Genomic DNA, 72,089 nt, shown 5'->3' on the forward strand with positions numbered 1-72,089 from the left:
ATTTTTTTAACTCTTTTAAAGTAATACACTAAACATTAATAAAATATTAGGCAAATGAAGATCCCTTTCAATTTGAATAGTTATTAACTTTGTTGTTGCAGAGTTCTGAGACTTCATTTTTGTATTTAATATTTATATCATGTCTTATAGAGTTATGGAACTTTTTAACTTTTTAATATGTACTTTTTATGTAATTCCTGCCTCTGAAATATATATTACAGGTCCTTTTCTGACTTGTCAGTTTTCTAGTTATTATGTACATATACCATGATACTTGTAGATGAATATATATTGCATATGTCATTAAGATTTGTTCATTTTGCTTTTCAAAGGAATAAGAAAACATTGCTTTTTCGGGAATAGTTTGTCTTCATTGAATCGACATGCTTCTCCCCATAAACTTTCACTGCTTTGTTAGAGAAAAAATGTGTCAAAAGAGGAAAGAAGCAATGTTTAGGGCAGCCTACTGGAAAAATTCCAGGTTACATACCCATCAATGTGTGAAGTAGTTTTATATTAATATGCCAAGACAATCTTACATCATCACAGTGCAATGCTAGCTTTGTATCAAAATATATATTTTTATATATTTCTTTTCATGAGTTTTATATGATTTTTGTGTGATAGCATATTGTGTGTGTGTGTGTGTGTGTGTGTGTGTGTATCTAGTCATATTTACCTTCAATTTGTTTAGTAATGTAGTTTATACTCATGTGTGCGGTTGTTGGACTCAACATTGTGATAGGCTTTAATAGTATGATTGCATTGTATTGGATGGTATTTGTCTTCATTTCATACATTTCTTAAATGTCTGGGACATATTTTTGAATGTAATCCTTTTTGGTATTCCTGTATTATTTTGATATTTTGATAGCAATATTTTTCACATTGTATCGTAATATTGTTCATTACATATATTTTTTCTTATATATGAATTTACATCCCAGGCAAGATGTTATGTGAAATAAAAAAATGCAATAAAAATATTAATTATTCATGCCTTTTCTTTCTAAGGCAACTAATTCATGATAACGTTTGTGAATTTTCACAGAAAGAAGCACGCTGTTTTTGGCTATATTTAGATCTAAAACTTCATAGTTATTTCGGATTTCAAACATTTCGGTTGAGCATCACTGAAGAGACATTATTTGTCGAAATGCGCATCTGGTGCATCAAAATTGGTACCGTATAAGTTTTACATTACTATATAGCTCGTATGCTTATACTTATCTAAACTTCTCCTAAAGTGAAGTTTAACTCTAGCTTATATGGAAGCTTGATAGAGATGCAGAATAATTATGCGAAACTCCAATTAAGTTTAATATGGATGCATTATACCGCAAATTTTGCGTAATTTGACGTTTAATATTGCTTACAGCTGTAAATGTGAAATTCAATGGAGGAAAATATGTGAAACTTCAAGTAAAATGAAGTTTAATATGGGTGGATTATACGCCAAACTTCGAGTATACTGACGTTTAATATTGCTTAAATGTCAAATTTAATGGAGTATAAATATGAAAATACGTGAAACGTCAAGTAAAATGAAGTTTAATATGGGTGGATTATACGCCAAACTTCGAATATACTGATGATTAATATTGCTTAAATGTCAAATTTAATGGAGTATAAATATTAATTGCTGTTATAAAATTCAGAAATTCATTTCAAAATTAAGGATTATCTCCCTCATGCATAGCTCTTATCCTTGGACGAATTTGGCTCCACTTGTTTGGCACGCTGTTTTTGGCTATATTTAGATCTAAAACTTCATAGTTATTTCGGATTTCAAACATTTCGGTTGAGCATCACTGAAGAGACATTATTTGTCGAAATGCGCATCTGGTGCATCAAAATTGGTACCGTATAAGTTTTACATTATGACCCCTGGGTCGAGGCCTCTGCTGGTGGACTGTTAGTCCCCGAGGGTCTCTACAGTCCAGTAGCTAAGTACTTCGTTACTAGCTTGAAAATACGGATGTATATTTAATTGCTGTTATAAAATTCAGAAATTCATTTCAAAATTAAGGATTATCTCCCTCATGCATAGCTCTTATCCTTGGACGAATTTGGCTCCACTTATTTGGCACACTGTTTTTGGCTATATTTAGATCTAAAACTTCATAGTTATTTCGGATTTCAAACATTTCGGTTGAGCATCACTGAAGAGACATTATTTGTCGAAATGCGCATCTGGTGCATCAAAATTGGTACCGTATAAGTTTTACAATATGAAAATACGTGAAACTTCAAGTAAAATGAAGTTTAATATGGGTGGATTATACGCCAAACTCAGAGTATATTGACGTTTAATATCGCTTATATGTGAAATTTAATGGAGTAAAATATGAAAAAACGTGAAACTCCAAGTAAAATGAAGTTTAATATGGGTGGATTATACGCCAAACTTCGAGTATATTGGCGTTTAATATTGCTTAAATGTGAAATTTAATGGAGTAAAATAAGATGATTAAATTCTCAACTAGACGTAAAATGACGTTTAATTTTATTTAAACATGGCATTTACTTGGCATATAATCGACATTAACCCTTTCTCTACCGGCACATTTTAGAGGTTTTTAAAGACTAAATGACAGTATTTTTAAATCGATTTAAATCTGCATGGATCACGATTTGGGGTAGGCATACAACATATAATTTTGTTAGGAATTGGACAGGGAACAATTTCTTATAAATGTTGTCAATGTATCCCATTACCTCAAAGAGGTCTACGGGGTCAAAGGTCATATAAGTGCACATTTTTGCAATATTTTCTCTCTGAAATAGATATATTACGACCCCTCTCACTAGATTAGAGTCAAAAATAGGAAATTCTAAATGTATTAGCTAATGTGCCTTTTTAAATACTACAAAAACAACACAATCAAACTAATCAATTTTATTGACAAACAAATAATTTTGGTTGCTAAGTAACAACACTCATAGTACAATTTTGACCATAATTTGCCTTTCTGCATCCATTCGACACAATTTAAACGTAATTACATTCCATGATGATTAGTAAATGTCACATTATTTTAAAAATATAATCTTTAAATAGATCTTAATAATTTTAAAAGGTTTTTAACAAAAAATATGATGAAGAGAATTAAGGTCAAAGGACATCAAATGGAAACTTCGTACTTTATATACTTGTCCATCATTTTCTAATAATATGACGTTTTGCCATTATGTTCCATTAAATAGAATAAGTATTGCAACATTAAAACAAAGATCTTTCAATTACTGTTAATCTAAAATAATTTATTTTTTTATTTAATTATATTTGGTTGCTCAGCAACAACACCTTATCAAATGTTATAAAAAAGTACTAACCATTTTTCTTCTCCAAGTTCAACATATACGAATGTTCAAGTACTTACTTTCAATCACTAGATTTAAATGTACTTGCATCATATTTAACAAAAATGTTCTTATATTCAACCTCTTGAAACCTATTTCTAGACATAATTCTTGATAATCAGTTGTTCCGACAGGGGCATGCGTTGACCAATATCTGTCTATCGACTGGAACTTCACAGCAGGCATATATAAGATAATGCACAAAAATCTGGAGAAAAAAAAGTAACTCAATTGGCTCTGTAAATGTTTCCGATAATCAAGGCCCTCTGAAAAGTATGCATTTAATTACTTATGAAATTTTATCAGAGGTAATTGTTGTACACATTTAATAAATGAGTTAGATTCACAGCCAGATTAATTTGGAAAAGGTAATCTTTTTACTATGCATTTTATTATTCTTTTTAAACTGGAAATCACTGCCACAATATCGGTTTTTAAAACTAGTAATACCTGTACAGTTCATCTTCAGTGAAAGGCTGCAAACTTCCTTGGGAAGTATATGGCAACCCTCCCCCCTAGATATGACCATCTCAGCATAATGGTTGGTGGCAAAACAAATGGAGAAAACCAAATCTTCTGTCAAAGACAGCTTCATAAAATCTGCAGTTCTCCGAATACCGTAATAGGGTCCCATATCTGAAAGAAAATTGCAAATAAAATCAGTATTGGCCACCATACCTTAAAACGTGTCATACCTTATAATTTTTTTGTATGTATGCGATCCCTAGTTATGCAGCAAAAACAACAACAACAAAACAGTAAAATGGTACACACATATCAGTGTACCATAATGCCATGATTCCATTTGTGAATGTATTATCTGGATTTATTTGAATGTTAACCAAATTTATACTGATTTAACCCTATATTCAAGAGTCATACCAACTGAAAGCCAGGTTGTCAACCCGAATGAAATGCCACAGTTCTTGGATCAGGTGTCCCTGTGTCCTCCACATCAGCATCCTTCCAATGCATGTCTGGATTTGCCAGTAGAATGTCGCTAGCGGATGATACCTGGGAACTTCCCACTAAATATTGGGATATCAATACCCTTTTTAAAGAAGAAAAGAAATTACAATTAAAAATTGTTGGTTTATGTTTAAAAAGCAAAATATAAGTTTCACGGTAGCATGGAACAGTTTCGCACTTAAATTTATTTACTCAAATTTATTTAAAGATAAGGTAAGGGATTGCATACATGTGTTAGAAATGAATCGAATATTTTATTATACATTGCGAGAGTAGCAGAGTGGTTAATGAAAAAAATATATGTATCATGTAGGTGTCTGTATTATGCCTAGCATATACATGAGGGCAAATACTGAAGAAATTCAGGTTAAAACCTATAGGGTCCAGCGAAAATACTGAAACTCTGAGGGAAAGTGAATGACCCCAGATATAAAAGTTGAATTGAATTCAGTTATCTGGTGGCACCCAGTTTTTTTATTGGTGGAAGAGAGAACCCAGATACCTGGGGAGAGACCACCGACCTTTCGTAAGTAAACTGGGAAAACTTTCTCACTTACCGGCGCGAACGGGATTCGAACCCGCGCCTAGAGAGGTGAGAGGCCGTGTGATTTTGAGCGCGATGCTCTAACCACTCGGCTACGGAGGAGGCCGGCAATAAGGGGACACGTACCCATTAGCTCATAGCATACAAGTACCAGCATGTATGGATCACATGTAATTTATGGTCATAAGCTACTAAGTGTATATAAAATACATGCATTTGGATAAAAGAGAAATCAATATGATTTTTCATTAGCCTGTCATAATCAGACTTTGATTGATGTTAACGCCCCCCCCCCCCCCCCCCCCATTTTGGCCCAAACACACATTTTGTTTTTATTTTTGTTACAGAATAAAGAAAATAATTCAAATTATGATAATAAATTCTATTATTACAATAATGCAAAGTGTGTTTTCCTAACAGATTGTGTTTTCTTTTCATACAAAGAATTTTTTTTTTATAAACATGGAAAAAAATTGGAAAATAGCCTTCTCACCAGCGGTCATGAATGCCCGGTCTGATTAAAACCACCCCATCCCATTATACACTAAATCCACCCCCTTCTTACACTCGCGCGTCAGGTAAGGAGATAATTCTGGGAAAGGGGGGGGGGGTAATCAAACTGATTAATGCCGGACCCGGACAGGGTGTTATTCACTTGGTTTAAATATCATAAAATATAAATATTTTCTTTCATGAAACGACAAATTATGGCATCAAATCGCGGTTAACTAATCGTGAATTTTTCATAACATGACAAAACCGCATTTTTTTTTTTTTTTAGTCGGCCTATGTGACTACATCAACTTACATGTACGTATTTATACTGAATGCATGATCGTTTGGGTCATCCTGCAACAGGAGATCCAGGGCATCTTCTTCTTCTATCAGGTCGTTTTAAAGATGTAAAATACAAGCGTTCGCTGTGACAATCACGGTGAAGCTGTGTTGTTTTCGTTGAAACGGAAACACGTGTGTTCTCCGTGCACACTTTCAGAAAACCCCGCGAGGCCCGCGATCCGGATCACGGAAAAATAAAAGTATACGGGCTATATATAGGCGAACTTCTTTTTTGTTTTCTTTCTTTGACAGAGAAAAAATTATTACTATTCCGAACAAATATAACGTTTATATCTGAATTTGAAGTACTTTATTTATCTTTTTTTAAATTCATTCTGCCGATGTAACATTCTCAATAGGTGTTTTATGAAGTTACATGTAGGTTGTGTAACTGTTTATATACCAATATTGGTTTTATGCTTTTTTAAAAAAGCAGAGATACCTGGCTGATTATTTCATACCTGTATGTATGTTGTTTTAGTGCATCAAAAGGTGCTGAATTTACTAATAGAGGACAATACAAATAGTTTTCACCACTTTATTGTGCGACGCGCGTCGATTGCTGTTAGCAACGTCGATTTGTCGCTAATTTTTAAGAAAACCGCGCAGCATGTCCCAATTTCATTTTATCGTAATATAAAAACTACCGAGAATTATAATATGAATAAGGGTCCATCAAAAAGAAGATTTCCTCTAGTGTTACAGGCTGTATTTACTTTCCCCTATTTCCATATATAAATATAGATAAAACGCCGATCTGTTTAAATATTGAGAAATAAAATCGTAAAGAAACGTACATGTGCAAAAAATTGCTATTTTCTTATAACTTTGCCAGGCATTAAAAATAATTTTTATATGTACTGAAAGCAGGGAATATATGCTTTTCAAAAATATAAAAAACATTGCATTCATAGGGAAAATAAAAAAAATCATAGCGAGGGGGGAAATGGCCTTGCGACAAAGCGTTGCGTCATATTTAGACGAAGTCATCTTTCATTTTAAATGCTTTTTTTAATTTTATGGCTTTATTTACTCAATTGATTTTTACATAGTTAAAAAATAAAGAAAATTTCCAAAAATATGATATATAAAACATATATATTACGTCCGTAGTTTCAAAGATTTATAGACACTCCTTTTGAGTAGCCCTGTTTTTACGCGCTATCGGTCATATTGACCGATACGGTAGAGAAAGGGTTAAACGTCATTAAATTTCGGCGTTTACGGAAAATTATACGCCACTGGATACGCAAAGTAAATTTGACATTTAATTTTCTATTAAATGTGCATTTTACGTTTAAATTTGACATTTAATTGGGGAATAATTGGTGTTTAATTTTATATTAAACGCAATTTTTCGTGCAGTGTGAGCATAGGCCTAAATTTTGCAGCCATTCATCAGCAACGGTGACGTCTATAGTCTATATACAATGTATAACCAACCAACCAATATTGCAAAGGATATAACTGAAATCAATACAAGTAGATTCATGTGCTAGTGATGTTATACAATGTGAGTACGGAAGGGATTTAAGAAGTTAATTCTAATGTATAAAAACTGCAGGACACGGCGAAAGAGAGACACTGTTTCAGAAAGGATAGATTTAAGAGTAATTACGACTGGCATCATTGCATTTAACGAGTTACATCAAATTACGTTTAAAGACTGGCAAGGATGTTGACAATCTCAGATTTAAAGGTAAATTATTCGTTGTGTAGTGAAAAGAAAGTCTTTTATGTATATGATACGTGGTTAAACAAAAGTTAAACAACCTACATGTAGTTTGCCAAACAGATGTTTCAATGGAGCATATCAGACTACATGAAATGAAATTCTGCCAGCTCGTTTTTGGAACTTGTGAATGCGTTCAGTATAAATTGTTCCCCAAAGAGTGTGGCAGTAATTGATACTCGACAAAATATATGCATCATAGAAATACTTTCTGGTTTTGAATGGGAAAACTTTCCTAATTTTATGCAATGTGAATAATTCATTTGCAAAATGAATGTACATGGAAATGACAATTGATCAATTGGAACATCACGCAGTTTTCAAGTTCGACATTGTGAAACATTTGTCCCGAGATCTGTGTTTTTTAGATATAATTCTTTAACGTCGATGTCCTGTGCTGTGTTCATATAAGCATGCATTATTATTATTATAGAAAACCAGTTGAATTTTCTCACACAAATGGAATTAAGTGTTGATTTAATACAATGTATATCAATGTCTTGAGTATTTGAAGTTTAATCACCAGAAAAAAATATTTATTAGACTTATCTACAGATAAAGATAAAAGAAGGTCATTCATATACAGCACAAACAGAAAGGGGGCCAATATCAATCCATTTTGTACCCATGCTGTAATAGGTATAGTTTTAATGTGCATTTTCATTTGATAATAAATAGTAGAAAAGGTATACAAAGTGTTATACAAAGTGTTATTCATATTTGTATGTTTTACATCTTAATCGATTAGTTTCAACATTCATCATCATTCATCTGTTTACCTGATCAGGATATAGGGCTCACGGCGGGTGTGACCGGTCGACAGGGGATGCTTACTCCTCCTAGGCATCTGATCCCACCTCTGTTGTGTCCAGGGGTCCGTGTTTGCCTAACTATCTATTTTTTATTGTTTATATGAGTTATGAGATTAATCACTATTCGTTGTATTCAGCTTTCATTTAATTTCAAGAGGCTATAGAGAGTTTTGGTGAAAATTATGTGGATTTATTTTTTTTCTCAGACATGGAACTTTTCTACGTTGATATGCAACATTAGTTGCTAGATAAACAATTATTCCACTACCTTTTACGGGTTTTCTGTTTCTTCCCTCAAAACATGTCTATCTACATTCAATACAAATTCATATATTTGTTCATTAAAAAGATTTACAAATTTCTAAATGTGCATAGACAGCGCTCACTCGGAAGGAAAAGCTTGGTTTCATGTAATTTTGGCAGAAAAGGACAAAGATTTACAACGAACACACCCTTTTCCACAAGTCCCACCTTAAGTCCCACTTTACGGGAAAATACGTATACGGTATAACACCTTTTTCTGAATTTCAGATTTCAGAATTTTTACACGGGGTTCGATATTCAAACTTTCAATATAGCATGAAATGTGTACAAAAGTCGTGGGATTTTATAACAGAAATTAGTGACAGGAAAAGTACATGAACAGGGAACATTACAGCATTATCTGCATACAGATTTAAAAATTTACAATTTATCCTCGTATAATTTGCCGTTATCGCCTGTTTCTCTTTTATTGCCGTTTTCCTGGTACGGACATACTTTTAATTTATTTCTAGGCTCGTTACACCGCGAACAGTCCCCTTTTTTCCAATCGGAGGTCCTCTGATGTCTCGTACACTTGACATATACCTCGGATGTAATACGATGACATTCATGAGTAAATTGTATGCATTGTTAGTTATGACGTCACATCCCTATTGTACAATGTACGTAACGTAGTGCTGTTGACTATGGCGTCATTGGGAACAATGCATCCAGTTCCATTACGTAGTGAAGTATATAATACGATGGCATCCACGAGTGAATTGCTTCACTTCTCGGTAGAGCTCAAATATCACAATACGTCATCAGAGTTAAAACTCCCTCCATTGCATTGCAACTCGGGTAGCCTCGTTCAAAGCCGATTACGAAGCCAAGTCTCCCTAGGGAATCAGAGATGGAACAATTAGGGATTTGAGTCACAGATCACGAATCATCGACCTTCTGTGAAGAGGAACATTTTGGTACAAAGAGGAATTCCACATTGCTTTTCATATTTTTTCAAGATAATCCAAAATATTGAATTTTGAAATGTCATAAAGACAAAATGGACACAAATAAAAACTGTGCTTAGTAAAATTATTAGTAATGATCAAACAGGTTTCATACCTGGAAGGTACATAGGAGAAAACAGTAGATTAATATATGATCTAATGAATCATACAGAAACAAATCATATTCCTGGAGTGCTAGTTATGATAGATTTTGAAAAAGCCTTTGATTCTGTTTCTTGGAAATTTATAAAAGATACTTTGCAATACTTTAATTTTGGACCTTATTTCTGTAGTTGGATTACAACATTTCACTATAATGCGGTTTCATGTGTGACACAAGCAGGCTTTTTATCTAATTTCTTTAAACTAGGACGTGGCTGTAGGCAAGGGGACCCACTATCACCTTACATATTCTTATTATGCGCTGAAATTTTGGCAATAAAAATTAAAAATAACAGAAATATAAAGGGAATTCTAATCAATAACACAGAATATCTAATGTGACAGTACGCAGATGACACATCCATTATCCTTGACGGATCTGAGGTTTCATTGAGAAAAAACCTTAAAAGAACTTGATGAATTTTATAAATTATCTGGTCTCAAAATAAACCGAGATAAAACTCAGATTGTATGGATAGGAAGTAAAAAATATTCAGATGAAAGAGTATGTTCTGATATGAATTTCAAATGAACAACTCGATTTAAACTACTAGCAATCCATTATGATGTGGATTTAAATAAAATTTTGAAATTGAACTATGACAAAAAACTTGTGAAAATTAAGTCAATTATTGACCAGTGGAGTAAACGAAAGTTGACTCGAATTGGGAAAATAACTCTAGTGAAATCACTCCTAATTTCACAACTAAATCATTTATTTATTGCCTTACCAAACCCAAAGAATGCTTTCATAAAAGAACTTAATACTATTTTATTTGAATTTGTCTGGAATTCAAAATCTGATAAAATTAAAAGAAAAGTTGCCACACAAAAGTATGCATATGGGGGACTAAAAATGGTTGATCTAGATTGTTATATCAAAGGACTAAAGTCGACTTGGATAAGGAGATTGGTTATGGAGGACAACTCAAAATGGAAAAGTCTCCTTAGAAATAATGTAAACTTGGACAAATTAATAAATACAGGTTCTGACTATATCTTACAGATAGTTGAAAATGTAAAAAATGACTTCTGGTAAGATGTCATGGTGGCTTTTAAGGAAATTCAAGAAAAAGTTGTCATTAAATCTTGGGAGGACTGTATGAGCCAACCTTTATGGAATAATCATAAGTTCAAGATAGAAAGTCAGTCCATCTTCTATAAAACATGGTATAAAGGAATAAAAAATGCACATGATCTACTTGACGAAAAAGGAGAAATTATAAATTTTAAAATATTTAAAGACAGATTTAACCTACAAATGAATTTTTTAACATATATAGGTATAACACAAGTAATAGCCACAGATATGAAAAAGTATAACTTTACAAATAAAGCATCTGTGCAAAAACCCCTTATTCCCTTGAATATCAAACTATTTGTTTTAACAAAGAAAGGGTCGAAACCTACATTTGTATGTATGATACTCTCAATAAATCAGATGCTATACCCACAAGAAAAAAGAAATGGAGTAGATATTTCATTACCTCTGATAACCAATGGAAGGCAATCTTTTACCTGCCATTCTTGACTACATTGGATTCCAAATTATTATGGTTTCAATACAGAGTTAACCACCTCATTTTAACTACTAATAGCTATATGTACAAATTAGATAGAGTAGATTCTAAACTCTGCACCTTTTGTGATAAGGAAGACGAAACAATTTACCATTTACTTTGGGATTATCCAAAAGTACAACAATTATTATCAGAATTTATCAGATATTGCAATTCAAAGGAGATTGAAATAGAATTTGACGTCAAAACTTTTATATTTGGTGATACAGAACAAAAACATTTCAGGTCATACAATGCATTACTTATAATAATCAAAAAATATATATATAGGAATAGATGTAAAAACAATCAGCTAACACTTAAAGCCCTTATAAATGATTGGAAACAATTGTATCAAATCAACCTGGATAGTTATAAGGAAAGAAATGAATTAGAATGAATTAGATAAATTTAAAATGGACTGGGAAAAATGGTCTCCATTAGTCAATTGACTCCTCTCTCTCTCTCTCTCTCTCTCTCTCTCTCTCTCATAAAAAGAAAATGAACATTATAATATATATATGTACGCTTAATATATTCATATTCTTTTGTATCTACTTTTGTGCAAATGTATGTCGATTGAGTGAAAGAAAAAAAAAATGGACACACATTTAGTGATATGCATTTTTCTAGAAATATGATTTATGAGTAAACTCTTAATAATGGTGGATTTTAAATGCTAGAGAAGAATTTGGTTGTTGTAACTGTATACGATTTGTTGACGATTTTGTATAGCAAATTGCATTAAATAAAAGTATTGATATTTAGCTAACATAGATAGCATACAATAAGAGCTTCTACTCAACGTAGTCTCTGGTATCATGCTCGCGGTATCGTGGGACTGCCAGGAAAGGAAACACTAATTAATATAAATATTTGATAGTAAAATGACGGTCTCGTTCCTGTCCACTTGTAAATGTATTTCAGATGTTTTATTGGAGTTCATTAACAATTCAGAGATTTTAATCCTTTACTCTATGGCTGTTAGAGTCCACGAGAAAATATTATATAACATACTAAAGATCAGAATTTGAAAAAAGCAACATTTGATAAATTTGCATTTTAAATGAGATTAATTGATTGTGTTTTGGAGCATTCAGGGTAATGAATAACAAATGATATTATATTGAAACACTTCACTCGCCCAGAAATCCCAGAAGGATTTTAAATGATCTGAATTGCGTTTTATTTCTTCATTTTAAAACTGAAAGAAAGGCTTATTTTGTCTGCATCAGAAAATATAGTGTTTATTTGTAAAACATTTAAATAACGTTACATTTAATGCATGCTATCGATACTAAACTGAGACTAAATGAATATTTAGAAGGAACAGTGAACTGTTCACCAAATTTGTAAATCAGGGTAGGGGTTTTAGTACCAGAGTGGGATTAAAATGGTCATTATGAATAGATGTGTGAAAGGTGGATACAACAAAGGTGATCAATTTCTTCTTGATAAAATATCCTTCCATTTTTTTTTTTAATTTTTTTTTTTTTTACAAATTTAGCATGAAGCTCCTTTTGGACAAGAGCTTAAACATCAATTGTAAATGTCAATACTCCTGCTTCTCCGGGACATTAGTGGTAGGACAAAACCAAATTTTTACCATTTTTCAAAAATTCTCTATAACAACATTTCGATAAGAATAACTAACTTTATGGAACTGTCTACCGTTGGATCTGCGTGTCGAAGATTCATTAGCTGTTTTCTAAGACAAACTTTAACGAATCTTTCTAAATTGGCATTCTAAGTCAAAAAAGTTGCAAATGGTAGGTGTTTATGGAATTTTTTCGGTTATAGAAATGAAACCTTATTACACATTATGAAATACATGGATTAGAAACTGTTGAAAAAAAAGAATTTAGTCTAAAGTAGCAAAATGTGCATGTATCTCTCTCTACAGAAATATCATTTTGATGATTGGAAACAAATGATGGAGGGAAATTTGATTTAAATGTACATTGCACTCCTTCATTTTGTTCTGATTTGATTTCCGAGAAGAATTTAACCTATTGTGAAGTCATTTTGATCCCAGGGGGGTACGAGCTAGGCACGTATCCACGAGGATTTGTTATGCTCGTGACACCAATATAAAGAAGGTATGAAGTTGTTATCAGTTGTGCAAATACAATTCGGCAAAAACCAAGGTTATCTATGTTGATCCATGAGGATATTAGCTTATTTATACAACCTGATGATTTTCGTTGTCGAAAGCGGCATTGACCACCCCTCCCTTTAAAGTCAACAACATTGTCCATCCGATTAGTTCCGTGCTTTTAATCGTGAAATTTAAAATCCGAACCATTTGTATGCGTATGTAATAAAGTTGTGTTGTCGTATATTTGATGGGTTGAATCAATTTGTTCAAGACCCCCCTATACATGGAAATGACTTGTTTGAAAGCGCACGTCCGTCTTATAAATCTAAAATCCGAAACCGGAATCATAATCTGGATTTTCAAAGGATTCATGGCTTTCATCGCACTTATCTAAAGTTTTCTATATGGTCAATTCCATGTAGGTAAAAAACTTTCATGAATGCATTGACTGAGTATGAATTTGAAATAACACAAACGAGAAATAGAAAATCCGTCCAAGTTCATTTAAAATGTGTTTTCAGAGAGAGAGAGAGAGAGAGAGAGAGAGAGAGAGATGTTATTAATGAGAAGTTTAAATGCTTAGTATGACCCCTTCTATAATTCGAGTTGTATTTTTGTTTTATTTAAACAGAGTTTCGATTGAAGTGAGCATTTCGCAATATCTATGGTTGTTATAACGATCTAGTTCGTCAATAGAACCTTTCATTGTGTCAAATGCTGTCTGACATGTTTCATACCGATTGTTAAGCCGTTCTTGGCACACTGATTTTGACTGCGGATAACTCCGTTTACCTGATCAGGATATAAGGCTCACGGCGGGTGTGACCGGTCAACTGGGAATGCTTACTCCTCCTAGGCACCTTATCCCACCTCTGGTGTGTCCAGGGGTCCATGTTAGTCCATCTATTTCTATTGCTTATAGGAGTGATGTTACTGTCACTGTTAGTTATCTTCACCTTGCATACATCTGCATGTATACCATCGGTTTTGAGAGAGAGAAATTAAATTTTATATCTCCCAAAGAAGTATGCAATAAGGATTTAAATACCTAAAATGGCTCGATTTTTTACTGCAGTTTCATATTTCTTTGTATCTACCACTCCTCCCTAATTACCCGGTTATATCCTCTATATACATGTATCAAAGTGGGGTGTACTCTGATAATGATTTTACTGCGTGTGGGTCCCTATACTTTTACAAGTCCTAATTTATATGGGAATGCGTGTTTTTAGTTTGTATGCGAAAAGTGAATCATTAACATGTGTTTTTGTGTTATCATTGTGAATATACTTACAGAAATCAACCAAAACATGACTTTGTTTGCTCTCATTTTACGACATTCATTAATAAACACCACTCTGATTCCACGTACAAGTACTCTGAAGTTGAAATGAAAATATGCTAGAGTTCCCCGTTGGCAATATCTTCGTGGTCTTTGGTGATCAGGTCTTCCAACAATCTGTTGGAATTCCCATGGGCACGAATTGTGCTCCTTTGTTAGCTGACCTGTTTCTATATTCATATGAAGCAGAATTCATTCAACTCAACTGTATGACAAACGGGATGATTTCAGCTTCTCCATCGTCATCTTCCCATATTTATGTAACAGTTTTCCATTATCACCTGCATATGGTGTTTACATCTCTCAACTGATTTGATAAGCAAGAGCTTGTTCTGCGTATAGTCAGTTTTTTTAAATGGAGGCAAGCTACTGACAAACAAGTGGATGATGCAGGTGTTTCAACAGTCTCGATTGAAGTCAGCATTTCGCAAATTCTATATGGTCGTTATAACGATCTAGTTCGTCAATACAACCTCGCATTGGGTCAAATGCTGTCTGACATGTTTCATACCGACTGTTAGGCTGTTCTTGGTACACTGATTTTGACTACGGATAACTCCGTTTACCTGATCAGGATATATAAGTCTCACGGCGGGTGTGACCGGTCGATAGGGGATGCTTACTCCTCCCAGGCACATGCTCCCACCTCTGGTTTGTCCAGGGGTCCGTGTTAGCCCAACTATCTATTTTGTATTACTTATAGGAGTTATGAGATTAATCACTGTTCGTTATCTTCACCTTTCATGACAACGTATCGAATTAAAAAAAAACGCGACATTTTATGATATGCACACTGCACACACGATGCCATCTAGTGTATCTAAAACAGTCCAGAATGAGACACGGGCAATTCCTATAGGTAAAAATGCAGTTGTATATCAGGCTGCATCTGATATCCTCACAAATGAATGGGAGACATTAAAATACAGAACAGTCAGCCAAACTACGCACACGATGGTACAGGACTGTGGTATCAGACAACGGGTAACAGAAATTGCTGTAAAGACCACGAAATACCACAATAAAAAGGGTATATTACCCGTCAGCCCGGTACAATGACCCCATACTCGTACCAAATGGGTGTGTAATTTTTATAATCATTATAATCATTACATTGGGAAGTGAATGGATACAGTTGCCATTATACAGCAATATCATTGGGAAATCAGACGCCATTGTTTTGGGGAGATACTATACCGTGATTGACGAACAAACAATATATTTTTAATGTTGGTAGGTTTGCAAAAATAGTTGTAATACAATACATATATAATCATATATAGTGTAACTTCTATAAACAGGTCAGCTGTCAGACAAAAACGTCGGGTTTGAGGGATAGCAGGTTCACCGAGAACTTAACATTTAGAGATCTTTCTTCTTAATTTTGATTAGCTTGATTGATTCGATATTGTTTAATGTCCCTCTTGAGAATATGTCGTTCATATGGAGACGTCACCACTGGCAGTGAAGGGCTGCAAAGATTAGGCCTATGATTGACGTTTACGACCTTTGAGCAGGGATGGATCTATATCGTGCCACATCTGCTGTGATACGGGACCTCGGTTTTTGCGGTCTTATTTGAAGAACCACCCCCATCTAATTGCCTCATACGACAAGCAAAGGGTACTGAGGACCTATTCTAACCCGGATTCCCACAGGATTAAATTTTGATCATACATTTCTTTACATACCATAAACTGTATAGTAGCGTGTTCAAGGACAATCATTTCACTCTTGGAAATTAAACAAGATAAATGACGTTTATTTCCAATTTCCACTCCAATCCGTGTGATTGCTGAAAATAATTCACAAAATAGGTACCGTACACTTCGATCTTATGATCTATAATTAATAATCGGTGGAGATCAATTAATCTGCTCGTACCTACAGGTAATTAATACAAAAAATATTCTCGATGAAATCATCTAAATAGAAAATTTGTAACATAATATGTACATATGTAACTGACATTACGTTAACCCATAAAGACTTATGTTACGTTCATCATCGCTTTTGTCTTGAATATATTTCTGAAAAATACAGTAGTAAATATAAAATTTCAATTTGAATATTTCTTAGAAAATTTCAATCTATGGAAACCAAGAAAATTAATTCAACATTTAATGATAATTTTTGACATTCACGGGTTTGTTCTTTATTCACCGCGTACGATAGTAACAACATGCCGTTTGATACAGTATTCATTCAAATAGTTCAATATCTGTTTATGTCATTTTATACAACTTTTGGAAAGGTCACTTGGACTAATCAATTGTCACTAACACCCTTGACATCATTGGTAAAGAATATAAATTATAGAGGTCATTTGTATATTTCACACTTCCTGCCGATAATTCCCCACTTGACTAGTGGGTCAGTCATTTTTCTAGTATGCATTTTCTACGTCTGTTCGATCTTTATCACCCCTCTTGCCAAAGTTATTTTTGTCTTCAAAGTCTGGACGGTATTATGAGGGAAAATAACACATGTTTGGTAACAAATATTTGATAAAAAGTGGCCGGTGCTTGGGTTTGAGGGATGCTTTGATTGTGTGAATTTCTTTGTAAGGAAATCTTACGATTTCTGTCGGGACTTTGAAAATCAGCCGATATTCAGGGAGGACCGGTTTTCTGAGGGGCCGGTTTGCTGCAATTTCACTGTATTAGATTAGCGATATAATAAATTGAATACACTCAACTAGTTTCTTAAATCTTCGGGAGTATACTGAAAATTGCTCATTTAGACATGTACACAGAAAGTGTAAAGTGATATAAAAACACTAATACATTGTTACGCTTTATTAAGGTTCATTATTGACGTCCTTGTGTCTAAAGTGGGTAAAAATACGGGAAAATTGGTAACATTACATAAATGCGGGGAGAAGTAAGTATTACTACTTTGTAAACTTAAAAAAATATATATGTAAAGTATGCTTAAGAAAGGTTCGAAATCCGTGAAATAATGTGTCAGATGGAAGTTATGGAATTCAAATGACCCTTTTGCGCTTACAATGTAGTTTTAAACACTATTCGTTTCGAGATAAATTAATAAGGATAGTGATATGACTGTACCTGTCAGTAATTTGCATACACAAGATGAAGAATTGTTCACAACAACATTTGAAGAACACGATTATTGAGAAACGTCCGATTGACATTATGAAGTGATATCATTCTCTGATATGTTAAATGAGATATGCACGTTCTTTATACGATATGTATGTCATTCCTGTACTTTCCTGAAAATGGGATTATCTCTCTATATGAATGACGATTGGAACACTTTTTCTAAGGTTCAAGGATCAAGGTGGGTGTGATTGGTCGACAGGGAATGCTTACTCCTTATAGGCACTTGACCTCACCTATGATGTGTAATCCGTGTTTGCCCTGCTTTTAAATTTGTATTGATAGGAGTTACGATATCGATCCCCGTTATAGTTACCTTTTCTCTTTCTCTTATAGAATTCTCGATTTGCGTCATTCTTTTGCATTTCTCGAGATAGTAATATATAGCATACTTCTTTGAGAAATTTTATCTGAATAACTTCTAAATATGCCAAGGAATAGAGAGTTTGAAATCGAATTAAATATGATCTCCTTCAGTGCATGGAGATAAGATATATCAACAGAAGATAGTATATTGAGAATGAAAATAGTTATCCTTTGTGCATTCAGGACAGATACTTTTAACATATTTTGATATTTTATTCGATTACAGCACACAGCTATGTGTAAGTAGTTTCTAGAGTCAATGCCATTATTCGTAATACGGTTAGTATGTATATGAAAGATGAATAAAACTGGACATAGTTGTAGCCTCATGATGTGCCGTAGACTTCTACTTCGCAAACAGAAAACCAATCGGTTTGCCCATCTTTTGACGAAATCTGTATCTTGATGCTGTTACCAACTGAACCATTCCTGCACAGAAAAACTATGTGGTGTCCGGTGATAGCCGGTCCAGGGTAAAAACCACACGGATAATTCGTCCCATTATCAATGATGTTTACATGCACATCATGCAATTGGTGACCTGCAAAGTGAGGAATGCAAGAATGTATCAAAAATATATAAAAGGAAAAACAGTTTTGCATTTTATCATTAATTCTGCATAAAACGGTACAGTATCACAGTTTTATGCTACAATGAAATTGGAATTTGTGATGTTTGACTTTCTACTAGTCGATCCCCACTTCCAAATATTGCTTTGCATTGAACAAATCGCCAAAACCTTGAAGTATACTTAACTGAGAAATAAAGATCTCTATCGCCTTGGCTTTCATATTTTAAAAAAACGTTTCTCGAGGTTATTCCACGAAAAGAATAATTTTTTTCAATTCTAATACGGGCAGAAAATATACAGTCGATCGTTGACCTATAGACAATTACGAATTAGGTCACCATGACGTCATGACAGTTTCTCAAACGGAATATTGACTTACATATTCACATATTTTAGTTGAGGAAAAAGCTTAGATGATAAGATGTACTGCATTTAGATCTATTTTGAAAAAAAAATATTATGAATATGTAGTTTAATACTGATGGGTTATATCAAATAGTATTAATACACAGTCCAGAAAAACTACACATACAGAGTGCATTGTCATGTTTGTTTACATTCCGAACTCGGAAAGCAGACGATTGATTCATATTGGATAAAAATATTCTTCTGTCATTACAGATTTGTATGACAGCATATTAATATATTGATTGGGGTGTTACATGTATGATTATGAAATTGAATTAGCAGTTATCGATTTTGTTGTTGTATCGACAAAGAAAGAAAGGTGAAGATAACGAACAGTGATCAATCTCCTACAAGAAATACAAAACAGATAACACTGACTGTAACAATTGACTGGTCAAATCTGCCGTGAGCCCTTTATCTTGATCAGGTAAACAGAGTTATCCGTAGTCAAAATCTGTGTGCCAAGAACGGCATAACAATCGGTATGAAACACCCCAGACAGCATTTGACTCATTGATAGGTGTATTAGCAAACTAGACCATAGAATTTGTGACTTTAAACGAACGTGTCGATACCCCTTTACCATGAGCTTGTTTGTCAGTAGTATTTGAAATATATCTATATCTTACCACAACAATTTTGTCTGTTGTACAGTACTACTCTCTTCACATTGCTGTCTTTTCTTTTCAGAACAATTGATAACAATGGGTTTCTTTCTTTGGCACTATGCGCTAGTTTGAGGTTTCCTGGACACAGCACGAATCCATCTACCGCATGGGCTGCTACAAGTTGTTGTTGTCCATGATGCAGATACACCGTGCTTAGATTAGCGGTAGATGCAACTATTGAAAACACAAAACATGTTGAAATGAACAGGGAAACTTAATAAACTGTGACCGATCTCACAGATTATTTGTATGTAAAACTTATACGGTACCAATATTGATGCACCAGATGCGCATTTCGACAAATAATGTCTCTTCAGTGATGCTCAACCGAAATGTTTGAAATCGGAAATAACAATGAAGTTTAGAGGTATTATATAGCCAAAAACAGTGTGCTAAAAACGTGGAGTCAAATTTGTCTAAAGATAAGAGCTATGCGTGAAGAATATAGAATTAAGTGAAGTAACACACGGATCCCTGGGCATATCAGAGGTTGATTTGGGTGCCTGGGGAATAAGTATTCCCTGTTGACCGATCGCATTCGTAAATATAAATGTAAATGTGTTTTCACGGAAATGGTGTACTTTCTAAGAGGAAATTCAGTGCAATACATTGAATGTTTTTGCATCCATGAGTGAACAGATAAAACACAAGTAAGGTGCAGTGACATGAAAAAGAAGTTAAAGGGGAAAAGCTTTATCCTAATTTAATAGCTGTAATTAACCTAAAGCAGATGAAATGGACAGGGGAAAATTGCGGTCAACAAAGAACCCAGCTTTATGGCAACCGGAATCATTTTAGCTTCTCTATCGTCAACATTCGATGTGATCCAGTGGGAACCTGGGTTAGAATAAGTCCTCAACACCCCTTGCTTATCGTAAAAAGGACTGAAAGGAGCGGTCCTTGGTATGAGTTCGCAAAAACCGAGTCCCGTGTCGCAGCAGATTTGGCACGATATAGATTCATCCCTGCTCAAAGGCCGTTAGCACCGAAAATAGGACTAAATCTACACCTCTTCGCCAGCAATAGTGACGTCTCTATATGAATGAAAAATTCTCGAGCTGAACGTCAACCGTACACAACTTACTTACATTTATGTAGTGAAATTCCATTATCACCTGAATATGGTGTTTATTTTTTTAACTGATTCGATATGCAAAAGGTTGTTCTGCGTATGGTCAGTTTTTAAATCGAGGCAAGGTACTGACAAACAAGTTGATGACACAAGGATTTCGACAGTCGCAAATGTCATTAAAGCGATTTTTAGTTTATTCATATTTCATGCCAATACAATGTTGAAGACATTCGGGCGCATATCTTGATAACAAGAAAACATTGATATATATATATATATATATATATATATATATATATAAAGCACTAAATAATCACAACTAGGTACTGAAAATTTTCGCCCCAGCCCGGGGTCGAACCAACGACGTACGGCACCCACCGCCTAGCAAGATTGTCAAACCAGTGCGTAAGTCCACTCGGCCACAACGACTTCCCTAAAAAAGGAAGCTTTGTTAAGCTCCTAAAGCGCTACTTATACACACTGATGCAATCCCACACAGTCGCTGTGTCATTCAGTGTTTAAGATATTTTATAAGGAGAGTGGGTCTCTCGATGCAATTGTATAGAATATTTAATATAAAGCACAAACAAACAATTATAACACCCAACCTTACGTTTACCCCTAGGATCTAAACAATACATGTGAAAATCAATTAATTAATATATATAGCACTAAATAATCACAACTAGGTACTGAAAATTTTCGCCCCAGCCCGGGGTCGAACCAGCGACGTAAATCTATATGTAGCCTTTTGTATACATGAGAGTACATCTTTAAAGAAGTTTTGGCACAGGGAATTCAACATGCTTCATTGAAATCAACATTTCGCAAGTTCAATGGTTGTTATAACGATCTAGTTTGTCAATACAACCTATCGTTGGGTCAAATGCTGTCCGACGTGTTTATTGCCGATTGGAAGGAATGTTTTAATTTTATTTTTGATCACAACATTGACATTTTCTGAGGTTCTTGAAGTTTGAATTGGGAGTTTTGTTTTGTATTTTAGTAAATTTGTGAATTAAGTCATATCAGTTTATACTTATTGATTTAATAACCCCACCTCTGGTGTGTCTAGGGATCCGTGTTTGCCAAACTCTATATTTTGTATTCCTTATAGGAGTTAAGAGATTGATTATTGTTCGTTATCGTCACCTTTCGTAGTGATATCAACATTTCTAATATTGCAAAACTATATGTTAATAAAAAAGAATCCTGAGATTTATTTTTGTTATTTTTTATGTTCAAACACCTTCACATGATACCAAATACATCGATTGGTGTTTTTCAGATGGGATAGTTTTTCTTAAGTTTATACATCCTGGAAAGATAAGAAAGTAAATGTTTATACTGTATCCCCAAACTATCTTTAAAGGAAACTTTAAGAGATTGGTAGACATGCAAGGTGAAGATAACGAACAGTGATCAATCTCATAACTCCTACAAGCAATACAAAATAGATAGTTGGGCAAACACGGACCCCTGGACACACCAGAGGTGGGATCAGGTGCCAAGGAGGAGTAAGCATCCCCTGTTGACCGGTCACATCCAACGTGAGACCTATAACAGGTAAACGGAGTTATCCGCAGTCAAAATCAGTGTGCCAAGAACGGCTTAACAATCGGCAAGAAACACGTCAGTCAGCATTTGACCCAATGCGAGGTTGTATTGACGAACTAAATCGTGATAACGACCATAGAATTTGCGAAATACTGACTTCAGTCGAGACTGTTGAAACCCCTGTACCATCAACTTGTTTGTCAGTAGCTTACCTCGATTTAGAAACTGACTATACGCAGAACAAGCTCTTGCATATCGAATCAGTTGAGATATATAAACACAATATGGAATATTGCTACATAAATATGGGAAGTTGACGATGGAGAAACTGAAATCATCCCGTTTGTCATACAGATGAGTTGTCAGTTTGCCATTAATGTCTACTTTCAATAAAATATCTAAGTATGAAGCAGAAGTGGACGACTCTGTGGTGTACTTTATTTCGAGCTCGCAGGGATATATCAAATCGACATATGAATGAAAGCTATTATTGTTAATAGACAAAACGTCATCGATATATCTAAATGTGGAATTGAAGGCAACAGCGAGATATTTTTTCTTCTCGCGTAGAAGTTTTTGAATAAATTCTGCTTCATATGAATATAGAAACAGGCCAGCTAACAAAGGAGCACAATTCGTGCCCATGGGAATTCCGATATTGTCAATGAGGAACTCTAGCATATTTTTTATTTCAACTTCAGAGTACTTGTGCAAGGAATCAGAGTGGTGTTTAACAAAGTAAGTTTTTGAATGACTGATCACTTGATGCAAGGTGAAGATAACGAACAGTGATCAATCTCATAACTCCTACAAGCAATACAAAATAGATAGTTGGGCACACACGGATCCCTGGACACACCAGAGGTGGGATCAGGTGCCTAGGAGGAGTAAGCATGAATATTTTCGTTTTCCGTTTTTGTTGAAGAAGTAACTGTCTATGATGTCAAAAACTCTAGTCTTTAATTTATCGTGAGGAATGGTCGTGTATAGCGTTGAAAAGTAATAGATTTTAATGTTATTGATTTGGGAAAAATTCTGTGATTTCAAGTATAGTAAAAGTTCTTTAGAATTTTTTAGAATCCACATTTGATTAACACCACTTCTGGCATATGTAGTCGCACAGTAAGTTTGAAGTTTCTCCTTCACAGCTGTTAATATTTTCGTGAGGAGCAAAGATAGGGGCTTGGTAGAGCACTTACTGGATCCAGCAATGTATCTTTGTTTGTAAGTTTTTTTTTATGTAGCTTAGGAATCCAGTTTAGGCACGGTAACCAAAAGTGGAATTAATGTCAAGTAGACATGAATTATTTCTTTTGATGAATTATAAATACATGTATATGTAAAACTTATACGGTACCAATTTTGATGCACCAGATGCGTATTTCGACAAATTATGTCTCTTCAGTGCTGCTCAACCGAAATGTTTGAAATCCGAAATAACAATGAAGTTTTAGAGCTATTATAGGCATAAACAGTGTGCCAAAAAATTGGAGTGAAATTCGTTGAAGGATATGAGCTATGTGTAACTAAATCTAGATTGATGTCCATCAATAGCGTGTCTACCCCCATTTACTCATTCACCTGTTTTACTCTATGGTAGTATATGCTTTGCATGATCAGCAAAATATGCAATTGTATTAATTTTCATGTATAATTTATCAACATGAAAGATGAAGATACCGAGCAGTGATCAATCTCATAACCACTAGAAGCAATACAAAATATAGATTTTGGCAAACACGGAGCCCTGGATATAGTCGATTGCATTATCCTATATTTGTGTAATTGCTGTGTTTTGCAGCCTTTTCAGCCGTATCATCTTGCTATCATACAGTTCTTTGTAGATTGGTAATGTATCTTGCCTATCTGTTCTTGATAGAAGGGTAACGTTTGGTAAGTTAAGCACATAGGACCAATTAGTGACTGCACGGTTGGGATTAAGTGTTGATTTCAAAATTCAGAGCATCGTGATTAACTGTTAAATTAGTAATCACATGCTATCTAATCAAATGGGGATTATGTAAAACCTACATGTACATGTATAATGTACCAATTTTGATGCACCAGATGCGCATTTCGACGAATACTGTCTCTTAAGTGATGCTCAATCCGAAATTTTGGAAATTCAAAATAATAATTAACTTGTAAGAGCTGAAAGGAAAACAAGCGTGCCAAACAAAAACAAAACAACAACAACAAACGAACCAGGAGCCAAATTCGTCCAATGATTAAAGTTATGCATGAGGGAGATAATCCTTAATTTTGAAAAGAATTTCTAAATTTTATCCCAGCAGTTAAATATACATCCCTATACATGTACCTGTGAATCGATTCGATACGCAAGAGCTTGTTCTGCACGTGGTCAGATTTTAAAGCAGTGCAAGCTTCTGACAAACAAGTTGATGGTGCAGGGGTTTCAACAGTCTCGTATAATGACATCACTTCGCGAATTATATGGTCGTTTTAACAATACAACTTATCATTGAGTCAGATGCTGTCTGACGTGTTTCATACCGATGGTTAGGGTATTCCTGACACACTGATTTTGCGTAGAGATAACTCCGTTTACCTTATCAAAATATATAGGCTCACGGTGGGTGTGACCGGTCGATAGGGGATGCTTACTCCTCCTAGGCACCTGATCCCACCTCTGGCATATCCAAAGGTCCGTGTTTGCCCAACTCTCAATTTTGTATTGCTTATGGGAGTTATGAGATTGACCGCTGTTCGTTATCTTCACCTTTCATGTTTCGATCATATTCTGTATTACTCTAAATTCGTGAAGAAAAGTGATAGTTAAAATATTTTGTTTTAACCGTTTAGAGGTTAAGGTGTCAGCGTTAGAAAAAAGACCATAAAATAGTGTTTGAATGCTGTTGTGTAGAGTTCTGGGAAAACATAACGAAATGTCATGTGATGTAAAGCGCATCTGATAACATAATTGCAGAAGCTCTAACTTAGAACTTCCATATTATGCTTTAATTATTGTTCTTTATCATTGATAATACAATACTGTATCCTCTAAGTATATTAACATGAATAAGATATATTGATAAGCAGTCAACTATCAGTCTAGTCTACGTTCATCAGTGAAGAAAAGAAATTTATGGTATAATTACATGTAGTCCAATATTAGGGATATTTACATGCAAGCTCGTGTCACTTGCATAGCATTATACCGTAACAAAATTAAAAACAATTGTACAATTAACTTCATACTTCGTTCATATCCAAATTTTATCATCACATCTATAACAACCTTTTAAATGGATAGCTAATTTTTGAATTCATTATCAATTGTTTTAAAGACCCAGTTCGCATGTTTCAAGGATACTAAAACATTGTTGATTGTAATTTGAAGAAGTATGTTTCATCTTATCCAGGGATGTATGCTAATGAAAAGAACACGACGTTAAGCAGAAATTATCATAACTTTGGGGAAGAGAAAATCTCGCAGATCATTGGAATTGTGTGAAATGAAATTTAAGACCATCTAATTTTATAAAGAAGTCTCAATCAATTTAAGAGTCATATCAAACTAATTTGTTCCCAATCTTAACTTGAAAGAGGAAACGATATAAACTTAAATATTAAAATTAGTTTTACATTTTAGAATATCATATATAATTCTTTACGTCTTACGTTTTAAAAGATAAATTAGAAAAGTAACCTTAATATACATGGAAGGTACCTTTTATAAACCTGAAACTATCAATTAACGAAATTTTCAAGGTATTTAAGGAAAGAATTTAGACGAAAGTAAAGATGTTGATTTATAACAAGTGCACAGTATGATGAAATTCAAACACGCTCAGCAAATTCATTCAGGATTTGATTTTTATGTGTAAGCAAGGTGAAGATAACGAACAGTGATCAATCTCATACCTCCTATAAGCAATACAAAATAGATAGTTTGGCAAACTCGGACCCCTGGACACACCAGAGGTGGGATCAGGTGCCTAGGAGGAGAAAGCATCCCATGTCGACCGGTCACTATTTCACTGTATTTAAAACCAAATATATCTGAATATTTTGTAAACCAAACTAATTATGATTTGGGACGACCCGATATATTACTACAATTACGTCAAAAATATTTATCCGAATACATATTGCTTATTATCAACAAAAATACAAAAGCTATGTTAAGTGATCTGTCGAGCTGATGATTCATTTCTCAATCAATTGTCTGGACGATTCTGGGTGACTTGGTACATTATATTATTCATTTCAAAATTAAGGTCTATCTCCCTCATGCATAGCTCTTATCCTTGGACGAATTTGGCTCCACTTTTTTGGCACGCTGTTTTTGGCTATATTTAGCTCTAAAACTTCATAGTTATTTCGGATTTCAAACATTTCGGTTGAGCATCACTGAAGAGACATTATTTGTCGAAATGAGCATCTGGTGCATCAAAATTGGTACCGTATAAGTTTTACATTATAATAATACACGACATGTCTTTTCAACGTAGCTATCTCAACTATTCGGGCTTGTGATTAAATTCAAAGTTATCATCAAAATATTTCTTTTCAATCAATTTTGAAACCATGAATGGTGAATGATACACCGTAAACAAGTGGTATCTGTATAAACTCTATATGATTTAGAAACATATGCAATTCGGATATTGTCTTAACATATATATAAAGTCAAGCTCCTTCACAATCCGTTGCTAAGAGGTTAGTAAGGAATTGCTCTTTGCCAAGTAGAAATTGTAAGGATATTGATTTAGGTAGCATTTAGTTAATTCCCTGAGTGAACAATATACCTTTTACGAATCATTAGCTGACAAATTTATAAGATTTAGATTATGCAAAGCTATGATTTGTAAATGTTTCCGAAACAATTAGTTGCTATGGTACCCATATCAAAATGTTCTTTAACATTTTTGTGATTATCTTAACAAGCAGTTGTTGAGGTGGTGATTAAAATACACGTAAAGATCTCATATTTTCTAAAGTCATTCCTAGAATTTGTAATCTTAAAGTTTTCTTAACAACTAATTGGTAAGGCAATGGATATCATGATTTAGAAATACATTCTTAGAGTTTGTAATTCTGTAATTATCTAAAAAGTGAATCCAGATTGTAAGATTTTCTTAACAAACATTTGTTAAGACAGTGAATGCATTAATTCACAAAGACATTGTTTGGATTTGTAACCCTACGATTTTTTAAACAAACATTTGTCAAGATAATAAATGCAGTAAATTACAAAGACATTGTTAGGGTTTGTAAGTCTAAGATTTTTTTAAACAAACAATTGTTAAGGCGGTGAATAAGAGAGTCCTACAAGACTTTATTAGAGTTTGTAATTTGTAGGTTTTTTAACAAGTAATGGTTAAGGCAGCGAAAAAAAATTCAACTCCGTTTACTTGATTAGGATATAGGGCTCACGGCGGGTGTGACCGGTCGACAGGGGGTACTTACTCGTCCTAGGCTCCTAATCCCAACTCTGGTGTGTCCAGGGGTCCGTGTTTGCCCTGAACTATCTATTTTGTATTGCTTATAGGAGTTATGAGATTGATCACTGTTTGTTATCTTCACCTTGCATCTAAATATTCCCATTTTACAAAGTCGTTATTGTAGTGTGTCATTATGTAATTTACTTCACAAACAGTTGTTAAGGCAGTGAGGTGCCATGAATTAGAAACATACATGTATTGTTAAAGGTTTTCTTAACAAAGAGTTGTTAAGACAGTGAGGCGCCATGGATTACATAGACATTGTTAAAGTTCATAATACTGGGATGCATTGGGATGCAGTTTTCACAAAGATAATGTTAGAGTTCAAAATGATTTTGAGATGTTCTTAAAAAACAGCTGTTAAGCATTAGAATATAAAAACTGATTATATATTTAGTACTTTCTTATCAACAAGACATGGTTTTAATCAAATGGAATTGATTAAATTAAAGTGAAACATTTGTTGAGGTAAAAGGCAAAGTACGTTCATCAAGATTTGACTTACTGAAGAAATTGTCATGTAACCATGGAGTATTCATATCAAGTCAATGCATGAATAAATGGATAACGATGTTCATGTTGATGAAAAGAAAAAGTTAGTGCAATGGGAAGCCTTTTTATTTCTATTTTTGTCGATACTGAATTTCGAAACAAAAGAAATGTCAAATTACAAGGTCTACTTTACCTACGCATAACATCGTAGACTAATATGAATTGAACATGTTTCAAAATGGCTTAAAAGTTTGAAAATCAAAATTAATTACTTGTTAGAATTTCAACTAATGTGGTGTCATCTTCAAACGAAGATATTGAATGATAAAGACACTAAGGGTTGCTAGAGTGTACATGAACTATTCTACATGAGAGTGGACACCGAGTACACACTATAGGTCTCCGTCTCGTTTGACATTGACTTCCTTGATATCCCTTTTTATATCATGGCAGATATCTTCAAAGCTTTTTGAATGTAAGTGTATCGAACGGGTATCTTTACCTATACCACCAATCAACATAATAAGTCATCGTGGTATTGAAACAATGCTGGTACCCCATATCGGGTTTTAACGCAAAACAAATAATGTTTAAAATTGAAAATAATATCATCAATTGATCTCTACATTTTTGGATTCATTTCTTCTGAATATACATATGGTAAAAAAATCAAACGGTTTAACGTGTTATAATAAATGTACATTGTAGGATATACAACCTTGATTAAAGATTACAAAATATACATATGGTACAAACTGAATTTTTCTTTAAAAATCCCTGTGCAATGACAATATTACATTGAATGGGTCAAATGCTGTCTGACGTGTTTCATACCGATTGTTAAGCCGTTCTTGGCACACTGATTTGACTGCGGATAACTCCGTTTACCTGTTATAGGTTTCACGTTGGATGTGACCGGTCAACAGGGGATGCTTACTCCTCCTAGGCACCTGATCCCACCTCTGGTGTGTCCGGGGGTCCGTGTTTGCCCAACTATCTATTTTGTATTGCTTGTAGGAGTTATGAGATTGATCACTGTTCGTTATCTTCACCTTGCATAGAAATCGGACCTACCTTGAAATGACACAATTCGATTTTTTTATAGTATGAGATTGCAACTATCCCCGAGTGGAATTTAAGGGACTGATTATTGTATGCATTGATTTACTTACACCTCCCTTCGTTCCAATTCTAGAAATATTCATAAGGAAAGGTGAAGATAACGAACATTGAAAATTGAGCGATTTCATAACCACAAAAAAGAATACAAAAGAACGAGTGGGCAAATACGAACCCCTAGATATACTGGAGGTAAGATCGGGTGCCCAGGGGAGTAAGCATCCCCTGTCGACCAACCATGAACCCTATCTCTTGATCAGGTAAACGGAGTAATCATTGTGACTAATAACCTAACAATCGGCATGAAACAAGTCAGACAGCATTTGATCCAATGATAAGTTTCTTTGAAAAGTTAAACATTATAACGACTATAAAGTTTCGAAATGTTTAATTTGAACAAAATTATCTTTGTTATCTTCACCTTTTATATCGCAGAATTAAGTAGATATATTAAAAAGTAAAATATCTCTGTCTCTCTCTCTCTCTCTATCGTGGAAGTATACATGCAACCACATGCCATTATACATGTAAGATCCACGCCCGTGCTTTTTGTTGTACGATTTAACATCAAAATTGGAAACGAACTGGTGGATCTTGTTCTTTCTTTGTGACGTTTACTTACCAGACTGAGAAACACATTTTATTTACATTAGCCATTGTTTTCTCAATCATCAACATTTATTGTTTCGTTGTATCATCGTTCTAGGTAGGACGTACTGTTAGATAGGTGATTTTTTAACTAGACACAAGCATACATGTATGTTCATAGAAAGGTGATGATAAGGAAATTGCTCAATCTCATAACTCCTATAAGCAATACAAAATAGAGAGTTGGACAAACACGGACCCCTGGAGATAGCAGAGGTGGGCTCAGGTGCCTTTGAAACATAAGCAAGCCCTGCCAACCGGACACAACCACCGTGTATCCTATATCTTGATCCGATAAACGGAGTTATCCGTACTCAAAGTGTGGCAAGAACAGCCTAACATTCAATATTAAACACACCGGACACTATTTGACCCAATGACAGGTTGTATTAGCATGCTAGATCGTTATAACGACCATAGAATTCGAGAAACGTTTTGTCACTAATAAAAATGTAACGAATATGATATTCGATGACTGTCTTATTTGTTTAAGATATTCGGATGTATAGACAATGATAGTGTGAGGTAGTTATTCATCTTCTGCACATACTCACCTTTCAAATGGAGACAGGTTACAGGAGGTTCATCACCTTTTAAAGTCAGTATTCGTAAATTCTATAGTCGTTATAAGGTTTGAAATTAGAAATACCGACTGTTCCGTACAAATTTTGACTGATATGTGATAAAAATATGTGGGACTGGTCGAGAGGTAATAGTCACTCCTCATAAGCACCCGATATCGCCTCTGATGTGTCCAAGGTTTGAAATCTGTCCCTGAAACGCCCCATTCTTAAATTTGTATTCTCTTTACCATTTATGAAATTGACAAATGTTCATTATCTTTTTCATTATACAAGCTGGGACAGTTTCTCAATACTTGCATATGTTCCATTATTAAAAAATTCGAAATATATTCTTCAAAAAGAGATGTGAACTTATAAAATGCCTTAACACAGAGGTAAAGGTAATAGTGATACGTCAGGCACATCTTATTCTCTATATCTATATTTGCTACAAGCAGTTTTCAAAAATAACGAAAGTTAGTTCATTTTTATCAGTACATCACAAAAGATTTTAGCGTCCTTATAGCATTTCACAGTTGAGAAAAGTGAAAAAGATCAATTCAATTTATATGCAATTTTACTTAATTTTATTGACATTTTTCGTTCAATATAAGATTCAAATGTTTCAATATCAATGAAATATCCAGAATAAATATGTCCTAAAAGTACTACTTACGATTTTCTCCACTTTCATTACCCTAATCATAAATGAAAAATAAGACTATATTAGCAATATCTTACTATGGAAACGATTTTCTAAATAAGTATAGAAATACGCTTTTAATGACAACATTCAAGAAGGAAATTGTAGTGTGTGTAGCAATATTTTGGTCGTTTAGATATTTGCTCTTCAGCTCTAACGACGGAGAAAAAATTATATTGATGATCCAAGAAATTTTTTATAAATCAGAATATTTTCAAAGTTAGATTCAGCTTCATAACACCTACTTTTGTTCTTTTATCTCTTTTTCCATCTAAATATTTTGAATCGACAGTATTTCATCAAACAATTTTCTTGTGGAGTTTTAAACTTATATAAGTGAAGACAAAAAGCAGAAATAATTACCATTTCTAGATATTTACAACCAGGCTGTTTATCTACATTATTCCCCATTTTCTTCCATTCACAGCAGACGCGACACTGGAACAAATCTTCCCTGATTTGACACGTCTCTATTCCAATACAACGCTGATCTTCACTACAAAACTTTGAACACGAGTTAATACTTTCTGCAAACGTTGCACCAACTGCAGAAAAAATGGTTCGGTAATTGTTGTTAGAAAGCTTTCCAAAAGCCTTCAAGCGAAATTCAGCGTGATAATACACCTGTTGACACCCAACTATCAGAAAAGCAAAAAGACCACCGAATATGTTTAAAATTCTGATTAACGGTGCCATTATTTGTGCTATGATCGATTCCAAATGAAAGCAAATTATGTGAAAGTATTGCTAATACCTTTCAAAGTAGTGCAGATGAGTATATTTAACTATTGGCTGGATTTAGATCAATAGGAATGAAAAGGAAAAAAAACACCTCCATTGCAATTTTTACGCATTTCTGATTAGATATACGAGATCAACCAAATCAATCGAATTACAAACAACTGTATCTTAAAATAACATCACGATCGGGGCTATATTGTCTTAGTTCTCTAAAAATATTAGAATAACGGATAGAAGAAACAGGTTTCACCGCTTAATTTTAATAAAAGATACATTTTTTAACTTTAACAATACATTCCAATCACTCTAATTGGTTATTACTTTAGTAGATTAGAAACTTGACAAATCTGAAAACAAAAAGAAAATCATCTCAGATTTTCAATCAGCTGGTGGACTGTTAGTCTCCGAGGGTCTCTACAGCTCAGTAGCTAAGTACTTCATTACTAGCTTGAAAATACAGATGTATGTTTAATTGCTGGGATAAAATTTAGAAATTCATTTCAAAATTAAGGATTATATCCCTCACGCATAGCTCTGATCTGTGAACAAATTTGGCTTCAGTTTTTTTGGCACTCTGGTTTTCTCTTTAGCTCTTACAAGTTTATAGTCATTTCGGATTTCCAAAATTTTGTCTTCAGCATCACTGAAGAGACATTATTTGTCGAAATACGCATCTGGTGCAGTAAAATTGGTACCGTATAAGTTTTACACTTCGACCTCAGGGTCGAGGCCTTTGCTGGTGAACTGTTAGTGTCCGAGATTCTCTACAGCCCAGTAGCTAAGTAATTCGTTGCTAGCTTGAACATAGGGATGTATATTTAATTGCTGGGCTAATATTTAGAAATTAATCTCAAAATTAAGGATTATCTCCCTCATGAATGGCGAAGATACCGAACTTTCATAACTCCTTATACGCAATACAAAATACATTGTTGGGCAAACGTGACCCCCTGGACACACTAGGGATGGGATTTGGTGCCAATGAGGAGTATGCATCCCCTATCGACCGGTTACACCCGCCGTGAGTCCTATATCCTGATCAGGTAAACGGAGTTATCAGTAGTCAAAATCAGTGCCCAGAACACGCCTAACAATTGATATGAAACACGTCAGACAGCATTCGACCCAGTGATAGGTTGTATGCTATGCTAAATTTGATATCTGCTACGTTGAATAATTGCTAGAGATGTTCATATATAAGAGGCAACTATTTACAGAGCGCACCTTATTAAGACCTTGTACCTAAACTCATAATGCATTGGCGATATTCCTCAAATTATGATAGCTTTTCCCTGACTTTGTTTAACAACACACTTAAAAAAATAGGTAAACTAGTGTTGATTTAAAATCAACTGACTGAATCCCAGTTCCATTCTCCGTGTAGCTCGAGACAACACAGTTAGAATTTCCTCTTTGCTGAAAGTAAGTTTTATATCTTTCTTGGATGGCTTAGAGGCCTAGCTCAATGGTTCTATGATGCTATGAAATTAAGTTGCGAGGACCAGAAGTTCATTCCCGGGTAAAGGCGGAATATGTACATGTATCCATATTTAATTAATTGTCCCTTGCTTTGCATTCAATATGTCTTATGACCGACCGACCGACTACTGACTGACCGACCGACCAACCTATCTGGAGCAGTTACGTTTAATGTTTAATTAATAATGTTTGGCAATCTCTGTGTTTTATATATATATATATATATATATATATATATATATATATATATGTATATATATACATATATATATTCATATCAAATTTCTCTCCATTTTTCATATATGGTTTGCATGAAGGTGATTTTCATATTATATTGTATAAACCTTGAGATCGCCCTTATATATTCTCCTGATCCCGATTATCACTGCGTTTAATTTACCTAATTATTGCGACCAGCTGCTGTAAATGTAAATGTCCAACGATATACAGTATATGGTGTTGTTTGAAGTTTATATATTTATATTCGTATTGCATTGATATATCAGAAAAGTGTTGGGAAAAACTTCTGACACAAAAAGAAACCCCTTTCCGCATCTGATAGTATCTTGCGTATTCTAGAAAATCAAAATGTATGCTGCATTAGATGAAATATTAAGATAACGAACAGTGATCAGTCTCATAACTCCTACAAGCAATACAAAATCAATAGTTGGGCAAATACGGACCCCTGGACACACCAGAGGTGAGATAAGGTGCCTAGGAGGAGTAAAGATCCCCTGTCGATGCATTTTAAACTACCTTCCCTATATCATATACTTAGAGGTGTATCAGCCCTGATACACCTACATGTATCTTGGCTAGGGTGAGACAGCTGTAAGGAGGTAGGGCTGTCTCACCCTAAGGTCCGAGATATATCTGTATCTGCCCGTTGTCAATGGGCCGTCTCGCCCTAAAATTTCAAATGGCCATTTCTTCTTTAATTTTTTTTTAAATCTATCAAAAGTACATGAAAAAAAATTATGTTACACACACTTTATTTTCAAATATAATACTTTATTCCACGACAAAACTTAATTTAAGCAGAAAAATCAAATAGAAACGTTTTCAAAAACAGCGCTAAATTGTAGCGAGTCATCTAAGTAAAGGGGGTAACTCAAGTAACAATTGTTTAATTAACTTCAAAAATATCTAAAAAAAAAAAAAAAAAAAAAAAAAAAAAAAAAAAAAAAAAAATCAACGATCTTGGCGATAGAAAACAATAGGAAAATCATGGAGGGTGATACTGAAGCATTTTCAGAACTTACCGGTCCTAATAGAGATCAAAATGTGAATTACGACAATAATTATATAAAACGATTTTTGAAATCTAAAATCCCGAGGACTTGGCAATTCACTTGGCAAGAAGAAGAGAAAAGTAGAACCAATGTTTTCCGACGTGTTTCAACGACTTATAGATGCTAAACAGAAGGGAAACGGCAAAAAACTTACTTCAGAATAAGGTAACATTCCCAAAGCAAAAAAAAAAAAAAAAAAAAAAAAAAAAGAAGAAGAAAAAAAAAGCAGCATCAGATCTGTAAATATTCCAGTTCACACGATGACGTCACGTAAAGAAAGTTCCACAACTCTTACAAATTATATGAAATAAAGAAAGCGGGCGAGTTTGGTAAATCCGAAAAATAATAAATAAAAATAACGCACTTATTTCCAATTTTAATATTATTTAACAAACCCCCAGGAGCTGCTTAATAGTATATACCTGTACATGAACAACACAATGATAGATGTGACGAGTTTCTCAGCCAAGCAGTTCAGTTAATTGAAACGTCCACGGATTCTGGACCACGGGAGATCATGTTCATAATTAATCATCTAATTACCGTGACCAGCAATGGAATAAAGCTACAAAACTCAGACTTTAGCATGTTTCACAATGCGAACAGTGCTTGAAACATAACCATTAATGTAAATCCACTGAAGGAATGAAATACAGCGACCCCCGCTATATTACCCCCCGTTATAATGCCACCCCCACATATCGCCAAAAAAGTTCAAGTCCCGTTTTATTCGCTATGTAAAAGCCCGTTATAACGCCATCCCCCGCATACCGCCATCTGCCAACCTATTTACAGGTACAATTTGGTCAATTTCCGTTATAATCACCCCCGCTAATTATCGCTAATCAACGGCAGGAAAATTTCAGTGAGCAGGCTTACGCAATTATCCTCCAGGAGTCCTCAAGGTATCAAAGTTTGGAGCAGATAATTAGTTAAGAAAATTATAATCAACTGAGTTCAAATATGCAGTATTGTTTTTGAAATCTGAGTATGGCGGACACACCGAAGTCTAAGCGTGTTGGACATAAAACAAAAACTGGAAATCATTAAATCCCTACCATTTCGAGTCATTTACGACCACTGGACGCCGGGATTATCCAGGCATTCAAAGCATGATGTAGTAGATAAAATTTGTTTGATTTTTTATGACAGCTGTACACACACACCCTCCCCCGATATAATGCCACCCCCGTTATAACGCCAAAATTGCCGAGTTACAAATGTTGGTGTTATAAAGGGGGATCGCTGTAGTCAAATATCGTTGCCATTTGTAAAGTATACAGTAATGTTTGGGTCACCCCCACTTATTTTCCAAATGTTTGTCAACTTGTGTTTTTTTTGGTATATGATATAAACAATATCACACTCTAATGTTGATCTCGGACCTGGGATTGCCCCTCCAGTGATCTCAGCCCAAGCTCTTAGGGCGAGGGTCTAGATCAACTCTCGGGGTCAATCCCAGGTCTGAGATCAATATTTTATTGTGATATTCTATATTTATCGGAGAACTTTTCCCCAAAAATTTTCAGTTAATGTAACGTAAGTTTTGTTTTTCAATTTAAAAAGGGACAGCATGCAAATAGCCTATATCGTTAGACTTTTGCTATTTTTATGATCAGTGTTTTTGGTTCTAAATTTATAAAATCACGTGATAGTCTCATGATAATAAAAAGCTGCCTCGATAAAAATGTATCGAACCCTACTGGGGATTCGTTCTTGAAAATTTTTCATTGAATATTATACACTTTTATGTATGTATTTTACTTTATTTCTGTATGGGACGCCTTCATTCCATTGAGCAGGGGATGATTACTCTTCCTTGACACCCGACCCCATCTTTGGTATATCTTGGTATCCGTATATGCCGTGAATCATATATATATATATATATATATATATATATATATATATATATATATAAAGCAGTAAATAATCACAACTAGGTACTGAAAATTTTCGCCCCAGCGAAACTTTTCGCTCCTAAAGCGCTACTTATACACACTGATGCAATCTCACACAGTCGCTGTGTCATTCAGTGTTTAAGATGTTTTATAAGGAGAGTGGATCTCTCGATGCAATTGTATAGGATATCTTAAACACTGAATGACACAGCGACTGTGTGAGATTGCATCAATGTGTATAAGTAGTGCTTTAGGAGCATAACAAAACTTCCCTTTTAGGGAAGTCGTTGTGGCCGAGTGGACTTACGCACTGGTTTGACAATCTTGCTAGGCGGTGGGTGCCGTACGTCGCTGGTTCGACCCCGGACTGGGGCGAAAATTTTCAGTACCTAGTTGTGATTATTTAGTGCTTTATATATTAATTAATTGATTATCCCGTGTATCGTTTAGATACTAGGGGTAAACGTAAGGTTGTGTGTTATAATTGTTTGTTTGTGCTTTATATTAAATATTCTATACAATTGCATCGAGAGATCCACTCTCCTTATAAAATATCTTAAACACTGAATGACACAGCGACTGTGTGAGATTGCATCAGTGTGTATAAGTAGCGCTTCTCCATCGTCAACTTCCTATATTTATGTAGTAATATTCCATTATCACCCATATAATGTTCATATCTCACAACCGCTTTTATACGGAAGAGTTTCCTCTGCCTATGATCAGTTTTTAAATCGAGGTAGGATACTGACACACAAGTTGATGGTGAACGTATTTCAACAGTCTCGTTTAAGTCAGCAGTTTTTAAATTCCATGGTCGTTATAACAATCTAGTTTGCCAATACAAGCTATCATTGTGTCAAATGCTATCTGACTTGTTCCATAGCGATTGTTAGGCCGTTCTTGGGACACTGATTTTGACTACGGATAACTCCTTTTACCTGATTAAGATATAGGGTTAATGGCGGAGGTGATCGGTAGACAGGGGGTGCGTAGTTTTTCCTGGCACCAAATTTTACTTCTGCTATATCCAGGAGTTCGTGTTTGCCCAACTCTATTTTGTATTGTTTTAGGAGTTATGAGATTGATCACTGTTTGTTACCTTCACCTTTCCTATTACAGCAACAAACTTTGATCTGCACTATACCATATAGTCTTAAAATGTTCAAGTATCATAGTAATTCGAGGAAGTTTGTTTTTAGCCTTTCATGACCTTTTACGAGTTGGGGAAATTGCGGTAAAAGCAACAAAGGTGACATCCGCTATCTCACAACGTTAATATATCTCTTTTGAATATGACAATTCGTAAGGTTTCGCAATACAAATAGTAATGAGGCATTTCAAGAACAGCAAATATCACGAGCCTCTAATAATTGCATTGCAGCAAGTAAAACTAAGGATTTTTGTGGAGTCTGGGCAATGTGGGGATGCTTAGAAGTTTTTGAAATGCACATGCAGTCCTCTTTTCCAGCTTTGGGATAGTTCACATGTTCCTTTATTCAAAACTAGCACTTGATTTGATATAAACATTTTAGCTCAATAGATTAAATCTTAACAACTTTAAGGGATATTGTTTTAGCTGCAACAAATGCTGCTTCCTTGCAGTACTCAGAGAGCCTAATAAACGACAATCACAAGTATTCAGAATTCTTCCCAACAACGTTTGAAGATGATTGAGAAATGTGAGATTGTCATATTCTTTAATGACGCGATAGCATTCTTAAGTCATGTTTAAGCACAATATGCACCCCTTATCACAATAATGTTTTGTATATGTAATTTTTCTTGCAACTTTAAATGTATCTCAATCCAGGATTTTCTTGAAAACGCAAATGTCTTTTTATACGAATGACGATCGGAACATAACCTCTAAAGCTGAAGATGGATGATTACTCTACACCATCTCTGATCTGTCCAGGGTTCATGTTTGCCTGACTGTTAACTTGTATTATTCATGGGAGTAACGATATTCATCAATGTTAGTTATTTGCACCTTTTCTATTATCCTAATGTTCGATTTGCTTCATTCTTTTACATTTTATTCAAATCGTAATACCTTAAGTGCATAGGATGATTCCTCAAGAAATATTATCGGAATAAATTCTAGATTGGCGAGGAATAGAAAGCTGGAAGTGATTAAAGACGATTTCCATCAGTGTATGGAAATACGAGCTGTCAACAGAGCGAACGAATTCCCAAGAGTAAAGAGTATTCAAATGGAAAATAGTTATTTTTTATTGATTCAGGAAGGACACTTTTATCAGTATTTGATTACAACACACACAAGTGTAAAAAGAGTTTCAATAATCAATGCAATTAAACATAGTATGGTTTAGTGTGTATCTGAGGTCGGAGAAACTTCACATCGTGACAAGTTCATGGTCTGCTGTACACCTCTACTTCGCATAGAGAGAGGACATCACTTTCTCCATTATTTGATGAAATTTGTATCGTGATACTGCTACCAAATGCGCCGTTCCTACATAGAACCACTATGCGGTCTCCGGTGATAGCTGGTCCAGGATAAAAACCGCACGAATAATTCTTTCCATTACCAATAATGTTTACATGTACATCATGCAAACGATTTCCTGTGAAGACAAAAGATGCATAAATGTATCAATGCGGCAAATCTATAAAAGGAAAAACATTTTAGTATTTTATCTTTATTTTTGCATAAATAATGTACAGGACCACAGTGTCATGATCATAGTAAAATTACAATGCGTGACATTTGGCTTTCTACTTTTCGATTCTCACACCCAAATGCTCTTATGAATTGAACAGGGCGTCAACACCTTCAAGTTTGAGTACGCATTAATTGATAAATAATTAATTATGTGGGGTGTTTTATGTAGAGACTAGGCGTATGCGTTTTCTTTCGTTTAGTTCGTTTACTGTTGTGGTGTATTAAACACATTTGCAATTAAACAACTCAATTCTATGAAGCCCGCACTACATCATTCTCAGGTGTACATATATTTACAAACAGAACACCTATTTCACAACATGGTGTAAGGAGCAGTGTGTATAGTTTTCAATTTCTTGGACGCAGTTCTTCGAGAGCTGGCTAAATTAATACAGTGGTTATGTTTAATGCAGTAGTAACTCCTAACCAAGTGATCAGCTAACGTAATGGTTAAATTATGTTTTTCAAAAGCAATTTAATACAGTAGTAAGTTAACATAATGATTACCGAATTAACCGTTTGCTAATCATTTCATAACCCATAATGCACATGTACTTCCTATGTAAACAATAAGAATTCAGGGGTAAATAAGCCTTGTTTGTAGGAGATAGCTGTTGAAATGTTCATGTATTGGTCAATTTCGTAATAAATGACAGTGACCGTGGGTCATCCACTTGTGCTCGTGTAAATGCATTCAATAGTCTATTCAATTTCAATAATCATAGAGATATAAGAGCATTATTTAAAGATATAGTACGTCTAAGTCTAGTTGGGAAAACGGTGCTAATGTTGTAGAAAGCTGGTTCATTATATATTTTTTCAAAGTAGTGGAGCATATGGGGAGTCGGTCAACAAGTTCTATTCACAATTGTCTGAAAATACTTGGAAAACCAAACCAAAATAATATTTTAGCACACATCACTAAAATAAATTGTTTCAACTTTTTTTTTACTTAGAATGCCAATTTAGAAAGATTCGTTAAAGTTTGTTTTAGAAAACAGCTAATGAATCTTCGACACGCAGATCCAACGGTAGACAGTTCCATAAAGTTAGTTACTCTTATCGAAATGTTGTTATAGAGAAAGTTTTGAAAAATGGTAAAAATTTGGTTTTGTCCTACCACTAATGTCCCGGAGAAGCAGGAGTATTGACATTTACAATTTATGCTTAATCTCTTGTCCAAAAGGAGCTTCATACTAAATTTGTAAAAAAAAAATGGAAAGATCTTTTATCAAAATTTTTATCTTTTATCTTTTCCTCAAAAGAATTAAAATATTCATGAAGAAAATGATAAATTAATTTCTGATAGTCTGTTCACATACACATCTATAACATTTTATATCTACAATTTTTATGTATTCTATTATTATTTTTAGATAAAAGCATAATGACGGATCTACCACTCCATTTTTTGTAAGGGAGATCAATCTGGAATACTTCTTCCTATGTTTGTGTTAATAACTATTCTATGGTAGCCTGAACTGAATACTATTTATATTAGATAACCTTTACAAAAGTTGTACGTTTCATGCATACAAATCTTCATTTGAATCAGTTTTAAATGATACAAGGTTTTTTTTTAAAAGCCAAGGCCAGTGCTAATGATACTGTTTTTAAAGTTGTTGTTTAGATATGGAAATTTTCATCAAATGACCTAGGGGCCTGTATGCACTTTGACATTTGGAAGCCAAAACATTAGGTAAAATTACACGGTCTTGTTACAGGATTACTTATAAGTGAATACAATACATATTTTATTGACCCCCCCCCCTCATTGAAAGTATATGCCGAAAGTGTCTATAGCTATTATTACAGTCCCTGAAACGTTCTTCTTTCCCACTTGAACGGTGAGCGAACGGTGAACGCACAGTGAGCGAACGGTGAGCGAACGTAGAGCGAACGGTGAACAAACGCAGAGCGAACGGTGAACGCAATTTGGTGAACGGTGAGCGAACGCAGAGCGCAAAGTGAACGGTGAACGGACGCCGAGGGAACGCTGAACGCAAAATGATCTATTTACTCGGAATGTTTCGGATTTTCCCCTGGGAATTTACTTATTTCATAATCAAGTAATAAAATACATGTACATGGATATTGCATCAATTAATAAAAAAATAAATAAACCGGAATTGTGATACAGCATATTTCACAGTTCTGGATATATTCAATGTAATATGTTTTTGTACAAGTACCGAGTATACATGTATATATTTCATGAAATTATCGCAAATTGTACATTAATACACGCAACAGTCATGCACAAACAAAAGCAAATTTCGTATGTACATTGTGTATACCATTACATGTACATATACAGATACATTTAATGCATGTTTATAATATATAAACAATACATGTGAAAAGGAAAATACTAGAGTCTACATGTGTAGTGACATCCAGAATTTACAGGTGTTCATGTATAGCTTCAAACTTTACGAGCTCGATCGTTTGGAATACCTGTAATTAACGAACACCCCAGAAAGGAGTCAAGATAGATGCAGTAAACAAACAATACGGACGATATACCCCGTGTCAACACCTCAACACTCTTAACAGTATTAAATATTCTTACATTTTGTGTCATTCATTTGTCGCAGCTACATCGACCCGAGGAAATAATCAGTACAAAACTTTCTATTTTTATCATTGATGTGACCATAGACTTCAGTTAGATCGTGCAATATTTGTATATATTTGATGTAGATAAAACTGTTTATTGTACTGAACCACCCGTATAGAATGTTTAAAGGCTAATGCAGAAACGTACCAGATAAACAATTACATCTTTGCATTAGGGACAAATTTGACAAGAGTAGTAAATATCGGCTTATTGACAATGTCTTTCATAAATATAGGCGTAAAAATAGCTATATCAGTTTGACATTCTGACACGTACATACGGTACAATGTACATTATGTAGCATCGTTTGTTTGTTTTTATTGTTCAAAGTAGGGGGGGGGTGACTTGTTTAAAAGTCTTGTCAAGCAATGCAAAATGATTATAATAATTTGTGCCCGAAGTTGTAAATGCTAAATCGTGAACACAGGGAAAGACGTTTTCATTACCCGAAACTGCCTTATTTTTTGTACTTGGGTTAAAATCATAACGACAAGCTTTTATATTCGTCTCTCATTTAGAATTGTTTTTAACAAAAGCTCAAATGAACCTTTCGGCATTCACAGTGGATAATCCTGACATTTTGTATTTCAAAATTAAATTTCTGATATAGTAAGAAAGTATCCTTCCACTCTTACGCCCACGTTCAATTTTCATTTTCGCCTTGCTATCGAGATTGGTCCTTTCACTTTGGTGTTCCGAATGACAAAGATAAGACTGAATTGTGAACGAACGGTGAGGGAACGCTGAACGCAAAACTGTGAACGGAGAGCGCATGGTGAACGTACGCTGAACGAACGGTGAACGCACAGTGAGCGAACAGTTAACGAACGGTGAGCGAACGGAAAAATGGTAAAGTAGATCGTTTCAGGGACTGTACCCCTGACAGAAAAGTGTAACACTGTCATCCAACTGTCTTAGTTTTTCAATTAGCTATTCACCTAAGATAAATATCATGATATTTGACGAATATCTATCAATTCATGACAACATAAATAAGACACCGTCATAGGAAAACATCAGTACATGCCTCAAAATGTCTGAGGCATTGAAATGTTCATGAGTTCTGGTCTGAGGCGGACAGAAAATGAAGTCAGTGGCCATTTTTAACCACTGTGTTGAAAACTTCACACGGGTACTAGAGGTGGATTAAAGTTAAAGTAGAGAATGCCCCTCCATATGTACATATATTTAGTTCAGTTCAGAAATAAATTCCTTAAATAATAGAAATACATGCTGTTTGTTTATCAAGCAGTTTTATATGCATACGTTCATTCTTTACAACTACAATACGTATATAAGGAATTGTCTATCATTACAATTTGTAAAGATAATATGTATAAATGGCTCGACCATTGGACCGAGCGAAGCATGAAGTTGTCATTGGCGTGTCGTAAGTGATATTCCGTAAACACTTGTACGGAAATTATAAATTCATTTAAAAGAACATATATTATTTATGAAATTTTCCTTATGCTAAACGCCCAGTAGCATCTTAATATTAAAGGGGGATATATGAAGACAACAGTTGTACAGGATCGGTTTATTCATTTAACTCGGGAAATATAACGCCGGCCAACGTAAATCGTGCAATGTCACGTCACATTTAGCCTCGACTTTTTTCTCTTTCGAATCAAAACAATTATAAACAACAACAATACATCCGGTTTGCAATTTAAAAGACAGTTAAAAGTAAACAAAATTAACCAATAAATTCAAAGTGTAATATAGTAAGCTTAGATATATTTAATTAAAGAAACTTATGAACTCGTTCATCTATTTAGTCGTATTACTGTTTTTCTACATGATTATTGGCTAAAAATTGTAACAATAATAATCATACCATTCATTTTTAACAAAATGGATGTTTGAATGACAAATTGCACACCAGTCTTGTATTTTTTGGTATTAAAAATTGAAACACGAGTAACTGTAGAAGCAACTAATGAACAAAACAAAATGGCGGCGCCCATATGGATCACAAAATTTTCAGTGAACGTATGTAGATATTATCTCTATTCCTTTGCTGATTTTCCCATTTTTCTTTTACATACATGTTACCTTTAGAAACCGGCTTCGCTCGGTATTACATGCAAAAACATCGAAAATGCAAATGTAGCAATTTGAAATTTTTATTTCGGTAAAGGAAAATGGATGACGTGATCAAATTTATTGAAAACTCACACGAGTGCATTTTCAATTGTTCCTTGCGGAACCGGTTTAGAATAGGTCCTTGGTACCCCTTGTTTGGCGTAAGAGACGACTAAATGGGGTGCTCCTTCGGATAAGACCACGAAATCAGAGGCCTCGTGTCACAGCAGTTTTGGCCCAATAAAGATTCCTCCCTGTTCAAAGACCGTAAGCGGCGAGCGAGTATAGGCCTATATTGTGCAGTCCTTCATCGGTAATGCTGACGTATCCATCCAAGTGCAAAATTCTTGAAAAGGACGTTACACTGATTGCAGTGATTGAAATACAGTTAACCGAAATGTGTTTTGAGGGATACATCTGAGGCTGCACCAAGTAAAGTTCCGGCAACTTGTTTTTGTAACTTGTAAATGCATTCAATATAACTCGTAGATGCATTCCCCCAAACACTATAACATGAACGGATAATTGTTAAAACTTTCTGGTTTTCAATCTGATAATTTTCGCCAGTTTACGTATGATGAATAATACATAGGTTCTGAGATTTACACGCTAAATCAACATGAAAAACAATATTGAAGTGATTGATTAACTTGAACATCACACAATTTTTCATCTCAAGCCGTTGTCCGAAGATCTGTGTTTTAACGACAGAATTATTTAACTCTGACGTCCTTTGTTGCTTTAAAGTTTAGAAAGAGTGGACTTGTCTGTACCCTGACTGTGATTTGATCATGATATCAAAGCTTGAGATGAACAAACGTATTCGGTCAAGTTCGTGTTTTTCAAAATTTTAGAAATCGTTGGTGGCATAATAATAGTCTATTATTGCCAAACTCTGTTTTGTCTCCATTTTATTTATGTAGTAATATTCCATTATCACTTGCATATGGTGTTTATACCTCTCAACTTATTCGATACGCAAGGGCTTGTTCTGTGTATGTTCATTTTTCAAATCAAGGTAGGCTACTGACAAACAAGTTGATGGTGGAGGGGTTTCAACAGTCTCGTTTAAAGTCAACAGTTCTTAAATTCTATGGTCATTATGACGATCTACATGAAATGTGATTTCTTTCCTTTGAGGAACGAATTAGACAGAAATCAATTTCTACTTAGTAATAATAATAAATGGATTATTCCGGAATTTGAAAGTTTTCATTTCGAATACCTTTTTAGGTATGTTCAGTCATGCGGTTCAATAGAACCGGTTTCAATAGAGTACGTGGTTAAATCAGTTTAGGACGACACGTACAGCTGGTAGCACGCCTAAATTGTTGGAAATTTTATCATTTTTTATGCATGGTATGATACTACATGTATAATAAAGCTGCTATATGTTGTTGCTAGTCCAATCTATGTGTTGTGTTGATTTATTACTGATCTTGTATCAGGAATGAATGGATTTCAAAGTAGAAAGGTGAAGATAACGAACAGTGATCAATCGCATAACTCCTACAAGCAATACAAAATAGATAGTTGGGCAAACACGGACCCCTGGGCACTGGGATCAGGTGCCTAGGAAGAATAAGCATCCCCTGTCGACCGGCCACACCCGCCGTGAGCCCTATATCCTGTTCAGGTAAACGGAGTTATCCGCAGTCAAAAGCAGTGTGCCAAGAACGGCTTAACAATCAGTATGAAACACGTCTGACAGCATTTGACTCAATGATATGTTGCATTGACGAACTTAATAGTTTTAACGACCATAGAATTTGCGAAATGCTGACTTCAATCGAGACTATTGAAATCCCTATACCATCAACTTGTTTGTCAGTAGCTTACCTCGATTTAAAAACTTACTATACGCAGAAGAAGCTCTTGCATATTGAATCAGTTGAGATATATAAACACCATATACAGGTGATAATGGAATATTGCTAATTAAATATGGGGAGTTGACGATGGAGAAGCGGAAATCATCCCGTTTGGCATACAGTTGAGCTGTCAGTTTGCCATTAATGTTTACTTTCAATAAAATATCTAAGTATGAAGCAGAAGTGGACGAATCTGTGGTGTCCTTTATTTCGAGCTCACGGGGATATACCAAATCGACATATGAATGGACAGTGTAATTGTTAATAGACAAAACGTCATCGATATATCGAAATGTCGAACTGAAGGTCACAGCAAGAGATATTTTCTTCTCACGTAGAAGTTTTTGAATAAATTCTACTTCATATGAATATAGAGACAGGTGAGCTAACAATGGAGAACAATTCGTGCCCATGGGAATTTCAACAGACTGTTAGAAGACCTGATCACCAAAAATCACGAAGATATTGTCAATGAAGAACTCTAGCATATTTTTTATTTGAACTTCAGAGTACTTGTGTGTGAAATCAGAGTGGTGTTTAACAAAGTAAGTTCTTGAATGACTGATCATTAGTTATGAATATTTCCGTTGTCCACTTTTGTTGAAGAAGCAACTGTCTATGATATCAAAAAGTCTAGTTTTTAATTTATCGTGAGAAATGGTCGTGTATAGTGTTGAAAAGTCATACGTTTTAATGTTATTGATTTGGGAAAAAATCTGCAATGTCAAGTTTACTAAAAGTTCTTTAGAATCCACATTTGATTAACACCACTTCTGGCATATTTTGTCGCACAGTAAGTTTGAAGTTTCTCCTTCAGAGCTGTTAATATTTTTGTGAGGAGCAAAGATAGGGGTTTGGTAGAGCACTTACTGGATCGAGCAATATATCTTTGTTTGTAAGGGTTTTTATGTAGTTGAGGAATCCGGTATAGGTACGGTAACTCATTTATACATATGGTTTTGCAATACAACCTACCATTGGGTCAAATGCTGTCTAACGTCTTTCATACCGATTGTTAGGTCGTGGTTGGCACACAGATTCTGACTACGGATAACTCCGTTTACATTATCAAGATATAGGGCTCATGGCGGATGTGACAGGTCAACAGGGGATGTTTACTCCGTTTAGACACCTGTTCCCACCTCTGGTATATCCAGGGGTCCGCTTTTGCCTCAATCTCTATTTTGCATTGCTTAGAGAGTTAAGATATGAATTCAAATTTGCAAAACGATAACATTGGTACAGTGAGTTATTGCTTGCATAATTACAAATCTTTTCTACGTTTAAATGCAGCACTGTTTATTAGATAAACAACAATTCCACCACATTTCCCCGCAATTTCTGTCCCATTTCTCAAAACATATAAACTGCTACGTATATGGAAATCACCAAATTCTTATTAGAAGTGGTTTCTTGTTTGACTATTCTTGTGTTGAGCTTTTCGAGATGAAACATTTCAAAGTCTTATAAGATATTTACATGTAATTCAATTCTGTTGAAACCAGAGACAGCCATATAGATTCTCAGCGTCTCGCTTGCTGTACAGTAGCAATAATGTGAAATATATTTATATCTTACCACAACAGTTCTGCCTGTTGTACAATACTACGCTCTTCACATTGCTGTCTTTTTTTTTAGATCAATGGCCAACCATGGGTTTCTTTCATAAATAGTATGTGCCATCTGGCTGGTGTTTGGACACAGCACCAATCCATCTACTGCATGGGATGCTGCAAGTGGTTTTCCATGATGTACATGTACCGTGCTTAGGTTAGCGGTAGATGCAACTGTTGAAAACAGAAAACATCATGCACCAATGAATAAATGAAGATAACGAACTGTGACCAATCTCATAAATTCTATGAAGAATACAAAACATCCCAGTGGTTCAATTGGGTGCCTAGAGGGAATACACATCCCCTGTTGTCCATTCACACCGGTAAATATTCATGTTTTTCCATGGAGATGTTATTCTTTTGTAGGAGGCAGTCAGTGAAATATATTGAATAAACTATGTTGTTTTTGAGTGAACTATTAAATCAAAAGTAATGTGCAGTGACCTGAAAAATGACAAGGTAAAGGTAAATATTCACAGAGGATAGTTGGATAGTTGTATTTAATTTAAAGCTAATGGGATGGAAAGGAAGAAAAATATGTTCTATACTTCTTATGTCATTTGTATGACCGGAGCAAGTGAATTACCGAGATTATCTTCTATAAATACATACTCAATTGAATTAAGGCGTCCCATACCAAAAATGTAAAAAAGATCTATAAAATGGCCTTTAGATTTTTATATGGAGAATATTTAATGGAAAATATCCGAGAACAAAACGACGTTTAAACCGATATCCAGTAGGCTTCCATATATTTTCACCGAGGCATGTGTTTAACATCATGAGACTATCACGTGACATTATATATTTAGAACCAACAAAAATTATTGTGATAATTGTGAAAGTGCAATGATATCGGTTACATGCAGGCCGACCCTTTTAATATTGAAAAACAGAGCCTACCTTACATTAACTGAAAAGTTTTGGGAACACGTTCTTCGATAAAAGGAAGAAAATTTAAAATGCATCTAATGCAGCATGTTTCCTAATTTTCGAGAGCATGCAAGATATTATCAGATGCGGAAAGCGGTTTCTGTTTGTGTCAGAAGTTGCTCTCAACACTTTTCTGATATATCAAGGTAATAGAAATATAAATATATAAACATCAAGTACAACCATATGCTGTAGATCGTTGCACTTTTACATTTACTGCAGATGATCGCAATACGTATCTAAATTAAACGCAGTGCTAATCGGCATCAGGAGAATATATAGGGGAGATTTCAAGGTGACAATATAAAATGAACATCATCTTCGCGCAAACTAGACATGATAAAGGAAGAGTGAATTGGTATGAACAAATAATATATGATTATATGATAAGCATTTGACAATAAAATTTTCGTCTATACTGCTTATCATTAGATCACGGTAGTAAATAACGACATAATATCATTACACTTTGCCCGCGATACAGCTGTGAGAACTTGTACGTCGTGACATCGTTTTTATTGTGACGTCATATGGTGCAAAGTGCAGTGAGACACATTTATATACAGCACTGTAATTGTTCTTGTGAAGCTTTAACTGAACTGAATATCTATTTTTGCTTTTTGAGAACAACATTATTCATCAACACACAATCAATCTGCTCCATTTTCTAATTGTACAGAGAGGGCAATTTACAAACACACGCACGAACGCACACATACACACACACGAACCCATGCGCGCACACGCACACAGCTACATCCAAACACCCACCCACCCATCATCGCCCGCCCCCGAACACACGCACGTACGCACGCACACACGCACACACACAGCTTCAAGCAATTGGAAAATATTTCGGAGAATTTTCATCAATACTCATACAACGAATGAAAATAGCTCTTTGGTATCCTATCGACTATAAAAGTCTTACTTAACATTTGTTCAAAAGATGTTGTATGCAACCAATTCAAAAAGTTTACTTAATTAAACTACATGTAGCAGTAAGCGTTTCTTCCATTATGCAAACGCTTTGCTACATATAATAAAAGATGAGGGAAAGTGTTCACTAAGTGTTCACTATTGTGCATAAAAGTATAAAATATGAACATTTTACAAATTCTATAATCTTTATATTAATCTAGTTAGCCAATACAACCTATATTTGGGTCAAATACTGTCTGTGTTTAATACCGATTGTTAGTCCATTCTTGGCACACTGAGATTAACTACGGATTGGACCATTTACCTGAGCATCACATAAGGCTCACATCAGGTGTGATCGGTCAACAGGGGATGTTTCACTTCCTAGGTACCTTGCCCCGCCTCTGGTATATCCAGGGACCTTACTCTATTTTATATTCATTAAATAAGTCATAAGGTTGATACCTCTCTGTTTTCTTCACCTTTCATACATGAAATGTCCAACGTCAAACAAAATATTCTAACAACAGTTCGTGAAATTGAAATTGGGCATCCATCTTTTGTTCTTTTAAATTCTTTCTAAATCCTACATAGGTTACACGGGTTTTTAGCCGCCGTACATTAATCAACGATTTGACACTTTCTATACCCATCATAGAAAAACGAATTTCGTTAGCTACACCCCTTTCAGTTTGAAGTTCTCCTCCTCCATCTACTGTAGACGTACTTTTTTCCGCGTGGTATTAATTTACGCTATGAACGCGGTAACAAATTTTCCGAGGAAATTTGTCACAGCGTACTTTGTAATCATACAAAGCGTAATTTGTAATCATACAAAGAATCCGCGTAATTTTTTACCCGCGGATTAAACTGATATTGTGATTACGCGTAATTATGAACCCGTAAAAACGTACGTTTACAGTAATTTACCTCCATTGTATGCAGGTTGCAATTAATGCAGAAAAAATTAGACAAATGTGGACAAATTAGCGGATGAGGAACTATGACGCCATTCTTTTGTTTTGAGAGAGATATTTTATAAAGATGGATTCGATATGCAACAACACGTTCTGCGTACAATGATACAGGATACAAATAAGTTGGTGTTACATGGGGCTTCATCAGTATCTCTTAAAGTCAGTATTCGCAAATCTAACGATTTAATTTACAAATACCGTGTGTCACGAAGTCTAATGCTGTACCCCGTGTTTCATACCGTTTGTTGGGTCATTCGTCACATACTAATGTTTACTACGGATTACTCCGCTTATCTAACCAAAGCATAGCACTCACGGTGTCTGGGGCCGATCAAATCAGGATATGCACTCCTTACAAGTACCTGATCTCGCCTCTTATGTGTCCAGGAGTCCGTTTTTACCCTAGTCCTAAATTTGTATTCTATATAGGATTTATGAGATTGATTATCTTCATTATCTTCACTTTTTCATTATACAAGCTGGGAAAGTTTCCCAATACTTGCATATGTTCCATCATTCACAGATTAAACATCTTTTGTTGAAAAAGAAGAGTGAACTAATACTGCTTTTTTAATAGTGATAAAGTTTATAGCGATACGTCAGGCACAGCTTATTCTTTATATCAACACTTGCTATAAACAATATTCTTTAGAAATGACGGAATGAAAAACTAAATTGTTATCTCTATAAATAAAATGAATACAGTTTAGTATCCTTAATCAATTAAAGAGTTACGAAAAGTGAAACTTTTTCATTTAATCTACATCTTTATATAATGATTTTGAGATGATATTCGTTAAATGTAAGATCAAAATGCTTCAATATAAATGGAATTAGTAGAATGAATACGTCCTGAAAGCGCTACTTACGATTTTCTCCATTTCCATTGTTCTGGTCACCATTGAAAAAGAAGAAATGTAGATAAACAATATATCACTATTGATTGGTTGATGGTTTCCGCTACACTCAACAATTTTTCAGTTACAAATGTATCTGGTGGCGCCCAGATTTTATTGGTAGATGAGAGAACCCAGATGTACCTGGGAAGAGACTATCGACCTTCCGAAAGTAACCTGGTAACTTTCTTACTTACCTGCGCGAGCGGGACACGAACCCGTATCATTATTGAAACGATTTTCAGAATAAGTGTAAAAATATACTTTAATGACGACATTCATTGAAGAGGTTTAGTTTGTACAGTAATATTTGGGTTGTTAAGAGATTTGCTCTTCAGTTCTAATGACAAAGATGAAGAAAAAACGATATTGTTAATCGAAGAAAATTCTCGTAAATTAAATTAAATTAGATTTAAGCCTTCCTAAGTTAGATCCAGCTTCATAATAATGTAAAACTTATACGGAACCAATTTTGATGCACCAGATGCGCATTTCGACAATTAATGTCTCTTCAGTGATGCTCAACCAAAATGTTTGAAATCCGAAATAACAATGAAGTTTTAGAGCTAAATATAGCCAAAAACAGCGTGCCAAAAAGAAGGGAGCCAAATTCGTCCAAGGATACGAGCTATACATGAAGGAGATAATCCTTAATTTTGAAATGACTTTCTAAATTTTATAACAGCAATTAAATATACATCCGTATTTTCAAGCTAGTAACGAAGTACTTAGCTACTGGGCTGTAGAGACCCTCGGGGACTAACAGTCCACCAGCAGAGGCCTCGACCCAGGGGTCATAATGTAAAACTTATACGGTACCAATTTTGATGCACCAGATGCACATTTCGACAATTAATGTCTCTTCAGTGATGCTCAACCGAAATAACTATGAAGTTTTAGAGCTAATAATAATAATTTTCCATCTAATGATATTGAATTGCCAGTATTGCTGCAAAAAATGTTCTTGTAGAGTGTTGAAATTATCTAAGTGAAAACGGAAAGCAGAAATGATTACCATTTCTAGGTATTTACAACCAGGTTGTTCATCCACATTATTTCCCATTTTCTTCCATTCACAGCAAACGCGGCACTGGAACAAATCGGACCTGATTTGACAAGTCTCTATTCCAACACAGCGCTGATCTTTGCTACAAAACTTTGAACACGAGTTCATACTTTCTCCGAAAGTTGCACCAACTGCCGAGAAAATGGTTTGGTAATTGTTGTTAGAAAGCTTTCCAAAAAACCTCAAGCGAAATTCAGCATGATAATATGCCTGTTGACACCCAGCTATCGGAATCGCAAAAAGATTACAGGCAAGTTTTAAAAGTCTGATTATTGATTTCATTATTTGTGCTCTGAACGATTACAGTTGAAATCAAATTATGTGAAAGTATTGATGATGCTGTTTAAATAGTACGGACGAGCAGTGGCAACTATTGGTTAGATTTCGACAAATTGGTATTAAAAGAAAGGATAACCTCCTCTGCAATTTTTACGGAACTCTGAATAAATGTGAGCTAAAGCGAAAACAATCGAATGCATAATTCAAAACAGCATCATTGACGGAGAGGTATTGCCTAAAAATGAAGTATCAAGTTTCACCGCTTAATGTGGATAATAGAAAATTTTAACCTAAATAATACACCCAATATCAGTATTTGGTTTTTACTCTAGCACAATAGTAGCTTTATATTTTTGAAAACAGCAGCATGAATCACTTCATTTTTTACAACGGTAACAAGGAGTTCATATGTATAGGTTCAACATACGGTGACCAAATTAAGTTCAAATTATGACATATCCTACCATTGTATAATATGCTAGTTTTGATATTTGTTATGGTCAAAAATTGATACAAATGTTCATAGATCAGATAAAACTTTCCAGAGCGGATCTTATTTCACATAAAGAAATAGGTACAGTTTCTACAGTGACCTGACCAGTGAATAGTTAATTTCAGTATGACTCCCCAAATCTGCCATTCAAAGAAGCAGTATATATATAAGCACATCCAAAAAACGTTTAATTTGACCCAAAATTGATTTGTGTTGTATGACAGGAGCGTGAAGTTGGCATAGAATTTCAAAATTGGCAAAATCAATGCAAAATTTCATAAAATCAGGGGGTTTCCCTTCCAGAAAACATACAGCCCATGCGTCGAGCAAATTCACTTTTCATCTTCTCTTTAATTATACACAATATATATTAATTTCATTTTGCCCGACGGATGTGCACGCCTCTTCCTCAGGAATAATGTGGATGAGATTTAACAATTATCAAGCTCTGTTTGAAAAAAGGCGAGAAAACCTCTTATTCATCACGTAATATTTCTATAAAACAAGAAATAAATTTGATTGAAGTTAAGGTAGTATACTTCACATGTATCTAACTCATTCGTGTACAATAGTAGACTGTATACAGTTCACCCACATACATTTATTCTCTTTTTATAAAGCTGACTATGGCATCACATTATCTTTTACAGCTGTACCACAGAAATGTTAAACAAAGGTAAATGACCACAGAGTAGGGGAAACGCCTGCCATTAATGAATGTTACGGTTTTACTCTTAACAAATATTTCAAATAGCTATAACATACATTTAAGTCCGTTTACATGTACACACGTATAAGTTCGTGTACATCTCCAAGAATATATCGCTCAATACTACTCGGAGATACAGATAAACGAATGTATTCCAAACTCTGCTTACTTGATCAAGATATAGGGCTCATGACGGGTGTGATCTGACCGGTCAACAGGTGATGCTTGCTCCTCCGAGGCACCAGACCCTATCCCGGGTGTGTACAGGGGTCCGTGTCCGCCCAGTGCATTATTTTGTATTATTTATAGGAGTTATGAGATTGAAAGAGTTATGAAAAAATAATCATTTGACAATCATATTCAATGATAGTAGAAATATCATGACATTTTCGCCGCGATGCGAAATTAGACCTGGACGTTTTGACATGGTTGTTCATCGTGACGTCAAATAGTGTGCGCTGAAGTTCATTTTCGTGAATTTGTAATTGTGTTGCGCAGTTGTGTTAAGTAGGGCTATAGAAATATATCAGGAAAAAGGCATTAATAAACAGATCAATTTCTGACAAATTCTGTAAACACAACCCTTTTATACAAAAACAATATGTATATATCATTAAGTGCATATTGACCTCTTATACATTTTTCACCAGACCGACAGTCTCAACATCAACTCTCTATCACGTGATCAAATATCAAGATAAAAACGCATCGTGTATGTATAAATCGTAGAATTGGCACGATATCCAGATACCAATGCAAGTTGAAGTTAATATAACTTCAAAGCATATTAATTTCTTAATTTGAAAAGTGCTGAGAGCAAGTTTATTGTGACTTGTAACATGTCTAATTTTTGCATTGAATATGCAAGATACAGCGAGTTTTGCACCTACGAAGTTGAATCTAGCCTGAAAAACATATTTTCTGTTGAAGCCAGAACTTGCTCCCCTAACTTTCCTTTGGCACTGAAGTTCACATGTCACATAAATAAAACATCTTTCACGTAAAAACCTCGGGGTATCGTGCCAATGATGAATTTTTTATGTACGGAAACCCTGTTTATGAAAATGAGTCCATTGTGAAAGTAGCTATACGTGTAGATTAGGGGCGATATCAATATCACAATATAATATGGATATTACTTTAGCATATATGCTATATAAAGAAGAAATTTAAACTTTTTCAATATCAAAGAGAATTAATATAACCCATTTGACAGAAACTTTTCCGCGATTGCAGTTTACCGTTTGACAGCGGTGGTAAATAACGAAACAATATTTTGACATTTCCAACCACGAAAGGACTGTAGATATGTACGTCATGACCTTCGTCATGACGTAATTTTCATTGTGACGTCGTGTAATGTGCCAGTACGGTAAAGTATATTATGTACAGCACTGGTATTAAAAATTTTATGGGGAAAGCCTTAACTCAACCGCGTGAGAAGCTACGAAAAAACTAAACCTCAAATACATATAACCCTTAATCGTTGACGTTTGTTTGCATTATTTGTTTAGCTTGAGCAGAAACAAATATATCTTTGTAGTGTCGTCTCTGAATCAAGTACCAAATAAATCATTGGAATTGATTTTGATTTACATGTATAGCATCAACCATCAAAAAGTGTTTGTAGTCATTATTTAATCATTTTCTAAAAGATGTTTAAAGAAATGAAAACCATGTAACGCCATACAATGCCCTCATCATGTCTTGACGTATCGAGTGTATTAAATCAATTGGCGAAACACAATTAGCTTAATGTCTAGGATGAGGAAATGTCGGATTACTCATTGGACATATGAACTTGTAAGCTCACAATGAGAGAGTATCCGAATATCATATCAATATTCTTCCTCAACAGCGGCAACAATAAATGAAGCAATACCAAGTTTAATAATCACCCATGTTTAATTCCAATGCAAAGGGGTATTGTCCCATTTTGTTTTTAGAACTTGCGAAATAGTGACTACAATAACAGAAACAACACGAAGTATTATCATTATGAATATTTAATTCCTAAACAATGAGAGGGTATCCGAATACCATAGTGATATTCTTCCTCAACAGCGGCAACAATAAATGAAGCAATACCAAGTATAATTATCATTCATGTTTAATTCCTAAATAAAGCCTTTTCATGCAAATATATCTGGAAAATCCTGCTCAACGGGTTCTAATGTAAAGTAGTATTGTCCCATTTTATTTTCAGAACTTTCGAAATAGTGTATTCTTTGTTATTTTACATGGCACTATTTCTGTGAGATATGACTCAATAAAAATGGAGAAAACACCGAGTCATCATATACATTTGTTTACTTTTCTTTAATAATACGATCATTTGGAAGTCATGCACCTTTTACCATGCCATTAATCCATAAACATGCAAATGTAGCTAAATGTATATCCATATGGTTACCAATAAATTCAAAATTCTTTACAAATGAAGCCAATACCATACAGATTCAATATGCTACATACATATCTGCAATTTAAACAATATTTATTTACCAAATACTCAGAATGCAAATGAAAATAGGAAGTAGAAACACCCTATTTTAGCTCTATCCCAGGATTGTATATTAAATGATGAACAATTGAAGTCCTCTATGATATACCGTCGCAAAACACTGGTTATTTCTTCATTCAATTCCACAAACCACAGGTTGTTGCTTCACTCCATTTGTGGAATGAAATGAAACAATAACCTATGATTTGCGACGATATGTAAATGTATGATATTCGTGCTATATTTAGATCACTCTGACATACCAAGCATGCATATTGACATATAATTACAAATATGTATACATATATGTGGTTGAAGAATTTGTATACTATATTTATTATATTTCTGCTACCTTCACTATTACTTGTTTAAAGTTTGACGACTTGTTCTGATCTGTATGCTGTCGACTGCCTCTATTGTCCTTATTTCTACTCTCAATCTTTCCAAGTCACTAATTGTGTGATGATAATACCCAAGTCCTGTCTGAAGCCTTTCAAGTTTGTAAAACTGTGGGAACAACACTGGCTGTGGGCATAAAACTTATTTCAATTTAATGATAATTCTTAAAATAATAAATCAATAAATTCAATACTATTGAACGTGCATGTGCAAATCCAGAATTCCTTCCGTTTTACCACCCCACCCCTTAAGAGCAAATACATGTATCTAGTCATTAAAAAAATAAAATTCCTACAAAAAACCCCTTGTAGCAGTAGCATGTTTCAGAAGATTGATTGATTGATGTTTTCCGCCACACTCAACAATTTTTGAGTTATCTAGTCAGTTTTTATTGGTGGAAGAGAGAACCCAGATACAATGTACCTGGAAAGAGACTACCGACCTTCCGAAAGTAAACTGGGAAACTTTCTAGCTTTCCGGCGCGAGCGGGATTCGAACCCGCACCGACAGAGGTGAAAGGCCGTGTGATTTTGAGCGCAATGCTCTAACCACTCGGCCACGGAGGTCCCCTGTTTCAGAAGAAGAAATTAGAACTGTATTTCTGATCTTGTACAGAATCCTAGTTTTAACACAATGATGAAATAATTCAACATTCGCATATAGATAATGAATAAATTACAACATATTTGAAGCATATACCATATCCCTTTGTTAGTGTAAGGATACATTGAGATTTATTCACAAGTCAATAATTAATTAATTTTTTGTCGTGAATATAGTAAGCGGTTTGAGTGATTATCGTGGAGGACATCGTGGTTTGTGACGGGACGTACCAAAGATTTGATTCTTTGAAATAGATATGAGCAGTATTTTTTGACGATTTTAATTTTTGTTGTGTCAAACGAACTCCTATTTTAAATTCACCATCGTCACAGTCGTATTAAGACGTACGTCAAAGCATAGACATGACGTCACACATCGTCGTACCCTGCCTTTCATAAACACTACACTTAGTTAAACATTAGGCCTAATATTGCACTGTATTATGTGGCTAGGAGACCGCAGGATTGGGATGATAATCGACGTAAGTTCACAATTTTAGTCCAATGTGTAAATTTGTGCGATTTCCGCCATTTTGATGACGGACTTCTGGGATTGGTGACCAAAATATCTTCTCAAATGTTCAGATTTAGACTCGCTTCCCTCGCTATTACATTATATCACATACATTTTTTAAGAAGAGAAAGCACACTTAGAAATTTCCATATACATTCCCTGAAACGTTCGTCTTTCCCACTTGAACGGCGAGCGAACGGTGAACGCACGGTGAGCGAACGGTGAACGCACAGTGAGCGAATGGTGAACGAACGCAGAGCGAACGGTGAACAAACGCAGAGCGAACGGTGAACGCAATTTGGTGAATGGTGAGCGAACACAGAGCGCAAAGTGAACGATGAACGAACGCTGAGCGCACGCTGAACGCAAAATAATCTATCTATTCGGAATGTTTCGGATTTTTCCCTGGGGTTTTACTTATTTCATAATCAAGTAATACAATACATGTACATGGAAATTGCATCAATTAATAAACAAAGAATAAACCGGAATTGTGATACAGCATATTTCACAGTGCTGGATATATTCAATGTAATATATTTTTGTACAAGTACCGAGTATACATGTATATATTTCATGAAATTATCGCAAATTCTACATTAATACACGCAACAGTCATACACAAACAAAAGTAAATTTCGTATGTACATTGTGTATACCATTACATGTACAGATGCATTTAATACATGGGTATAATATATAAACAATGCATGTGAAAATGAAAACACTACAGTCTACATGTGTAGTGACATCCAGAATTAACAGGTGTTCATGTATGGCTTCAGCTCGATCGTTTGGGATACCTGTAATAAACAAACACCCCCGAAAGGAGTAAAGATATATACATGATCAGGATATGGGGCTCACGGCGGGTGTGACCGGTCAACGGGGGATGCTTGCTACTCCTGGGCACCTGGTCCCACCTCTGGTGTGTCCACGGATCCGTGTTTGCCCAACTATCTATTTTGTATTGCTTATAGGAGTTATGAGATTGATCACTGTTCGTTATCTTGCATGAAGTAAACAAACAATACGGACGGTATACCCCGTGTCAACACCTCAACGCTCATAACAGTATTAAATATTCTTACTTACCTTTCGTGTCATTCATTTGTCGCAGCTACATCGACCCGAGGAAATAATCAGTACAAAACTTTCTATTTTTATTATTGATGTGACCATAGATTGCAGTTAGATCGTGCAATATTTGTATATATTTGATGTAGATAAAACTGTGTATTATACCGAACCACCCGTAGAATGTTTAAAGGCTGATGCAGAAACGTACCAGATAAACAATTACATCTTTGCATTAGGGACAAATGTTACAAAAGTTTCAAATTTGACAAGAGTAGTAAATATCAGTTTATTGACGTCTTCATAAATACAGGTGTAAAAATAAGTATATCACTTTGACATTCTGACACGTACATACGGTACAATGTACATTATGTAGCATCGTTTCTTTCTTTTTATTTTTCAAAGTAGGCGGGGGGGGGGGGTGTGACTTAAAACTCTTTAAAACTCTTGTCAAGCAATGCAAAATGATTGTAATAATTTGTGCCCGAAGTTGTAAATGCTAAATCGTGAACACAGGAGAAGAGGTTTTCATTACCTGAAACATCGCTTACACAACCAAAGTGCTGTCATACTCTCATACATATGAATTGAATGTCGCACAGATACATGTATCATTGATATGTATTTTGTATTTCATCATATTTCCAGTTCATGGTAAAACCTTGTATTTCCTACAAATATACATCTACTATTATATCCAAACTTTTTTTTTTAATCATAAACAGCGCTTATATATAGATTGTTTGAAAACGACGCTTGGAGCACCACTAAACGAAAAAAAAATTAGTACTGAAAGTATCATGTGTTTTGCTGATAAATGCTGATAATTACTGATACTGTGCTGTTCCATACTTTTAAGATTACCGATACATTCAAATAATGTCCATACTTTTACTGTTGGTACGGATACTTTCTGTTGATACTGAGAAATGCTGGTTTTTGCTGTCGTTGAAGTTTCGATATTTAATGCGAAATACTGTCGGTACTGAAAAGTGCTTTTGAATAATGGGATTTCCTTCCAAGAGGTGTGAAAATTAGTCTGGAGCAAAAATGAAAGGGCAGAGGTAGTGTTTAAAGAAAACAAAGAAGAAAAAAATAATATCCGTAGTTATAGAAACATACCGATTGTTAAGCCGTTCTTTGCACACTGATTTTGACTGCGGATAACTCCATTTACCTGATCAGGATATGGGGCTCACGGCGGGTGTGACCGGTCATTAGGGAATGCTTACTCCTCCTAGTCACCTGATCCCACCTCTGGTGTGTCCAGGGGTCCGTGTTTGCCCAACTATCTATTTTGTATTGCTTGTAGGAGTTTGATCACTGTTCGTTATCTTCGCCTTGCATCAATACCAACAATACATTGCAGTAATTATCAGCATCTTCGTCAATCTTGACTCTATCGGGACTTATTCCTCCAGCAGCGGAGGCCATTCATTTTAATAGGTCTGGAAATCAGAGAACAACATTCCTTTAACTGCAAGTATGAAGATGCCTGCAACTCGACATTTAGATACATCGTCAACGTTTCATCTATTAATAATATTTACTTTCATGACAACTAAACTCGGTATATTCCAGTGAACTCGAACTGAAAGACACCACATAGGATCTATAACTGCACAATAGCTGAATATTTTGGAGAACAAATAACATTTTCTCCATTGATCACTTCCTATATTTATGCAGCTATATTCCGCTGATATTATTTCTCAACCTAGGTAGCCTATTGGCAAATAAGTTGATATTACGGAAATTTCCTTTCTAAAGACGATAATATAAACTCATGTTTCAGTTTTAAACGCATTTACTATCAAATTGAATGGGGTGACTGAATTTGAGTTACAATACCTTAGCTGGATTCCGAATCTTGAGAAAATCCCCTACGAAAACAAGCAATTCAGTACCCAATAAATGTTCTAAGACATTCCGGTCTTTACTTACTTAACACGTAGTTCTCACAACGCTCGATGGAACATTAGGTTTCTGCACCCTCTCTCTATGTCACTCTGTCTCTTATTTCCATCTTGACCTTGTTCCATCCTCTCCAACTTGTACTTCTTTATCTGATTACGCTGTCTTTCTACAGGTTGTTATCGGTCTTCGTGATCTTTTCCCTTCTAGCCTATCTTTGTTCACTTCTTCATATACTGCAACTACGCAAGGTACTCAAGTACGCGGTTACATAAAATCCGCATAATGCCATACCAGTGGACTCAAAGCTATTCTTAGATAAGGCAATAAATACGTGGACCAATAAACGCAATGGATGCTTATGAAAAGGTGAAGGTGACGAGCAGTGATCGATCTTAGAAATATCATAAGGAATACACGAGAGAGAGTTGAGCAAACATGGATCTCTGGATATCTCAGAGAAGGGGTCGGTTGCGTAGGAGGAGTAAACATATACTGTCTACCGGTCGCACCCACCATCATCCCTATATCTTGATCAGGTAAACGGAGTTATCCGTGGTCAGAATCAGTGTGCCAAGAACGGCCTAACACTTCGTATGAAACTCGTCAAATAGCATATGACCAAATACCATTTTGCATTATCAAACTAAAGCGCTATAACGACAATTTAAATGCAAGGTGATGATAACGAACAGTGACCAATCTCATAACTCCTACAAGCAAAACAAAATAGATAGTTGGGCAAACACGGACCCCTGGACACACCAGAGGTGGGATCAGGTGCCTAGGAGTAGTAAGCATCCCCTGTTGACCGGTCACACCCGCCGTGAGCCCCATATCCTGATCAGGTAAACGGAGTTATCCGCAGTCAAATCCGTGTGCCAAGAACGGCTTAACAATCGGTATGAAACACGTCAGACAGCATTTGACCCAATGCGAGGTTGTATTGACGAACTAGATCGTTATAACGACCATAGAATTTGCGAAATGCTGACTTCAATCGAGACTGTTGAAATCCCTGTACCATCAACTTGTTTGTCAGTAGCTTACCTCGATTTAAAAACTGACTATACCCAGAACAAGCTCTTGCATATCGAATCAGTTGAGATATATAAACACCATATGCAGGTGATAATGGAATATTGCTACATAAATGTGGGAAGTTGACGATGGAGAAGCTGAAATCATCCCGTTTGTCATACAGTTGAGTTGTCAGTTTGCCGTTAATGTCAACTTTCAATAAAATATCTAAGTATGAAGCAGAAGTGGACGACTATCTAAAATAGAGTAGAGACCTACAAATCATTTCACTTTTATCTGCAAAATATCAGATCTTATTCTTCAGCAGTTCTAATTTTAAGTATGTTTTAACTTCGAAAAGGCTTATCGCAATGTCGGAAGTCAGGTCTTGACACAAATGTAGTAGTAACATATACGTTTAAGTATTCATTTTTTGGTTTGTAAAATCTTGAGACATCGAGGTAAAACTTATGCAACTTTAAGATGAATAAAAAATATATAGGAAATCTATAATTTGAGAAGATAAAGTATCAGCAGGAAACTAATATGTGCAACATTTTTGTGTGAAACATAGCCCCATAGTTTCTAATGAGTACTCGTTTTCATATATACTTTTATTAGTAGCCTAGTAGTTAGGTGAGCCGAGATGCTTGAGTTAGAATATCGACTCCCGTGCCACGTTAAACTTCAAGTGTTTAACATATAAGTGTCCGTTCCCCCAACAATCACCATACATTAAAAGTAACAGTTACAGTTCTTTCGGATATGACTTTAAAAACAAAGTTCACAGGTCACGGTATACTTTGGAACGATTAAAAGGTCCTCCCTGCTGCCGCTGTCAATGTTGTAAGGACGGGAACTTCTCTAGATAAGGATGTATTCTAGGGTGTGACGTAGACCAGCCTGCACCATCTTTTTATTTAGAATATGCAATGCTATTTTATTTATATGACGCATAATTCGATTCGATGCTATTCTATTTTTTTTCTCTGCAGGGATCTATCATGATTCAATAATAGTGACATGTTTTGTAATAACATATCAAAAGAACTTATAAAACATGATGACATATCCAGACCTTAATCTAATAGCTGTGTAAAAGGGCACCTACAGTGCTTTTTAAAAGTATTCTTAGAATTGAAATTTAGAATCCAATCCCGACTTTGAATGATTTGTTTGATAGAACAATCGGGAACGCTTACTCCTCCTAGATACTTGATCCCACCCCTGGTGTATCCAGGGGTCCGTGTTTGCCCAAACATATTGCCTATAGGAGTTATGAGATTGATCACTGTTCGTTATCTTCGCATTTCATAGTTTTAGTAATCGTGTAAGCTACAATAGTTACAGAAGATCTTTAAACGCAGAATTCTAAAATGTGAAGGTATAAAATAGAGGTGCTGATTAAAATGTCCATGCATAATATGAAATACATTGCATCAGGAAATCAGGCTCTAATGCCATAAACGTAGACCAGCTTATTTAGTCTAAGACACACAGTGAATAAAATGAGACTAATGGGTAATTTGTCTAAATTTTACGGTTCTGGTACCAGCTATACTATCCAAATTGTGGTTTTCCATGAATGTATGGGGAAGATTATTTTAACAATATTATCAATAATACAATACACTTGAATCACCTGATCATGTTTGAGCAAACTAAATACACAATATTGCTAACTAATCTGTATCAATTACATGCAACGCAATCTAACCAACACAATAGGCTGCATTATATTACAATTTGTTATGCATTGTCGATATAGCAATATCAATAGATCCCTTGTTTCTAAAAGTTCATAATCACATTATTTATTTTCATATCTACTCGATTTAAACACCATGTATTCAATGAATAATATTTTCTCGTCCAAACATTGGTTGTTTTCAAGGCAATGTTTTCAATATGAATTGAATGGAAATTCTCATGGGATCCAAAACATTGATGCACGAGTCCTCAGAAATTACTAAACCAGACATATTGTCAACATGTCAATCTAACTCGTGAAATGTATCCACTTTACCCCAGCATCTGCCGATCTTTAACTACAATGAAACCTATACGGATACAACAAAGTTTGTATTCGAGTATTCGTTTTCTTTATTCGCCAATAACAGACCTGTAATACTACACTAAACATAAAGGTTCGACAAATGGGTCGGCAATCACTCTCATAGTAAACAGGAGACATGGATATTCTTTTTTCAATTTTTGTTATTTACGAAATTTTCCCTTCACACAAATTTTTACTTCACACATATATCACTGTTGTATACATATGAAAATGGGTTACATGGATATTTGCACGCTACATATTCATTTTGAAATACGAACTCAATAACATCAGAAAGCGTCTTTCTTCTCATCATGGTTAAAAAAACATCCTTCACACTCTATTTAAGTTACTATTGACGACAATGGCTATTCTCGTTTTTGGATATAACCCCGATATGGTGGGAATGTTATAAAACATCATCACGTTTTGTTTAATTGCAAAATTGCACTGACAAATAGGAGTCAAAGTGATATGATTTTGTATTATTTCAGAAAAGTTTTAACGTCATATTTATTTGTTTTATCTTAAAGAGGCTATTCTTCAACATCTAAACCTATAGGTAAAATCCCGAGGAATTATCAGGTTTGCAGTTATCACACTTCTTTAATACACACGTGCATCTGATTTCTAAACAGAAATAATTTTCACTCTAGATATAAAACACATATGTGAATATTGCGCAACATTATACATGTACAACTAGATCCGCGGTGTGATAAATGAACAACATTATACATGTACAACTAGATCCGTGATGTGATAAATGAACAACATTATATATGTACAACTAGATCCATGGTGTGATAAATGAACAACATTATACATGTACAACTAGATCCGTGGTGTGATAAATGAACAACATTATATATGTACAACTAGATCCGTGGTGTGATAAATGAACAACATTATATATGTACAACTAGATCCGCGGTGTGATAAATGAACAACATTATATATGTACAACTAGATCCGCGGTGTGATAAATGAACAACATTATATATGTACAACTACATCCGCGGTGTGATAAATGAACAACATTATATATGTACAACTAGATCCGCGGTGTGATAAATGAACAACATTATATATGTACAACTAGATCCGCGGTGTGATAAATGAACAACATTATATATGTACAACTAGATCCGCAGTGTGATAAATGAACAACATTATATATGTACAACTAGATCCGCGGTGTGATAAATGAACAACATTATACATGTACAACTAGAACCGGGGTGTGATAAATGAACAACATTATATATGTACAACTAGATCCGCGGTGTGATAAATGAACAACATTATACATGTACAACTAGATCCGCGGTGTGATAAATGAACAACATTATACATGTACAACTAGATCCGCGGTGTGATAAATGAACAACATTATATATGTACAACTAGATCCGCGGTGTGATAAATGAACAATATTATATATGTACAACTAGATCCGCGGTGTGATAAATGAACAACATTATATATGTACAACTTGATCCGCGGTGTGATAAATGAACAACATTATACATGTACAACTAGATCCGCGGTGTGATAAATGAACACTATAATTCCAAAATATAGCATGATTCAGGAATACACAGTAAATACCTCAGGTTATCATTACCCTGGTAGACTTAAACAAATTAGTTTGTTAGGCAAAGCCAAGAGACACATACATATCGATACGGGATGCACAAACAAACTGGTTGAGAACGAACATATTAAAACCTTTGGATAAATTAAAGACACTAATATGTAAAAGATATAAACCAAAAACTGTTCATTCTGTGAGAGAAAGAACTGATCGAGGCCCGTAAAATTGATACCAAATTTATGAGACAGATATGCGAGAATGCAGTTGTATAAGGACTCAACCGTGCACATTCTTACCTGCGCCGTAGAGCGAAGACTTTTATAGGGGTGGATCTGTAGCTCTCTGATCTGTCCCAATATTTTTTCAGAGAGCTACGGTTAAGTAGCTAAGGATACTGATGACATATTTTAACCCGGGTGCCTGTCAGTATAGAATTATCAATCTCGTCATCGTATCCCCGAGGAGAGAATGTCAATCGGCAGAGACGCAAGATCGATGGTAAATGATAAAGTTACGATAAGAATAGTGATCAATCTCTTATTCCTAAACATATCAAAAGTAGAGTATCACAAACACAGATCCCACAGATTAAACACAGGTCCCTGAAAATGTCAGAGGTAGGATCAGCAGAGCAAAAAGAGTAAGCATTTTCTGTCTACTGGTCACATCCGCCGTATGCCCCCTAACTTGATCAGATAAATGGAATAATCGGTAATCAAAATCAATATTAAAGTAATGACCCATATGAAAGGTGAAGATAACGAACAATGATCAATGATCAATCTCATAACTCCCATAAGCAATACAAAATAGATAGTTGGGCAAACACGGACCCCTGGACACATCAGAGGTGGGATCAGGTGCTCAGGAGGAGCAAGTATGTCCTTTCGACGAGTCACAACCGCCTTGAGTCCTACATCTCGACCATGCAAACGGAGTCATCCGTAGTCAAAATTATTGTGCCAAGAACGGTACTAACAATCGGTATGAAACAAGCCAGACAGACCCAATAATAGGTTGTATTGGCAAACTAGATCGCTATATAACGACCATCTAATTTGCAAAATGAGGATTTTAATCGAGACTGTGGAAACCTCTGTACCATCAACCTCTCTGTCAGTAGCTTACCTCGATTTGAAAATTGACAATACGCAGAACAAGTTATTGCATATCGAATCCGTGGAGATAAATAAATGTATATACCGTAAGTCTTAAACCTTATACATGAAAGGTGAACATAAGGAACGGTGATCTTATATTATAACTCCTATGGAAGGTGAATATAACGAACAGTGATCAATCTCATAACTCCTATACACCGGGGCAATGCAAAATAGAGATTTGGGCATACACGGACCCCTGGATTGATTGATTGATTGATGTTATCCGCCACATTCAACAATTTCTCAGTTATCTGGTGGCTCCCAGTTTTATTGGTGGAGAGAGAACTCTGATACAATGTACCTGGGAAGAGACCACCGACCTTCCGAAAGTAAACTGGAAAACTTTCTCACTTATCGACGCGAGCGGGATTTGAACCCGCGCCGACCAGAGGTGGGATACCGTGTGATTTTGAGCGCGATGTTCTAACCTCTCGGTTCCGGAGTATACCAGCGGTGGAATCAGTTGTCTAGGAGGAGGTAACATCCTCTGCCGACCAGTTCCACCCGCCATCAGCCCGATAAGATGCATCTAAGTCGTACGTTGAATCAAATTTACCATTGAATTAGAATTGAATGAACCACTGATTAAGAATACAAAAATCAGGAACAATATAATAGTGATGAAAGGTGAAGATAACGAACAGTGATCAATCTCATAACTCCTAAAATACAAAATAGAGAGTTGGGCAAACACGGAACCCTGGACACACCAGAGGTGGGATCAGGTGCCCAGGAGAAGTAAACATCCCCTGTCACACCCGCCGTTAGCCCTATATCCTGACCAGGTAAGCAGAGTTATCCGTAGTCAAAATCAGTGTGCCAAGAACGGCCTAACACTGGGTATGAAACACGTCAGACAGCATTTGACCCAATGAGAGGTTGTATTGACGAACTAGATTGATATAACGACCATAGAATTCGCAAAATACTGACTTCAATCAAAACTTTTGAAACCAATGTACATGTACCATTAACTTGTTCGTCAGTAGTTTGCGTCGATTTAAAAACTAAACATATGCAGAACAGCTCTTATTTATCGAATCAGTTGAGAGAAACGAACACCATATGCAGGTGATACTGCAATATTGCTAAATCAATACAGGAAATCGACGATGGAGAAGCTAAAATCCTCCCGTTTTTCATTTCATGTACGCTTTCTATCCAAAACTTAAGCTCAGATACAGTTCTGAATTCCAACTCTAGCGTGACTGAATGCAAAAATACGGATATCTTGTTCTCAATCTCACAGTTTTCCGAAACGCAATGTTTGCTGAAATTATCTGTCCTACAACGGATGCCACACTTCTAACATCAAATAGCGGGGCCTCCGTGGCCGAGTGGTTAGAGCTTCGAGCTCAAAATCACACGGTCGCTCACCTCTGGTCTGCGCGGGTTCAAATCCCGCTCGCGCCGGTAAGTGAGAAAGTTTCACAGTTTACTTTCGGAAGTTCGGTGATCTCTTTCCAAATACATTGTATCTGCGTTCTCTTTTCCACCAATAAAAACTGGGCGCTACCAGATAGCTGAAAAATTGTTGAGTGTGGCGGAAATCATTAAAGCAATCAATCAATCAAACAATCTCGCATCAAATGATAAATAACCCAATCCGTAACCTTTCAGAATATACTTGATAGTGTCTTTCGACTTTTGAATTCTACCTTTTGACATAGTGATAGCATTATCCTTTGTGTCCCAAATCAACCCTAAACAAAGTAAGGTTTTCACTGGCTCCCACGGACAGTTTTCCTTTGCTACTAGGAAGCCTAACATATTTAAATCTTCAAGCACTAACCGTCTTTGCATCTGTGAAACTTGAGGAACCCCCTATTCCGTCATCTAAATACATAACAATTTTTGTAACCTTGTAATCCCTTATTCTTTACTACTTCCACCATGACTTTGGAAAATATTGGATAACTGTTTTTAACGGCAATCTATTTTTGGCATTATTAGCTGTGGTTCTGAAAACGCTAAAAATAATTCACGCTAATAAAACATTTACGATGAGCAAAAAGTATTGCTTAAAAAGCATATAGAATTATCCTTCTTTACACGCTCTTGGGAAATTTCTTGGAACTAAATAGAGTTATTCCTCTTGACCTACTCGTAACATATAAGTTTTTTCAGAGACGATTCGGTGAACTGTTCTCATATTAATTGCCAGGAAAAATCATTTTCACTGCACATTTTTGTTTAGTTTTCCACAATGTCAATAATAACTATCCTCCTGGACAATGGCCAGGAAAGGGGCCAAGCGTGTTGAGATAAAAGACGCCGACGACAAACGCCAAATTACAGGTAATTTAATTAATCTAATACATAAATATATTGTTACCTTATCAAAATAACTCGCGCTACAATACGAGAATAATCACAGGGATTACGCAAGTGTTGATGTTTAATCAATGTAAAATCAGATTATAGATACATAAATGTATTAGCATTTGATTACAATATTAGCCACCTTTGCGTGATCCCTCTCCGGTGACTTTTTACCACTTCAGTTGATATACGGCGGGAAGACTACCCACTGTGACCATGAATTTGCATTTCCAGCCGCATTCTACATCATCCACTTCTGAGAACCACTGGGCCAGTGAATCAACGACGAATGCTTACATCAATTCGACTTTTAGATATATCGATGACGTTTTGTCTATTAACAATGATAGCTTTCATTCATATGTCGATTTGATATATCCCTGTGAGCTCGAAATAAAGGACACCACAGAGTCGTCACTTCTGCTTCATACTTAGAAATTTTATTGAAAGTAGACATTAACGGCAAACTAACAACTCAACTGTATGACAAACGGGATAAATTTCAGCTTCTCCATCGTCAACTTCCCACATTTATGTAGCAATATTCCATTATCACCTGCATATGGTGTTTATATATCTCAACTGATTCGATATGCAAGAGCTTGTTCTGGGTATAGTCAGTTTTTAAATCGAGGTAAGCTACTGACAAACAAGTTGATGGTACAGGGATTTCAACAGTCTCGATTGAAGTCAGCATTTTGCAAATTCTATGGTCGTTATAACGATCTAGTTCGTCAATACAACTTCGCATTGGGTCAAATGCTGTCTGACGTGTTTCATACCGATTGTTAAGCCGTTCTTGGCACACTGATTTTGACTGCGGATAACTCCGTTTACCTGATCAGGATATGGGGCTCACGGCGGGTGTGACCGGTCAACAGGGGATGCCTACTCCTCCTAGGCACCTGATCCCACCTCTGGTGTGTCCAGGGGCCGTGTTTGCCCAACTATCTATTTTGTATTGCCTGTAGGAGTTATGAGATTGATCAATATTCGTTATCTTCACCTTGCATCAAGAAAATCATTGTCCCTTATGTAAACAACGTGCATGATGAGGGGACTTTCGAATAACCCAATAAACTTTGATTATATTGACTGTTATCGTGGTCAAAAGACTGAAAATTGTTTGATCTTTTGATAAAATATCGACCTCAGTATGTGACCGTTCCACCTAACTGTACCGATAAACTGTAGTCTATGGGTCTTATAGAAAGTGGCATTTCTGATGCATGCAATCAATGGGTGACAGTGAAGATTGCTATGCAATCCGAGTTCGGAAAATTGAAATTACATTTTACATGCAATCTTGAATAAATTTCCGTTTTGCTTTTCTACATTTACATGTAGTTTATTGATTTATGTTTTTTTTTATCAACACATGGAAGTGTTAAAAAGTACCACGCAAATATTACAGAACCAGATTTCGAAGAAAAAAAAAATCGCTTATTTCGAAGGTCGCAAAAACCCCCCAGTTATACGGTTTTTAACAAGCAGTACCGAGTCCAAATGGAAGCACCTGAAAAGCATAATACTTGTCACGCCATATAAAACCTAACTACACTTTGTCTAATTCATGAAAGGTGAAGATAACGAACAGTGATCAATCTCATAACTCCTACAAGCAATACGAAATAGATAGTTGGGCAAACACGGACCCCTGGACATACCAGAGGTGGGATCAGGTGCCTAGGAGGAGTAAGCATCCCCTGTCGACGGGTCACACCCGCCGTGAACCATATATCCTGTACAGGTAAACGTAGTTATCCGCAGTCAAAATCAGTGTAGGACTACAAAATCATGTAGGACTATGTTATTATAAGCACGTTTCAGGTCAAATGTAAGAATGTAATAACCCGATTCAAATAAATATCTAGACTTACTAGCATCCTCTTGTGCTTGAATTTGAACTAATGTGGGTTGACATGCCTGTTAAGTCTAAAATGTTTGAATTTTATCTGCAACTATGAACGTTTGTTTTTACTTACTTTCAGAATACAGCCTTTCTCTACTAACTTTCGGTTTCTTTGGGCACAAACCACTCATTGTTAACTGCAGGTTTGTTGTTCTTTAATTCAATAGTTTTCGGTGTAGGAAACAAATGCATCTTATAACCAAGTTCTAATACGTCTATAACAAAGCTATTTGATCCATTTGACCTACATATTTCACAGTCGCCCTACAGGTAAACTGAAATCATCGCCTGACTGATTTACAATACTACTACAAGACTTGCCCTTAATAGCTTGTTCAATTAAATGATTACTATTTTCAAACAGTTCACGTATCTCATTCTCTTTCATTTTTTTCTGTGCTGTCTTTCCTCCAGTGTCTTGTTACAGCGATAGCAGTGCCCCGATCTCCATATCCCCGTAGCTGTAGAGGTTGACTGTAAATCAGAATTCGATTATTCACATGTTGTTAAGTTTGGTTGTTTTGTCATCGAACAGACTCGGCGTCCATTGCGTTTAAGCCGTGTAGAACGGCTGCTAGAAGTGAATACTTTAAGAACACCAGCTCATAAAACCCCTTACTAAGGATTTCTGTTGGGGAAATCTGAATACCATTCATCGATCATGCCATAATAGAGACTATACCAATTTAAATACATCTAGTGAATACAACATTTCCGTCTATATTATCGAAACGCAAGGAAACATGATTATCCGTAGTCAACATCAGTGTGCCAATAACAGCCTCCCAATATTGATCAGCTAAACATAGTAAAACGTAGTCAAACCAGTCTGTGAAGAACGGCCCAACAGCTGGTACAACACACATCAGACGGACCCAACAGCTGGTACGACACACGTCAGAAGGGCCAAGAACTGGTACGATACACGTCAGAACGGCCCGAGAACTAGTACGACATACTTCAGACCGGTCCGAGAACTGGTATGACACATGTCAGAACGGC

The 72,089-nt window shown here is 35.2% G+C and overlaps 2 protein-coding genes and 1 long non-coding RNA gene across 3 annotated transcripts; all 3 read right to left on the reverse strand.

Moving 5' to 3' along the window:
- Positions 1-2,884: 2,884 nt before the first annotated feature.
- On the reverse strand, positions 2,885-6,914 carry LOC130048526 (uncharacterized). Its single transcript, XR_008797315.1, has 4 exons — positions 5,685-6,914; positions 4,246-4,414; positions 3,814-3,999; positions 2,885-3,571 (listed from the first exon to the last, which is right to left on the reverse strand). It is a non-coding gene; the product is annotated as an uncharacterized LOC130048526 (long non-coding RNA).
- Positions 6,915-18,363: 11,449 nt separating this feature from the next.
- LOC125655639 (uncharacterized) lies at positions 18,364-32,143 on the reverse strand. The gene is made up of 4 exons (XM_048886007.2): positions 31,795-32,143; positions 31,405-31,426; positions 19,771-19,983; positions 18,364-18,703 (listed from the first exon to the last, which is right to left on the reverse strand). The coding sequence occupies exons 1-4, from the start codon at positions 32,125-32,127 to the stop codon at positions 18,489-18,491; spliced, it is 783 nt and encodes a 260-aa protein (XP_048741964.2). The 5' UTR covers positions 32,128-32,143; the 3' UTR covers positions 18,364-18,488.
- A 6,922-nt stretch (positions 32,144-39,065) lies between these two features.
- On the reverse strand, positions 39,066-52,846 carry LOC125655640 (uncharacterized). The gene is made up of 4 exons (XM_048886008.2): positions 52,474-52,846; positions 51,432-51,453; positions 47,694-47,902; positions 39,066-39,438 (listed from the first exon to the last, which is right to left on the reverse strand). The coding sequence occupies exons 1-3, from the start codon at positions 52,804-52,806 to the stop codon at positions 47,730-47,732; spliced, it is 528 nt and encodes a 175-aa protein (XP_048741965.2). The 5' UTR covers positions 52,807-52,846; the 3' UTR covers positions 39,066-39,438; positions 47,694-47,729.
- Positions 52,847-72,089: the final 19,243 nt, after the last annotated feature.

This window comes from Ostrea edulis, chromosome 7 (genome assembly GCF_947568905.1).
Source record: "Ostrea edulis chromosome 7, xbOstEdul1.1, whole genome shotgun sequence".
Classification (NCBI taxonomy): Eukaryota; Metazoa; Mollusca; class Bivalvia; order Ostreida; family Ostreidae; genus Ostrea; species Ostrea edulis.

Bases quoted from the DNA above. Each gene is read 5' to 3' on its own strand.
- LOC125655640 (XM_048886008.2), bottom strand. From the start codon at position 52,806: ATGAAATCAATAATCAGACTTTTAAAACTTGCCTGTAATCTTTTTGCG. The intron at 51,454-52,473 runs GTAATCATTTCT...AATGGTGACCAG, and splicing joins GTTGTAAATACCTAGAAATG to AACAATGGAAATGGAGAAAA. The intron at 47,903-51,431 runs GTAAGTAGCGCT...TGTTTTCAACAG, and splicing joins CAATGGAAATGGAGAAAATC to TTGCATCTACCGCTAACCTA.
- LOC125655639 (XM_048886007.2), bottom strand. From the start codon at position 32,127: ATGGCACCGTTAATCAGAATTTTAAACATATTCGGTGGTCTTTTTGCT. The intron at 19,984-31,404 runs GTAAGTAGTACT...TGTTTTCAATAG, and splicing joins TAATGAAAGTGGAGAAAATC to TTGCATCTACCGCTAATCTA. The intron at 18,704-19,770 runs GTAAGATATAGA...CTCACTTTGCAG, and splicing joins CAACAGACAAAATTGTTGTG to GTCACCAATTGCATGATGTG.